The sequence below is a fragment of the Rhinopithecus roxellana genome, chromosome 2 (genome assembly GCF_007565055.1).
Source record: "Rhinopithecus roxellana isolate Shanxi Qingling chromosome 2, ASM756505v1, whole genome shotgun sequence".
NCBI lineage: Eukaryota > Metazoa > Chordata > Mammalia > Primates > Cercopithecidae > Rhinopithecus > Rhinopithecus roxellana.
In genome coordinates, this window is record NC_044550.1 from 152,325,812 (window position 1) to 152,397,900 (window position 72,089).

General features: G+C 37.0%; 1 protein-coding gene across 1 annotated transcript; it reads left to right on the forward strand.

Moving 5' to 3' along the window:
- The first annotated feature begins 3,271 nt into the window (after window positions 1–3,271).
- On the forward strand, window positions 3,272–59,759 carry CHIC2 (cysteine rich hydrophobic domain 2). Its single transcript, XM_010358988.2, has 6 exons — window positions 3,272–3,775; window positions 18,683–18,737; window positions 18,879–19,034; window positions 52,866–52,922; window positions 53,089–53,148; window positions 56,899–59,759. Exons 1-6 carry the CDS (start codon window positions 3,657–3,659, stop codon window positions 56,947–56,949), a joined length of 498 nt encoding a protein of 165 aa, XP_010357290.1. The 5' UTR covers window positions 3,272–3,656; the 3' UTR covers window positions 56,950–59,759.
- The last annotated feature ends 12,330 nt before the right edge of the window (window positions 59,760–72,089 follow it).

Below are 72,089 nucleotides of genomic sequence, written 5' to 3' on the forward strand. Positions count from 1 at the left end.
AGGACTTCAACATATGAATTTGGGGATGGGGGACACAATTCAGTCCATAGTACACACATGATCTCATTTGATCCTCCAGAAACCCATGACATAGTTTCCATTTGAAGATGAAGAAAAGGAAGCTTAGAAAGGTGAGGCTGCCAATGGCCATTCTGCGAGGTAGAAATGGAACTGGGAAGTTTTCAAATCTAGGGAATTAACTAAGGAATATTTGCCTTAAAAACAAGTCTTGCTGACTCCTGAGGCCTGGAGACATTATCCAGTTTGGTTTTGAGCCATTTGGTCTGAAGGTAAATATAAAAATATGTGAGGCAAGAATGTAAAGAAAAACTCCAATGAAGAGGAGGCGATGGAGGGATGGGCACTTAGCAAGGTGCAGGGGAGTACCTGGACACAGAGGGACAGAATCCTGGAAAAGCGGCTTATCTCCAGGAAGCAATTGGGGGAAGGAGTTTCACAGGAAACTGGATCTTGGAAGGTTGGCGGGGCGGAGGGGAGGTGGGGGGTTGGAATTATGATGTCAATTCTCATCAGGAAAATGTTTGACTCATGTTCACTCACCCCTTTGGCCTTGTTCCTAGGTCCCACACCCTTTTGCTGGCTCTGACAGGTTTTTCAGAGCAGGAAAAAGAAACACACACACACACACACACACACACACACACACACACACACAGAGAGAGAGAAAGGAAAAAAGAAAAAGAAAAGGCATTTCCCTCCCTCCACCGTATACCCAGGCAGTGGGAGTTATAAAGATCTCTCTGCTGAATAGATCTTAGAATAAGAACATTTCTCCCACATCGAGCCAGTGTGAAGATAAGGGTGAGGTTCTCACAGTCCTCTGAAGCCTAATTAAGTCACAGTGTTCTGGAAAGAGCACTATTAACACTATATCTCAATTCAGATAACATTTATTAAGCTCCTTTTCTGAAGCAGGAACTGTGGAAGGTGCTAGAGTTTTAAGGAGCTCTGTGTCGCTTCCTCCATCTTTGGGAAGTTGTCAGCTATGTGATGATTTAGATACTTTGGGGCACCAGCCCCTTATCTTGACCACTGTTTCCACATAAAGGTGAATTCTCAGCCACAGCCAGGTGTGGGCTGTGCCAGGATATACTGACCTTTCTTATTCTCTTTCTTATCTTCCCATTTGCAGCTCTTCCATTAACTGAGTGCAGCCACTAGTCTCCTGGCTCCTGCCAAGAAGGAAATTCAGAGGCCGAGGAGGAAGATCGTTTGAGCTGAGGAGTTCAAGGCTGCAGTGAGCTACGATGGTGCCACTGCACTCCAACCTGGGTGAGAGAGTGAGACTCTGTCTTTAAAAAAAACCAAAAAGACATTCAGGAAAGCTTGGCCCACCCAGTGCACTCAATTAGACTGTTAAATCTTAAATTGTCACATGGCCTTGAGAAAGCCACATAGCATCTCTGAAGTATAGCATATCATAGCATCTCTGAAACACAGCATATCTGAAAATAAATACACCCTTTTTGCTCACCTCACAGGTTCTTAGGGGAATATTAAATGATATATTATGCATGTGCTTTATAAGCAGTAAAATATTACATAATGCTGTGGTGACCCTCATAGGGTTGATAAGCTGGGGAGCCTTAAGCATCACCTATTATCACCCTGTGTTTATTGTGTGCTGGGCCCTCTTCTAAGCACTTCACAGATCTTAAGCCCTTGAATCTGCTGAGCATCCCAATGGGGCAGGTACTGAACAGGGAGGTTGAATGACTTGTCCAGGGTCGCACAGTAAGTAGCAGAGCTGAGATTCAAGGCCAGGTATTCAGGTTCCAGAACCCACATTGTTAAATACCAGACGAAGCTGCCTCCTGTGTGCCCCACTGACACTCCCTGTGTCTTCCTGCAGGAGCCCCTGGCAGAGACGACAATTGCTTGCCTTAACAATAGATAAGCTACCAGAAGGCAGGGCCTGTGCCTCATTCACACACGCCCACAGTGCCTGCCACATAGCTAGAGTTCAGGAGATAATTGTTGAATGAACCAATATCCTCCAGGGAGGCATACGATAAGTCTGATACAACTACTGTATTTTTCCTTCATCTTTTCTTGGCTAACCACACCAATTTCCTTCAGTTGTTTTCAATAGGAGGTTGGCATTTCTCACTGTCCTCATTGACATCCTTTGCACTTTCTCCACGTCAACAGTGACCCATCTAAAGCTGACTATTGTGACATGAACACTGCACTTGGAGAACAGCCTGACCAGCGCTGGGCTCAGTAGAACTATCCTTTCTTCTCCCATGGTGTGTCCTCACTGTCCGGGACTCTCTTCTCAGAAGCCCTTCCCCTGTACTGTTTATATCCTTAATGATACCAAGTACCCGAAGTGACCATTCAACTGTTACGAGGCAGATAAGTAGACTCCATTAAACCTTTTCCTTCTCTCTTCCCCTCCTTCCTTTTTTCTCTCTCTCCCATTCTTCTTTCATTCTTTCTCGTCCTTCCTTCTATCCTTTCTTCCTTCCTCCCTCCTTTTCTTCCTCCCCTCCTCCCTTTCTTTCAGGTCTTTTTTGTGGTAGGAACTGGTAAGAAAAGGAAAGGGATTGCCTAAGGTTTTAAGGAAACAACAACACAAACCAGGTTATGTTTGGTGAGGGAGCTAGGGCAAGAAACTGCGTCTTCTAATATGGAATCCAGATAATTGATCAGTTTTTTTTTTTTTTCATAGCATGACTACTGTGAGATTTCTTGTAAGAAAAAAAAAATACCAGCATCATTGGCCTCATATATTGGATTATATTTAAGGGGATCAAGGGACAAGATGTTTGAATTTGGAGATGTCTTGGAAAATCCTGTGGTGGACACAAATGTTTGCAATGTCTCTGCTGGACTCCTGCAATTGGGAAAAAAGAGACTCTGGTACTCATCATAGACTCAAAACCTGAGAAAAAGCGAGATGCGATTACTAGAGAAACCGGCATGACACGCACAAAAATGTGTCTATTCCAACCAGGGCTTTTTCTTTTCAGTTGTTTGTTTTGGTTAGAGATGACTTTGGGGAACTGAATGTCCCACTGGACATTCCGAGCTGCGTTGTCGGAGTCGTGGGTCACCGCTTCCAGGCAGCGAAGCCGCCGCCCCCCGGGTCCGCGACCCAGGAGCTGGCGGGCGGGGCCTCGCCGGCGGGAGCGCGCGCCTCGGGCGCCGTCCGCGGGTGGAAGCAGAGGAAAGACGGCGGCCTGGGAGCGCGCGAGGCCGCACGTGAGCGCGCCCGCCCGCCCGCGCGCCCACGCGCCCACGCACGCTCCCGCCCACCCGTAGGCCCGGGAAGTCTCGCGATGCCGTAGCCGGCTGCTCCCGCTGCGGGTGGCTCAGGCTGTTGCTGTGGTTGCCTGAGTTGCTGCTGCTGCGGCGGCGGCAGCGGCGTCTGTGCCTGTGGAGGTGTTGGCCTCTGGGCGGATGTTGACATTGTGTTGTTGTTATTGCTGATGGTAATGGCGGCGGCGGTGGCGGCGACGGTCCCGACCCCATCTCCTCTGTAGCCGGAGCCGAGAGAGCCGACAGCGAACTCCGCGGCCTCGGAGCCGGCGGCAGCGGCGACCCTCAGCCTCCGCCGCCTCGCCCGCGGGTACCCCGGCGCCAATCCCGGGAATCAGGCCCCTTTGGGCAGCGGCGCTCGGAGGCTCAGGATGGCGGATTTCGACGAAATCTATGAGGAAGAGGAGGACGAGGAGCGGGCCCTGGAGGAGCAGCTGCTCAAGTACTCGCCGGACCCGGTGGTCGTCCGCGGCTCCGGTCACGTCACCGTGTAAGGCCCGGAGAAGGGCGAGGGCGGGAGGTGCGGGCTGGGGTGGGCCCCGTTACTCCACGGGAGCCCGATTTCCCCTGTGTCCGTCGGGTGTCGATGGCCTTCGGAAAGAGTCGGCGACCAGGAAGTGAGAACTTGGCTTATTTTCGTTTGTTTGGGTCTCCGAAGTGGGGACGGACGCTGTCCTTCGTCCTCCCCACACCCCTTTAGCAGGCCCTACAGGCCCGGGCGATGTGACGATCCCAGTAGGCACGGGTTTTCATTAGGGTCTGTCCTGCGGGCCACCCTTCCCCTTCAGGGTGTATTGCCGGGGAGCCTCCTTGTTTTCTCGCCGAGTTATCCTATGGTTCTCTGTGCCTTTGCACCCAGTGACATGGCTCAGAGGCCAGATCTGGGTCGTGTGAGACCCCAGTGACAATTGGCAGCGAAGCTCCCTGTCGTGTCTGTTTCACACATACCCACAGTTCTCCCAGTTCTTCCACACATTTCCGCACAGCTAATGCAAGTTCTTGTAGTTGTACGTGATAAAAATATATAGTTGAACACAAATTTAAGATGTACAGAAAGAAATATGTTTACAACAACAACAAAAAACTACTTGAGGGACATACACTCTGCTCAGGTTACTGAGGGAAAACTGTAGTCCTGAAGTTGGGGTTTCTTAATTTGGAAAGTCCCACTAGTAACATTAAAAGTTTGGTATTAAACAATAAGGAATGAAAGCTTTCGGTAAGACCATGACAAATAAAGGAATGTGAAGACTTGAACCAAATAATGAGCTGTCCGGAAGCAGGAAGTTTTGTAATGTTTCTCTATGAAGTCCACAGTTTTGTACCACTTGATGTATTGATACTCTCCCATTTTAGGTCTTTTGTTCAAATCGTAGATCAAACTTGCATACTTGTCAGGTATCTCTGTACTTCTTCAACTTTTCAGTAAAAGAGCCAGCAAGTCTGAAAATGTCTGGAATAGTCTTCATTATATTTTGGTGAAGAGTGAGTGGGATGTGCTGTGAATAACTTAGGGAAACAGTAAGACTTCTCATACAAGTTTGTCAGCAAAATAATTGCATTTCTCTTATGACCAGCCGTATTGTTGTTTGAGTATGCTTATGTAATGCTTTGATTTCTTTAGCACCTGTTAGTTTATATTCAGGTGACTTAACAGGGTAAAAACACTGCATAATTGCCATCACAGCACCATGACAAGACAGTGGAATTTATCACCACAATAACACTTTCTAAGTGTTGTCACCAGCTTAAGAAATACAACCAAATATCATGGATATTAAACTTTTAACATATATCACAATTCATAACCTGCCATTTGATTTTATTTTGACTTTTATGATCTTTTTGCATTGTTTTAAGCCTCAGGAGTATGTGGATGCTTAAAGAAGTGATTTCCAAACTTTGTCATGCCGTCTATCCCTCCTTCTACTTTCCTAATATCAAAGAAAAGCTAAATCTTGTCATTTAAAAAGACGCCGCTGTAGTTGTAATGTTACCTCTGTTAAGGAGAAGAAAAACTAAGCACTTTGTTGAAAGTGGAAAATGTAATAGTGGACAAAGTGCTCAGAACCTAAGTAATCAGTAAACTTGATTGTAGTTGGCTACCTGGAGAGATTAATAGTGGGTAGCAAAGAATTATTAGTGGTTTTCAAACTTAGCTGTCCATTAGAATCCTGGGTGGCTTTAAAAAAAGACCCTTGTCTTTGCTCCACCCCAGGCCAGTTGAAGGCCAAGTACTGAGTGAGGGTCCTAGGCGTGGATAGTTAAAATAATAAATAAATAAATAATACAGTCTCACAGGTGATTCTAATGTGTAGCCAAGATTGAAAACTATTCCAGGTTATAGGGAGGGATTATCTATCATCAATAAACAGTATACCTTTTTACATTGGGAGTTAAATCTCTGATCTTCCTCAGCAACTTCCTTCTTCTCCCATTTATCTTGGTTCTGGGCTCTGGGTTAAAATCTAGCTCAGCTACTTCCTGGATAAATTGTTTATTCATGACCTTTAGTTGAGATGGGGGTAGTTACAGTCAATGAGATAGTACATGAAAAGAATTTATTGCCATGTGTGGTACTATGTTCAATAGATACTAGTTTTTATTATTATCCTCCTCAGATATAGTTTTACACTTTGAGAAACAGGTGTAAAACAAAGTACTAAAAAATTAGAATTGCCGTTGTCAAACATAACAGTGATTCACTTTAGTGTTATTTTTGATTTATAAGCAATGTGTATGTGCTTAAATTACTGTTTGAAGTATTTTGATGACAACAAGGATCTTTCTGCATTGAAAACTTAAGCCTGTTTTGTGGCACATAGGTAATAATACAAAACTTTTTTTTTTTAACATGGCTCTGTCATACATAATTCCCAGGCACACTAGCACACCATGCCAATGGATAGCCCAGTTAGCACCTATAAAGGTTTTTAGAATTGGTGCATATGTGTTACTATGACTGTTGAGCACATTCAGTTTTTCTTGCTTTAAATATAAATGGGAGGAGCTGTTAGAACAGTTGTAGTAAGACTGGCTAAGCTTGTCACTGCCCCTCACACCCCCTCCCCCACCTTTTTTTTTTTTTTAACTGAGGTGCTGATCAGCGCAGTCTTCCCTTACCAATTTGAAAGTAATTGACCATGTAAACTGAATCATCTGTAGTCTAGATCAGTCTGGAAGGATATAGATTAATCCATATGTTTTTCACAGATGTAACTTTGAGTAGGCCTTTCTGCTCTTTTTTTCTACTTTAATATATTACAGTATTACTGTTTATTTTAGAAACTATTGTATTCTCACGTGACATGATTGGCATGTCATTGTGGTGATGTGAGAAAGAAAGTTACCTTCCATTCTCTAGGTTGGTCTCTAGGCATAATCAGATTTTTGTGACATAGGATGCAACATGTCTAATTTGCCTGAAGTCTGCTTTAAAGTGGCTTTTAATACAAATATTTTCCTTTTTTTAAATACAAATGTTTTCATCTTGACCCCAAATCAGACTTATTTTTTATACTTCTCTCATGATCAGTATTCTTTTCTGACATTCTTCTGTTAAGTATAATATTTCCCTTCATTGTTAGATTTCTATGTAGCAATATGGAGAAATCTTGTGCAGAAGCATATTTTGAGGAAAGTGGTATTGGAAGGAAGGAAGATAAATGATAAATTCTTATGATTGCATAATATTTTGGTACATGTAACCTAAAAGACTTACACTTACGATTCAATTAAAAGTAGATTTCCTTTTTGCTTTCATGGTGACTTCTCATATAACTGACGATGAGGAAAAATAGTTTCTAAAAGCAACAGTAATACTGTAAAAAGACTATTAGGTAGTCTTGATCAGATTGGTTAATATTTTAAAATTATGGAGTTCCTTATGCTTCAAAATATATTTGCAAAATATGTTGATCATTTATTGAAGAGTTTCATTTTTCACAGTGATAACTCTAAAAGATGTGTCAGTCTAAAAGTTAGAATTTAAAAGTAGTTTTAGGCCAGTATTTCCTAGGTAATCTATCATTATAACAGACATTATTTGCTCCCATCCCCACTTTCTACCCTTCTTACATCAGAATCAAACTTGGGGCTTTCCTAGAGTATGTATGATCTTTGACTTCTAACTCAAGCCCTGTCATAGAGCCAAGTTATTTTGCTGAGGTTTGTTTCTAATGTTATTCTCTTGTAATTTTACTGTGTCTTCATGTACTCTCTTCTGAGGTGTAATCTTACCATCTCCACAAATCATTCCTTATCCTTCAACACCAGTTTTTATCAATGGCTGTCGGAAACCACTTTTTGCTTGTTTTCATTCCAGATATATTATGGAAGATTAAAGATTTAGAAATGTGACTTGAAAATGTTTGGAAAGTACATTGGGATGGAGTATGATTTTTGAATAAGTGACATCACAAGAACACCTTAGTATTTATCGATTTTTCAAATGGTAGAGTTAGTAAAAAATTGTCTTGAAATGTGTCAGTATTTCAGGACTGCTGCTAGATGCTGTGGTTAGCAGTAAGAGACCTGAACGTGAGTTGCCAAATTACAGAATCATCTCAATAAAGCAATTTTGTTAAACTTTATAATTCCGACCTCTTTTTCCCACCCAGCATAATATTTAAGACATACTCTATTTATTTCTAAAGATTAAGGTTTCTGTTTTCAAATTTTTGAAGGTCTCATTGATGTATCTCCACAGGATATAAAGTTCTTGAGGGCAGAGGTTGTGTTTATTGATCTTTCTTTATTCTTTAATATAGTGTCTAGAATACTATAGTTCCTATAATATTTTCTAAATGAATGAAGTAATTGTATACATCTTTGGATTTTGTCAGAATTGCCAAATGAATCACTGTTTTCTTCTCCTTCTGCACCTCCTAACAAAGGCAAACAATATTCTATAATAGACTACTTATCACATTGAAAAGATAAATGGCTCCCCTGTTTTAAAAAATGAAATCTAGTAATTGTGAGGTAATTATCAAATTAAGGTAGATTTTTTTTATAACTCTTTTTTGTTTTTTTTCTCAAGAGATTTTTTTTTTTTTTTTTTGAGACAGACTCTTGCCCTGTCATCCAAGCTTGTGGGCAGTGGCCCGATCACAGCCTACTGTGGCCTTGACCTCCTGGCTCTAGTGATCCTCCTTTCTCAGTCTCCCAAGTAGCTAGAACTACAGGTAATTTTTTTAAAAAAATATTTTTTTGGTTTTTGTAGAGATGGGGCTTCACTGTGTTGCCCAGGCTGGTTTTGAACTCCTGGCTTCAAGTGTTCCTCCTGTCTCAGCCCCACCAAATGCTGGGATTGTATGTATAAGCCACCATGCGTGGCCTCCCAGAGATTTTTCTTATTCCATATGGTTTGAGAGGAAATTAATTGGATTATAATTTGGACATATCTTTGGTAATATGAAGAAAAAATTCTATGCATTTTATTTGGACCAACTACTAAAACTTCTTAATGCATAGATTTTCTTGAAGAAATGAGAACTATGATAATTAACTGAGGTTTCAAAGTTTTTACTGTATTTGAATTTGAGAATTTATATGACATTTTGGTCCAAAGAGTTCAGTGTTGGATTTTTGCCTACCAAGGGATATGAAATTGATTAGTACTTAAAATTTTATATGACTAGCTAAGTAGAAAAGAGGGATTAAATGGTGAAAAGTAAATTATATGTAATTATTATGATAATAAATACTATTCTAAATAATTTAAATAAATAATATTACTCTAAAGAATAATACTATTAAGTTGAGATCTACTCTTGATTTCCAGCTGGAGTTTATACTGTTAACAGGTTAAAGGCCCAGGATATTAGGCTAGCTGTATACTCAGAAAGAAATCTTTCAAATATCTGATAGCTATGTCTGGCTTAGGTTTCTAATCTGCTATAAAGCGATTTAGATTTTATTCTTAATAAAATTAAGCTTTAAATATAACATGTAGCAACAGATGCTCTTAAGTATCCTTTTAGTGCCTTCCGTGTAAGATTGTGTGTGTGTGTGTGCTGTGTGTGTGTGTGTGTGTGTGTGTGTGTGACTTTTGACTCAATCAGAATCTTGGGTCTGGAAGGGAAGAGTTTAGGGATTTTTAGTTTTGGTAAGAGTGCTGTGTGATTCTGTCAGACATATTGGGAAAGTAATAGATGGTACTGTGGAAAAAGTGTGGTCTTTGATATTAGGCAAATTGGTTTCAATTCTCAGTCACTTCCTAACAGTAACCATAAGCAAATTAACCTTTCCCAACTTCTGTTTTTTCTTCTGGGAAAGAGGATAGTATCCACCTTAGAGGTTATGTGTGAGTCAGAATTTATCTAATTAATAGGCATTCAACAAATTATTACTTATGACATACTTTGATGTTTAACCCTGCATGCACATTTTTTGGTTACTCTTTACCATTTTGTGGGATGTCAGTCTAAAATGTGATGTATGCTTTTCTGCTTTAAAACAAGACTCTGAGCATAGATCAGAATTATGTAATTGACTAGAGGAATCATTTAATCAAAAACGACTATCAGATTGATACACAGTGATGCCTTAGTGGCCCTGAGGTATGTTGGAGTTTGAGAACTTTCTCTAAATGGCACTTTCATTTAAATTTCATATGTGGGCTGTTCTTTTTGATTTACTTTCCTCTCTCTTTGTAATTGATCAGCTGTACTTGGAAGTAAAACAGCTAGCCTTATTTGAACTGCATATAAAGTAAGACAAGTTCATTCTGATTGTTGAGTGTAGATGCTTGGGTTTTAGTACTTGGGTTTTACAATATTTACTTTGTTTTATCAGAGTATGTTTTGCTTAATCTTTGATTATCAGCTGTCTTATTGAGGTTTCCTGATAAGCAGTTTAATGAGTATTTGTTAAATGCCCATTTTTCTGCCAGGTATTGCACAAGGCTCTAGGTATATAATGAAACCCAAAATGAAACACACATAGTTTCTGCCTTCATGGAGTTTACTGCTAACAGACAAATTTTGTCTGATAAAATTGCAGTGAAGGAAATGGATGAGATCCTGTGATTGAAAATAATGTAATTAGGGAGACCCTCTCTGAGGAAGCTAACATTTAGGAAGGACGAGAGTCCTGTCAAGAGCCCCTGGATCTGGAGAACGGCAGGTACCAAGACTCCAAGCCAAAACAAGCTTGACTTGCCTGAGGAACTGAAAGGATACCTCTATATTATGGCTAGAATATAGTGAACAAAGGGGATAATGTCTTTAAATGAGTTTGGAGAGTTCAGTAGGGGCCAGAAAGGATTGTAAAGGGATTAAGATGAAATTTAGAAGGTTATTAAAGTAGCCTCCCTAAGATGTGATAGTGGCCCCAGCTAGGGTGTTGATCTCTAGATTAAATGAGTTATTACAATTCTGGGTATAAACCATCAAATTTCACAGCTTTTCCTATGATGTATGGAAATACATAGCAATGGCCACTTTTGCTGTCTGATTCCTCAGTTGTTGTATGTGTTTTGGTCTGTTTATTTTTTAATTTTAGCTTTGTGTAGGCTGACGTTAAATAACTGGCTACTTTTTACAGTTAAATAACTGTTCACTGGGAATGATTTTGATGGCATACCTGCACTTTCTTCTGTTCTGATGCTGGGGCAGCTAGTATGCCAAGAGAATAGCATGTGCCAGTAGTAGAAAGAGTCTTTCCCACAGGATCATAGATTTTGAAGTGGGAACCCTCGTAAACGTGATATCCTTTAGCTATAAGGTATGTGGTATGTGACAGCCCTCAGTACATGATTCGTTAGATTTGAGGAAAAAATTGTGTTTTTTATATCTTACATTTAAAACTCAGTTGCATCCACAGGAGCTGAAATGTTCTCACAATGTCCCTGAAGAGTAATTTTTTTCTCCTTAAGCTTTTTTTCTGTCCCACTATCTACTTGGATGGAGTTGGTTGGATTTGAAGGTAACCTAACTTTGTTATTTTGATTGATAAAAAGTGAATGTACTATATATAGTGAGCTTCCTGCAAGAGCTTCTTGTTTTATTCTCTTTGATCTTGCATTGTAGTCATAATGTGGGCCTTGGTTAGTTCAGTGGTGGAGTTCCTATGTACCCAATCTCCTTTCTTGGTCTTTTCTAAACTACTCAATTATAAATGTTACTTGAAATGAATATTTTTGTTAGTCTGTATTATAAATCAGTTCAACCATATATTTTGCATAAGTGAACATAATTTAGCATCATTATATTGCTCTTAAGAGTTATAGAAGTATTAAGAATATTCTAAAATATGTATAAATCAGATATACACAAATTTTTTTCTTTAGTACAGAAAATTTAAAAGTTGTTAAGTTAGATCAGCTGCATCCCTCTGTCATCAGAAGTTAGTTATATTGTGCATTTTCGTCGGTATACACTTGTATAACTTCCACTGCTTAACAACATATGTAATCTGTTAATAATGGAAATTATAACCTTAGTAATTAAAAACAGATAAAATGCTAATGCTAGATTATTATAAGACTATGTATAATGGTGAGGTTTATGATAGAGTAAGTTTAACACATGCTTTAGAGAATTAAGTCTTTGATTTCACTAGTTTCCTGAATGAGATTAAACTTTCATGAAACTGGATAAACTCAAATATTGTTCAGAATGTGGTTACAGAGTTAAAATTTTTAGGATTATTCTGAAACCCAAAAATATGTCTCTAACTCCAGGGTTTCTGTATCTTTTGGATAAATAGAGTATACTTTCAATTAGATCCCATCCTCTTTGAGCTACACTGATATTCAGACATATGTTGAATCAACCAGATAAACGTAAAGCATGATTTATATACATCAAAGCCTGTTAATTTTTTTCCATAATTATGACTTTATCTCCATAAGTAGCTAAAAATTTGAGTTCATTGAACTCAAAGTTCAGGATTAGGAAATAAGCTCTCTCTGCATGTGCCATCTGTATAACCCATGTGTTCAGTTTGAAATTTCTAGTTCATATGCTCATAGGTCTTGTCATATCTGTAGGAAGATAAAAATTCTCTGTATCTGTGGATTTGTACAGGTTGAATGTCTCAGAATCCAGATTATCCAAAATGGAATTCATGATCTACACCCCAAATCAACTTCAATGGCAGCCTTCCATTGTCAGTTGATGGCAGTTTTTGTTTAGCTCAAAAACTTTTTGATACGTTCTTGATTTTCCTCTTTCTCTTTCACTGCATCCATTTTGTCTTGACATTTTGGCTCCGTCTTCAAAATCTGGCCCTATTTTGCCACCTACATGGCTGGAGTGAGTTGCCAGTATCCCTTCTGCCTTACACTTAATATATTTCTTAAGTCAGGCATGCCGGCATGTTCCTATAATCCCAGCTACACGGGAGGCTGAGACAGAAAGATCACTTGAGCCCAGGAGTTTGAGACTACCCTGGGCAACATAGCAAGAATCCATCTAAATTACAAAAAATATATATATATTTTCTTCTGCCTGTCTCCACTTTTCCACTTTTGCGTCTCCTCTTATACAATCATTTTGGTACATCTGCTATAGTGATCCTTTTAAAACATAAGTCAGTTCAAGTCTTTTCTCTGTATCAGGCCCCTCAAAGGTTCCCCATCTTCTTCAGAGTCCTTTTAATGTTCTACAAGACCCTCCCTGATCTGGCCCATCATTACTTATCTGCTGATCTCAGTTTCTTCTTATTATTGGCTTCAGTTTATTTTGACTTATAGTTATCGATGGCTTTACTACATGTTGACTTCAATTTAAGCCCTCTCTGTAAGCCCTCTCTCTGTCAGCTCTGCATGTTACCATCTCTTTGTCTTATGTTCAAATGCCTCAAGAGAGCTGATTGAGTTAGTTAATGTTATCTAAGTTAGGCAGGACTGTTTGGCCTTGCCATTCCACGTGCTACTACCCAGCCCAGGGATTAGCTGTTCTTAAAGCAGATGTCCACTTGTGATCTAGTTAGCCAAAGTATAGGGAGTTCCTAGTTAGGCATGCAGAGTAACAGACTACACTCTCTAGTATACATGGTTTTGAGCTGTGTAGTGTCTTTTCAGATTGTTGTATTATAATTAATTTAATTATAAGATATTTCTGTTTTCAAAATTTCACTGTTAAAAATATCACTGTAACTCAGAAGAAAAGAAACATCGAACATATATTTTTGATTAAGGGCAAAACAAGTTGAAGCAGCAGATTCTTGCATTTCTGCATTTAAAAGGCAAAATTCATTATGAGTTCAAAACATGTCTTAATTTAAAATGATAGTTCAGTAGTGAATGCCAGGAGACATTGTCAATATAAGGAGATACAAGGAACATAGAAGAAGTAAAAACTGAAGTAAGAGGGACAGAGGATTATATGGACTTGAACTATGGAAAAAATTGAAATGCATTCAAGAAAACTGTTGATTAGTGAACCCAAATTTCCCTGTTTACTTATCTTAAAATACCTAGTTAATGCCAAGTAAAATATTCAAATAAGAAAACAAAATTAGGATGGTATTGTACGTTATAAAATATTTGTCTGCTGCGTGTAGTGGCTTACGCCTGTAATCCCAATACTTTGGGAGGCCAAGGTGGGCAGATCACTTGAGGTCAGGTGTTCGCGACCAGCCTGGCCAACATGGTGAAACCCCGTCTCTACTAAAAATACAAAAATTAGCCCGGCATGGTGGCAAGCACCTGTAATCCTAGGTACTTGGGAAGCTGAGGCATGAGAATCGCTTGAACCTGGGAGGCAGAGGTTACAGCGAGATGAGATCACGCCACTGCACTCCAGCCTGAGCAACAAAGCGAGCCTGTCTCAATAAAATAAAATAAAATAAAATAAAATAAAATAAAATAAAATAAAATAAATAAATAAAATAAAATAAAATAAAATAAAATAAAATAAAATAAAATAAAATAAATAACTCGTCAATTATTTAGTTAACAGCAACTATACATTGCTGAAAAACAGCTGTTATTTAAAAAAACAACAAAATGTCTTTAATACCCCCTCCGTAAAATAACACTACAGAATACTTGGTTATTCATTAACATATCTGTGCCACTGCAGCTGGTTTCTCTTGATACATTTCTGAAAGTAGAATTACTGGATCAAAGGGTAGGAATTTTTTTTTTTTTTTTTTTTTTTTTTTTTGAGACTCAGTCTCACTGTTGTCGGCCCGGGCTGGAGTGCAATGATGCAATCTCGGCTCACTGCAACCTCCGCCTCCGGGTTCCAGCAATTCTCCTACCTCAGCCTCCCGAGTAGCAGAGATTACAGGCGCCCACTACCACATCCGGCTAATTTTTGCATTTTTAGAGTGACGGGGTTTCACTGTGTTGGCCAGGCTGGTCTCGAATTCCTGACCTCAGGTGATCCACCTCCCTTGGCCTCCCAAAGTGCTGGGATTACAGGCATGGGCCACCGCACCCAGCCAGGGTAGGAATATTTTTTAAGACCCCTTTTATGTACTACCAGATTGCACTCCTGAAAATTCTATCAAGTTGCGAGATTTTTGTTCTTTTCAGTTAAGATCATGATATACTGAATTTTCTTCTTCAACATTTTCTTCCATGGAGAAAGACAGTAAAAATACAGAAGATATGTAAATAAATCTAAAAATGAAAGGGAGGGAAGGTGAAGAAGTTTATGTTCAATGATATTTCCATGTTTTTGGTTTGCAAATTTCATTTTTAATGGTTGTTTAATATTCTGTTATATTGAGATAATTAACCATTCCTAAAATGTTATAGATACATTTTTATATTTGTGAATAAAGATTCAATGAACTTGTTTATGCATAAATTTAATCCACAATTCAAGTTATTTTTTAGGTAATATTACATTTCTAAAGAGAAGACACTATGACAAAGATATAGATATTTTCAGTGCCAAATTAATCTGAAATGGTTGTAACAATTTATAGTTCCATTGATAGTGTGTGATATTTTTCCATCTTGACCTTCTTGCCAACATAAAATATTTTTTAAATGTAATTTTATTAGTCTTGTAGATAACTGAATTAAGATGCCACCTACGTTAAATCATATTTTTAAAAATTATCCAAGTGCTGCTTCTAGCTTTTTGGATTAATAGAGTGTTTGGTTATTAGAGTCTGAAGGGGGTTCGGCTTCCTACTCAATGCAGGAATCATTGCTCTTCTTTCAGGTACATCAAATTATTATTTTATGGTATGAAACTTGACCTTTCTAATACTGTGCGGAGCCAATTGCACTTTGTCTTGGAATAAAGGAAATTATTTTTACCATATTTAAAAACTTTTATGTAAACTTGTGGGTACATTTATAATGCTGTCAATTGAAAACAAAACATATATGCCATTTTCATTCTAACACTCTCTGCCTTCTGCTGAACTTAAGAAGCCAGAACTAAGGTATTGTCAAAATTAAGTGGTTTATGTCAAAAATAAATCATTAGAGGTGATATTTTACAGTTATATTATCAAACAAGAAGTGTGACTTTTCTTATCCATTTAATAAAATAGGATGGTCTTACTAAATTCTACCTGATACTATTGTTTTGGTTGGTCTAGATTTGGAAAAAAAAAGAGAGAAGGTTTTGGCAGGGATGAAAAACATAGCAAAGGAGATATTTGCTGTGGCCTGTGCCAAATAAGAAATTCTGATGCTCAAGCTCTTTGCCAGGAGAAAGCATGCTATGTGAAAGAAGACTTGCTGGAAAGAGTGATTTTCTACTACTCTGATGAGAACAGTCTTATTAGTAAAGAAGTGTGTAGGAAAGCCTGGATTGTGGTAGTTTGAATAATGAATGAGAGGTAACGTAAAGATAGTTAATGTAAAGGAGTCTTTCAAAACATTAGTTGAGGAAGGAAAGAAATAGATGCCATCAGACATTGAGAGAGAAGAAGTAATAGGGATTCACAGTCTCAGGTGGCTAGACTAATTCAGGTTTGTAGGCTGTGTTTAAGTAGCCTGAAGCGAGGTAGAAATACAGTGGATTGCAGTGGAGACTGGAAGAGATGCAACCAGAAGTAAATGGTTAGTTTTTGGAAGTTTTCCTCCATTGAGAGATGGTAAAATTACTGAAGATATAAAAGTAAGTCCAAAAATAAAAGGGAGGGAAGGTAAAGCAGTTTATATTCAATGACATTTTTTTCTCTCAGAGTTGACAACTGTGGTTATTTGCAAAAAAAATGTTGTGAGGATAAAGTGGAGTACCTAAAGACAGGTGCCACAACTACGGAGTATGGAAAAGGGAACTTATTGGGGATGAATAAATATTGTTAATTAAAATAATACTCACTGAGGTTAGAAATAAGATATGTGTGTTTTTTATATATATATTTGTATTTATTAATGGTGATACATTTATAAATGTGATTTTTCTCCAGTAGCTCCAGGCAATGTGAAGAAAGTAAACAATTTAATTGAACCTGGGTTGGCAAGGGACACTGTAGAGATGATTAAGGGTGTTTGTTGGAGTATATTCAAAATGATTGACTGTAGTTCTGGCAAATAAGGAAGGAAATGGAGTCATAGGGAGCTATGGAGGGGTAGGAAGCAGTAAATTACAACCAGAGGCCAAAAATCAAATTTAGTAAGGATGGGAGAAATGAAATGATTGATGGCAGTGGTAAGAGGAGAATTTTACAGTTCAGAATTTCAGAGGTGATACAGTCCCAAGTGATAACAATATGCAGAATATATCACAGTGAGTAGGTTGCTGAATTAGATGGAGGTGCAGGAGGTAAAGTTATTTAGAATAGATAATGTCAGGAGTGAACTGTAGTTGAGGATTTCTAAGGAAAGAGTGGCATTTCAACAGGGTTTATGGTTAAAGTGAAGATACATACAGGTGTGTGGTGCTTAATTATGGGGACTATTCTGATAAATGGGTTGGTAGGCAATTTCATCATTGTGCAAACATCACAGAGTGTGTGTGTACAAACTTAAATGGTGTAGCCTACTACACATCTAGGCTATATGGTATATAGCCCGTAGCCCTTATGCTACAAACCTGTACAGTATGTTACTGTACTGTGTATTGTAGGCAGTTATAACACAGTGGTAAGTTTTGTGTATCTAAACATAGAGAAGGTACAGTAAAAACACGGTATTAAAATCTTGTGGGACCACCTTCAAGTATGTCCTGACTGAAACATTGTTAATATGGCACATGACTGTATGTATTTAAGGTTTGTTTTGTTTTTTAAGATAAGATGTAAGGAGGTATCCTGATAGCTGCAGATCAACAGATTGAGGGTTTCAGAGGAAAGTGTTAAAGGAGTTTGGAATAGAAAAGGTCTATCAGGAAAGATAAACCTGAATTTGATGATGATGAGAAAGCAGGATAACAGATTGGAGTGGTTTGCGCTGAGTTATGACTATAGACTGGAGGAATGTAGAGATAGTGAAATGGATGTATGTAGGATATGAGTAAAACAAGCCTGTTTCAAGATTCCATTTAGATTTAGGCATAAAGTTGGAGTTCCCCCTTCGAAACTTTACAGTGTGTATTACATGAACTTTCAAAATTATCTCAAATGACATAAAAAAGTAAAATTGGTCTCATATGTGATTTCTTAAGGAAACAAAGGAAGCTGTAAAAGCCATAAAAGCCTGTATTGAAGTGTTGCATGGAATGTGCTTAATAGTTGTGATTTGAATGAATTCTCTTTTCTCCAAGTACTGGTAGACTTCTGATAGATAAAAGCAAAATAGGTTGTTTTTATTATGTGTTTTATCTTCTTGTTATATTTACCGTTCTTTGAAAATAGTTTAAATCTTTTATCAATTCTAAAGCCATGGAATATTTTAACCATGATTCAAGAAAAGATCTTTTAGGTAATAGGAATAGATATAGGTATAGTACATGTCTACATTTTCTTTCATACCGTCTAATGCACTGACAAATAGATATTGAATGGAACCTAAGAGAATTCTTGGTAGCACCTTGTCCGTTCCTACTTTTTTATTTTTTCTCTCCCTTTTTTCTTATTCTTCCCCTTCCCCAGTCTTTTTCCTGCATTTTGCTTCTCATCTTATTGCTTGTATATGACACCTGCTAAAATTCACAGCTATTGTTTGTTTCCACCAATAACATTAAAAGCTGGAAAAAATTGCTATCCCACCCATTAAAATAATATGCTTTGTAGTTAACTTTTTAAGATATAAATTAAATGAACCATTTATATTTTTGTTTACATACTGCTGGTTAATTAACATTCAGCCCCTTATCATTATGCAAAAGTTTCCATTTAACTGCTAAAATAATTGCTTGTTACATTTCATAAATTGCTTATAACAGTTATTTTATCTCAAACTTCCATTTTATCTCTCAAACTTCCTCCGTATGTGAAAATGCTTTCTATTGACTTGACCTTTAAATTAAATGCTCTATATTTTTGGCAACAATGACATGTAATAACATATTCTTCTTATTTTTTAAAATAGATTTGGACTGAGCAACAAATTTGAATCAGAATTCCCTTCTTCATTAACTGGAAAAGTGAGTGTCTCATTTTTGTACTATTTGTATGCCTCAAAATGACAGTTTTTTTCTGAGAAAATTAGGAAAAAAGTATGCTTATCAGTCATGTTTTTTGACATCAATATTGCATTGTTATTATTTCTTAAAATTTTTCTTTAGGTAGCTCCTGAAGAATTTAAAGCCAGCATTAACAGAGTTAACAGTTGTCTTAAGAAGAACCTTCCCGTTAATGTACGTTGGCTACTTTGTGGCTGCCTTTGTTGCTGCTGCACGTTAGGTTGCAGTATGTGGCCAGTTATTTGCCTCAGTAAAAGGGTAAGTTGAATTATATATTATAATTTAAATTTAGAAGTGGACAAGCAAGTCTTGCATTTATCTAGTTTTTATTTTTATATTGAATGAATCACCTATCCTGAATACAATATGAATCCAGGAGAGGAGTGAGTCAGTAAAGTTACTATATATCCAAGTGCTGTTACTGAATAGCCATCTAAAAATTATATTTGTAATTTTAGGAGCAAGGAGTAGTGTATAGCATTGTCTCTATCTGTACATTGATGGTGGTGTGGTATAGTGATAAGGATGCTGGCTTCAGGTCTACCATTTATCTCTATGACCTTAGGCACATTTCCTAACCTCCTTCAACCCTACTTGACAAAACTGTAAAATGTTCACATGTTCATCTACTACTTGAATAGGATTATTGTAAAGGTATAATGAAAATGTTTGGAAAGCTCTTAGCTGAATAGTTCAAAGGAAGTGGTTAATAAGTATTAATTAATAGTATTCTCACTAATAGTAAGATAGTACCCATACAAGAAATAAAATGGTTACGATGGTGGTTTCTAGTTGGTAAGATTATGGGACATTGTTTTCTTCTTTTTATATTTTACAAGTTTTCTGTAGTGAGCACAAAGTGATTCTGTAATAAAAAAAATAATTTTAAAGACTCATTATTTTGACTACTTATAATAAAAAATTCTGGCCAGGCACAGTGGCTCATGCCTGCAATTTCAACACTTTGAGAGGCCAAGGCAGGTGGATCGCTTGAGGTCAGAAGTTCAGGGCCATTCTGGCCAACATGATAAAACCCTGTCTCTACTAAAAATACAAAAAATTAGGTGTGGTGGCAGGTGCCTGTAATCCCAGTTAGTCAGGAGATTGAGGCAGGAGAATCGCTTGAACCTGGGAGGCAGAGGTTGCAGTGAGCTGAGATCGCGCTGTTGCACTCCAGCCTGGGCAACAGTAGTGAAACTCTGTCTCAAAAAACAAACTAATATAATTTTAAGATATTGGTAGAGATATGACAAATTATTACAGATTGAAGGCATTATATTTTTGTTAAATTTTTAAAAAATGGTATTTATATGTATAAAAATGATTTTTTTTTTATTTTTTAAAAACATGTATTTAAAAAAAATAGAGACAGGGTTTCACTATGTTGCCCAGGCTGGTCTCGAACTTCTGGGCTCGAGCAGTCTGCCCTCCTTGGCATCTCTAAGTGCTGGGATTATAGGCGTGAGCCACTGCACCCAGCCAAAAATGATATTTTGTTAAGATGAAAATGAATGAACAGTTTTATGTGGCTACGTTTTGATAACCAATAAGAGTAGGAAGTATGGATGAGCTAATTCTCTTTGTCCCTTGATTTCTGTTACAAAATAGAAGATACATTCCTACTAAAAGTTTTTAAATTGGTACATTCTATTGATAGGAAGGAGTTAATGCCTTTGTAATAGAATGACTTTTGTGATACTTTACTTCAATATTTCTAATATTCCTTTTTTCTAAAAATGATTATTTTTTTTCATCATTCTCACCAGATTACCTTTATACCACAGAACATTTTTTCGTCTCTGGATCCACAGTTGATTTTGTTGCTCTTGTAGTTTGGATCCCCTCACTCCCTTCCGCTCTGTGGGCATTTCCATTGTTTCAGTCCCTGCTATGTCTCACTTGGTTGGTAATTGCTATCAGGTAACCCAAAAAATCATAAGAGTTTTAATACTGTAGATACCTTTGAGATCTGACTTTTTTGTTTGTGCTTGGTTTTGTTTTGATACCCTTTTTTTAAACCTTTAAATGAGTAGCATAAGATACTGCAGTGTTTGTACAGTGTATTTAGAAAATAAAGGTAAATGAGTTAAACTTTGCATTCTTATCAACTTGAGATCGTTTTTGAAATGCCTTCATTAAATTCCTTATGTGAGATGTAAGATTGACTTTTTTAAGATAATTTGATCTGTAGTTTCTGAAAGTACATTTCTTTTTTTTTTTTTTTTTGAGACGGAGTCTCGCTCTGTCACCCAGACTGGAGTGCAGTGGCCAGATCTCAGCTCACTGCAAGCTCCGCCTCCCGGGTTCACGCCATTCTCCTGCCTCAGCCTCCCGAGTAGCTGGGACTACAGGCGCCGCCACCTCGCCCGGCTAGATTTTGTCTTTTTAGTAGAGACGGGGTTTCACCGTGTTAGCCAGGATGGTCTCGATCTCCTGACCTCGTGATCCGCCCGTCTCGGCCTCCCAAAGTGCTGGGATTACAGGCTTGAGCCACCGCGCCCGGCCCTGAAAGTACATTTCATTTAGCATTGTAGTGTTCAGTCTAAGGTCTCTCTTTGTATTTTATATTACTAGATGGAATATTTATTTGATGTATTTAATTTTATATGGACTACTATCCAGGGAGCATAAACAAACATGACTTGCTTTTTAAAAAAGCCATACATATCTGTGTCTTGGGTGTAAACTGTTATATAACCATGGTAAGAGTGACACTTCATGCATGTGTGAAGGATATTACAGGCCCTGGAGAAAGAGGTGCTTTGTAAGATGGGGGCAAAATAATTTGGATTTTTTTCCTTTTTTTTTTTTAATTATACTTTTAAGTTCTGGGGTGCATGTGCAGAACATGCAGGTTTGTTACATAGGTATACATCTGCCATGGTGGTTTTCTGCACCCATCAGCCCATCATCTACATTAGGCATTTCTCCTAATGCTATCCCGTCCCTACCCCTCAACCCCTGACAGGCCCTGGTGTGTGATGTTCCCCTCTAGAGCAGGGATTTTTAATGTTTTATTTGCCATAAATCCTTTTGATGGTTTAGGGAAGCCTATGAATACTATCCTAGATGCTTTATATATATTTAAAAACATTTAATGTATTCTAAATGTATAAGGTAAAATATATGGGATTAGAAAGGAAACTGATTATATAAAATATAGTTATCAAAATACTAGAAAACTTCAATGTGATTTATAAATATGTTTATTAATGCATACAAAATAAGATAGCAACAGATCCATGGTAATAATATGATAGGAAGAATCTGTGATTTCTTTAAGTGATGAAGGTACAGGTCCTGTTTAGTCTATTGCAGTTAGTTGCATACATTCATGACCTAAGGAAATGTAATGCATTTCAGTTAGTGGTTAAAAAGATGCATTTTCATTTCACTCACTTTCACAGACTCCCAGAATTCTAAGTACTGCATGTTAAGAACCCTCAATTGAGAGGCATGAGATAAAAAATTGCCAGCCTGTGAATTTCTGTTTTTTTTACTTGTGATGTGAAATCCTTTTATATGGTTAGAATGGTCTCCGACTCTAAGACATATCAGGACCAAAGGCATACTTGATACGCAGCTCAGTGTTTTTACTTTCTTGATATTATTCACTGATTTGGAAAACTGCAGTTCTGTCTTACCTTTAAAATCCATCCCCTCACAAGGTCAGGAGATCGAGACCATACTGGCCAACATGGTGAAACCCCATCTCTACTAAAAATATAAAAATTAGCTGGGCATGGTGGCATGTGCCTATAATCCCAGCTACTTGGGAGGCTGAGGCAGGAGAATCGTTTGAACCAGGCAGTTGGAGGTTCCGTCTCAAAAAAAAAAAAAAAAAAAATCTATCCCCAACTTAGTGCCCTCTTTTTATGATCTGTTATTATTCCCGAGACCTTGTTTTTATTCTGTTCTATTATTATTATTGTTATTATTATTATTATTTTTTGAGACGGGAGTTTTACTCTTGTTGTCCAGGCTGGAGTGCAAATGGCATGATCTCCACTCACGGCAACCTCCTCCTCCCAGGTTCAAGCAATTCTCCTGCCTCAGCTTCCTGAGTAGCTGGGATTACAGGTGCCTGCAGCCACACCCAGCTAATTTTTTTTTTTTTTTTTTTGAGACGGAGTTTCACTTTTGTTGCCCAGGCTGGAGTGCAATGGCGTGGTCTCAGCTCACCGTAACCTGCACCTGCCCAGTTCAAGTGATTCTCCTGCCTCAACCTCTGGAGTAGCTGGAATTACAGGCTCCCGATACCACGTCCCGCTCATTTTTGTATTTTTAGTAGAGACAGGGTTTCACCATGTTTGCCAGGCTAGTCTTGAACTCCTGACCTCAGGTGATCTGCCCGCCTCGGCCTCCCAAAGTGCTGGGATTCAGGCATGAGCCCCTGTGCCTGGCTAATTTTTGTATTTTTAGTAGAGATGAGGTTTCACCATTTTGGCCAGGCCGATCTCGAGCTCTTGACCTCTGGTGATCTGCTTGCCCTGGCCTCCCAAAGTGCTGGGATTACAGGCGTGAGCCACTGCGCCCAGCCTATTCTATTATTTTGATTATTTTTTAGAGCTGCCAAATTGCCTTTTTTCTTAACTACCTTTGCCTATTTTTGAAAATGGTTTTTTAATATACAGTAAAATTTTTGTATACAGTTCTATGATTTTCGATAAATGCATAGAGTTTTGTAACCACCACCAGAATGAAGATACATAACAGTTTTCTGTTAAAAACTTACTTGTGCTGTCCCTCTGTAGTTGAACCCTTGTCAACTCTTAAACCCGGCAACCAGTGATCTGTTGTCTATCCCTACAATTTTGTCTTTTCTAGAATATTATATAAATGGAATAAAATAGTATATATAACTTTTTGAGTCTGGCTTCTTTCATGTAGCTTAGTGCATTTGAGATTCATCTATTTTCTTTTATGTATTAATAGTTTATTCTTTTTTATTGTTGAGTAGTATTCCATTGTATGGATGTATCACAGTTTGTTTATCCATTCATCACTTGAAGACATTGAGTTGTTTCCAGTTTTTGAATAAAGCTTGCCATAAACATTCACAGGCATGTTTTTGTGTGAACACAAGTTTTGATTTTTAGGAAGGGGATTGCTGGGTTATATGCTAAGTGAATGTTTAATTTTATAAAAAATTTCCAAACTGTTTTCCAAAGTGGGTGAACCGTTTTGCATTCCAGCCAGCAATGCATGAGAGATCCAATTGCTTAGCATCCTTGCAGGACTTGACATGGTTAGTTTTAGAAATTATGGTCATTCTAATAGATATATAGTAGCATCTCATTGTGGTTTTAATTTGCATTACCATCATGAGTAATGATGTTGAGCACCTTTTCATGTGCTTATTTGCCATTTGTACACCTTCGTTAAAGTGCTCATTGAAATATTTTGCCCATTTAAAATAGTTATTTCTTGTTGAGTTTTGAGAGTTCTTCGTATAATTCTGAAAATAAATCCCCGGCAGATATGTGCAAATATATATTTGCAGTCTGTAGCTGTCTTTTCATTCTCCAACAATGTCTTTGGCAGAACAAAAGTTGTTGCTTTTGACGAATTCATCACTTTTTTAAAAAATACAGATTGTACTTTTAGTGCTGTATCTTAAGAATTTGCCTAAAGCAAGGTCATGAAAATTTTCTCCCATGATCTCTTTACTTTGCTTTTAGGTGTGTGACCCATTTTAACTCAGGTTTTAATATGGGTGTGAGGTATGGGTCAGTTTTTTGGTTTTTTTTTTTTTTTTTGCATGTGACTTTCTAGGTTTTCCAGTACCATTTGTTGAAAAGACTATTCTTTCTCCCTTGAATTGCCATTGTACGTTGTCAAAAATCAGTCAACGATACCTGTGTAGGTCTCTTTCCATACTCTATTCTGCTCTATTGATCTATATGTCTATCTTGATTAAATATCACAATATCTAGTTTACTGCAGCTTTTTTTTTTTTTCTGTTTTAAATAAAAAGGAGACAGGGTCTTGCTGTGTTCCCCAGGTTGGTCTCGAACTCCTGGGCTCAAAACAGTTCTCTCTCATCTCGGCCTCCCAAAGTGCTGGAATTACAGATATGAGCCACTGCGCCCAGCCTACTGTAGCTTTACAGTAAGTCTTGAAATCAGGTAGTTTGAGCCTTTCAAATTTTTTCTTATTTTTCAAGATTGTTTTGGCTATTGTGATTTCTTTACCTTTCTGTATAAATTTTAGAATTAGCTTGTCAAATATCTATAAAAAACACTGGTATTTGATTGGAATTACATTCAATTTACAGATGAATTGGAGAGAATTGACATCTTAACAATATTAAGTCTTCCAAACCAAGAATATGACGTAGTCTCCATGTATTTAGGTCTTTGACTTTTTTTTTGTTGGAGCTTTGTAGCTTTTTGCGTAGCATATAGATTATGCTCATGTTTTATTAGCTTTATACATAAGTATTTCTTTGGGTTTGTTGCTATTGTAAATGGTAATTGTTTTTTTAATTTTGATTTCCAATTGTTCACTACTAGTACATAAAATACAATTGATTTTTGTATATTAACATCATGTCCTTCAACCTTGCCAAACTCACTTACTAAATTCCAGGAACTTTTTTGTGGATTCCTTGAGATTTTCTACAGAGATAACTATGTTGTCAGAAAATAATGACAGTTTTATTCCCAATCTGTGTACTTTTTCTTTTCCTTCCCCTTTTCACAGTGTAGGACTTCTAATAAAATGCTGAATAGGAATGATGAGAACAAACTCCTTGCTTTATTCTTGATTTTCTCTGTTTTTCTGTTTTCACTTCCATTGATTTTTTGTTTTTATTATTTCTTCTTGATTTGGATATAATTTACTCTTGTTTTTTAGTTTCTTAAGGTAGAAGTCATTGACTTGTCGTTTCTTTTTTTCTTATATGAGCATTTAATGCTCTTTCCCTCTAAAGCACTGTTTTGACTATATCCTACACATTTTTATATAGTATTTTTGTTTTCATTTGTTCAAAGTTTTTGTGATTTTCTGTCTGACTGGTGGATTATCAAGAAGTTTGTTTAACCTCCAAATATTTGAAGATTTACCAGAAACTTTTCTGTTACTGATTTCCAATTTAATTTTATTACTGTTAAAGTATATACTTTGTGTATTTCAGTTCTTTTAAATGTGTTAAGTTTTATTTTACGGCCTTGAATACAGTATATTTTGGTAATGGCATGTTCAAAACTTCTATTTATATTTTACTAGCTTTATTGAAGTGCAAGTGACATACAATAAACTGCACATGTTTAATGTATATTATTTGATGAATTTTGTCACATGTATACACTTGTGTGCATCAAGATAGTGAACATATTCATCATTTCCAAAAACTTCCCTGTGCAAGTGCTGATCTGCTTTCTGGCACTATAGATTAGTTTGCATTTTCTAGAATTTTATCTAAATGAAATCATACAATATGTATTCTTTTTTGTCTTCTTGTTTTATTTTTTATTTATTTAATTTTGAGATAGGGTCTCATTCTGTCACTGAGGCTGGAGTTCAGTGGCGTGACCATGGCTTACTACAGCCTTCCCAGACTTCCCAGGCTCCACTCATCCTTCCACCCCAGCCTCCCAAGTAGCTGGGGCCACAGGTGCACATCACCACGCCTGGCTAATTTTTGTATTTTTGGTAGAGACGGGGTTTCGTCTCTCAAACTCCTGAACTCAAGCAATCCACCCACCTCAGCCTCCCAAAGTGCTGGGATTATAGGCATGAGACCCCATGCTTGGCCGGCCCCTTTTTGTCTTTTACTTACTGTGATTTTGAGATTCAACCATGTTGTTGCATCGGTAGTTCATTCCCTTTTATTGCTGAATAATGTTTATTATATGGATATGCCATATTTGTTTATTTACCTGTTGATGGACATTTTGGTCTATATAAATAAAGCTGCTGTGAATATTCTTGTTCAGGTCTTTTTATGGACAGACACTTTTTTTTTTTTTCACTTGAGTAAAAATTACTGAGTGGAATGCCTTGGTCATATGTCATGTGTATGTTTAGCTTTCTTTTTTTTCTTTTTTTTTTTTTTTTTGTGGTGGTGGTGGGACAATCGTGGAAATGCATTTAAGGAACTGAGAAACTGCCAAAAGTGGAGGTACTATTATTTTATGATCTCATGTTATTGTAGGATAGATTCTGTTCTGCTACATCCTTGTCAACACTGAGTACAGTCTTTTAAAGAGTTTAGGTATGTGTCCCCTCTAAATCTCATGTTGAAATATAATCCCCAGTGTTGGAGGTGGGGCCTTGTGGAAGGTGATTGGATCATGGGGGCAATACTTCATGGCTTTGTGCTGAGTTCTCTGAAGATCTGGTTTTTTAAAAGAGCACCTCCCGCAACCCCCTTGCTCCTGCTCTGCCATATGAAATGTCTGCTGCCTTTCATCTTCCACCATGATTATAAGCTCCCTGAGTCCTCTCCAGAAGCTGAGCAGATGCCAGTGCCATGCTGCTTGCATAGCCTGCAGAACTGTGAGCCAATTAAACCTCTTCATTATAAATTACCTAGTCTCAGATATTTCTTTATAGCAATGCAAGAACAGCCTAACGAGAGATTTTAGTACCACTGTCTTGATAACTGGTAGAACTAGTAGACAGAAAATCCCTACAGATATCAGCCAACTTAACCGAATTGACATTTATAAAACACTAACCAACAATAGGTAAATACACATTCTTTTCAAGTACCTACAGATCATTGAGATAGTTCTTATTCAAAGTAATTAAACAAGTCAATAAATTTAAAGGGATTCAAAACATACAAAGTAGGTTATCTGACCACAGTAAAAGTAAATTAAAAATCAGTAAATGAAAAATCACTAGAAAATCCCCAAATATTTGAAAGCTAAATAAAATGCTTCTGAGTAACTCATTGGTCAAAGAAATCAAAAGGGACATTTAAAAGCAGAATGAATTAAATAAAGATTAAAACACAAAATGTCAAAATTTGTGTGATACTCCTACAGCAGTGTTCAAGGAAGGAAATTTATATCACTGAAAGTCTGCACTAGAAAAGAAAGCCTCAAATCCATGACCTCTGTTTTCACCTTAAGAAATCAGAAAAACAAGAGGAAATTAAATCCAAAGTAAGGAGAGGGGAAAAAAAATAATAATGGTCAGACTGAAACCTATGAAATATAAAGCATAAAATCAATAGAAACAATCAGTGAAACCAAAAACTGATCTTTGAGAAGAACAAAAAAATTAATAAATCTCTAGCCAGAGTGGGGAAAAGAGAAAGAAGAGAAATTAACAATTTCAGGAATGAAACAGGTGACGAGACTAAGAGGTTTTAAAGATAGTAAAAGAATGATTAATGAATACTATAAACTGTATGCCTATAATTCAGCACCTTAAAGTGGACAAATTCCTTGAAAAAGAGAAACTATAAAGCTTAACCAAGATAAAATAGATGACTTGAAAAGTCCCATATCAATTAAGTAAATTGAATTTGTAATTTAAAAACTTCCAGCAAAGAAAATTCCAGGCCCAGATACCTTTACTGGTATATTCTTACAAAATTTAGGGAAGAAATAATGCCTATTCTACACAAACTCTTCTAGAAAATCAAGAGAAAAGAACCCTTCCCAGCTCACTTTATGAGGCCATCATTACTCTGAGGCCAAAACCAGACAGAGATATTATAAAAGAAAAGACAGAAAAATGTTGCTCATAACATAGATATAAAATTTCTAAACAGACTTTTAGCTTATCAAGTCCAACAAAAACATGAAAAGAAAAACACACATGGCCATGTACATTGTCCTTCCCAGGAAGGTAAGTAAGGTTGGTGTAACAACCAAAAATGCAATGAATGTAACTCAACATATTTCTAAACTAAAAAGAAAAACCACACAACAATCTCTAAAGTGGCAGTAAAGGCATTTGACAAAATCCAGCATCTATACTTGATTAACAGTCTCACAACCTAATAGAATAAAACTTCCTCAAGCTGATAAAGGACATCTACAGAAACCGTACAATTAACATGACACTTAATAATGAAAGTCTGAATGCATTTCTTCTAAAATCAAGAACGAACCAAGAGGATGTTCTCACTACTACTAATCAATGTTATTCTGGAGATTCTAGCCAGGGCAGTAAGGCAAGAAAAAGCAACAAGTATAGTAATAATACTGTCTTGATGGGCAGATGACATGTTTGTCTATCAAGAAAATTCAATAGAATCTTTAAAGAAACTCCTAGAACTAACAGGTGAGTTTAGCAAAGCTATACCCTATCAACAAAAAATAAAAAAATTAAAATGAAAAAATACAATTTTAAAATAGCATAAAAATACTAAGTACTTACAGAGAAAGCTGAAAAAAATATATAAGACACATACACTAAAATCTACAAAATATCACTTAGAAAAAAACTTAAAAGACTTAAGTAAATGGGGGAAAATATTGGTTCATGTGTCAGAAGAGAAATTTTTTGTTTGTTTTGAGACGAAGTTTCGCTCTCGTTGCCAAGCTGGACTGGATTGGTACGATCTTGGCTCACCACGACCTCTGCCTCCCAGGTTCCAGCGATTCTCCTGCCTTAGCCTCCGAGTAGCTAAGATTACAGGCATGCACCACCATGCCTGGCTAATTTTATGTTTCTAGTAGAGACAGGGTTTCTCAGTGTTGGTCAGGTTGATCTCGAACTCCCGACCTGAGGTGATTGGTCCGCCTCAGCCTCCCAAAGTGTTGGGATTATAGGCATGAGCCACCGTGTCTGGTGAGGAAATACTTTTAAGTGGCCAATTTCTCCAGACTGATCCATAGATGCAGTGCAATCCAAAGTAAATTCCCAACAGGACTTTTTTTTTGTAGAAATTGACAGGCTGATTCTAAAATTCATATGGAATACAGACAACCTACAAAAGCAAAACAACTCTGAAAAGGGAATACAAAGTTGGAGAACCAACACTACCCAATTTCAAGACATAATTATAAAGCTACAATACTCAAAAGTAGTGTGGTACTCGCATCAAGATAGACAAACAGATAAACAGAAGAAACAGAGCCAAAAAATAGACCCCTTTATGAACTGATTTCCCCCAAAGATAGAAAGGCAATTCAGTAAAGAAAGAACAGTCTTTTAAAGTGATATAATTGGTAAAATTAAATACCTATACATTTTTAAAAAATCCTTCAATCTATACATTAAACCGTATTTTAATAGAAAGTTTAACTCAAAATGTAAAATCTAAACCTATAGAACTCTAGAAGAAAACATAGGAGAAAAATTCTTGTGACCTAGGCTTAGGAAGAATTACTAGGTATAACATTAATGGCACAATCCGTAAAAGAACACCAGACAATGGACTCCATAAAAATTAAAAATTTCTATTTTTGAAAACTATTGGAGGATTTAAAGACAAACTACTGACTGGGAGAAATCTTTGCAAAGCAGATATTTTTATCCAGAATATATAAGGAATTCTCAAAACTCAACAATAAGAAAACAATTCAAAAAACATTGAGCAAAAATTTAGAACAGACACCTCACCAAAAAAGATACATAAATGAAAAATTAGCATCTTTTCAGATGCTCAACATCACTAATCATTAGGAAAAATGCAGATTAAAACCATAATGATAACATTACATACCTATTAGAAGGACTGAAATTAAAAAGACTATGTAAGTCTTCCATTGCTATAAGGAAATACTTGAGACTACAATTTATAATGAAGAGGTTTAATTGGCTCACGGTTCTGCAGACTGTACAAGAAACATGGCACTGCCATCTGCTCAGCTTGTGGGGAGGACTCAAGAGAGCTTATAGTCACGGTGGAAGATGAAAGGGAGCGGGCATCTCATATGGCAGGGCAGGAGCAAGGGGGTTGGGGGAGGTGCCACACTCTTTTAAAAAAACATCTCCAGAGAACTCAGCACAAAGCCATGAAGTATCTGCCCCCATGATCCAATCACCTTCCACCAGGCCCCACCTCCAACACTGGGGATTACATTTCAACATGAGATTTAGAGGGGACACATACTTAAACTCTTTAAAAGAATACTCAGTGTTGACAAGGATGTAGCAGAACAGAGTCTATCCTACAGTAGTGTGAGATCATAAAATAATAGTACTTCCACTTTTGGCAGTTTCTCAGTTCCTTAAATGCATTTCCATGGATTGACTATAATTGTGGGTTTGTGTATTTATTCATGCAGCTTATGCTGTATGTATTTTGGTGTTCTATAATTAGGTATATAAATTTTCAGGATTTTTGTGATTGACCTCTTTATCATTATAAAATTGACCTGTATTTTTCTCTGAAATTTACTTTGTCTAATATTCATAGTCATTCCATTTCTTTTGATTGATGTTAGCATGGTATATATTTTTCCATCCTTAAACTTTTTTAGCTCATTTGTACCTTTTATTTAAAGTTTATTTCTTATAGGCAGTGTTGGGTCTTGCTTTTTTATTCAATCTGACAATCTCTGCCTTTTAATTAGGGATTTTGACCCATTTACATTGCTTATGATCATCATTATGGCTAGGTTCATCTTTCATTTTGCTGTTTTTTCCATCAGATTTTTAATTTACATTTTTTTCTCATTTTTTGCCTTATTTTTGCTTTTCTTTTTTCTTTTCCTTTCCTTTCCTTTCTTTTCCTTTTCCTTTTCTTTTCTTTTCTCTTTTCTTTTCTTTTCTTTTCTTTCTTTCCTTTCTTTCTTTTCTTTTCTCTTTTCTTTTCTTTTCTCTTTTCTTTTCCTTTTCTTTTCCTTTCCTTTTCTTTTCTTTTCTTCTTTTTTCTTTTCTTTCTTTTTTGAAACAGAGTCTTACTCTGTCTACCAGACTGGAATGCAGTGGCTCAGTCTCAGCTCACTGTAACTTCCACCTCCTGGATTCGGGAGATTCTTTTGCCTCAGCCTCCTGCGTAGCTGGGACTACAAGTATACGCTACCATGCCTGGCTAATTTTTGTGTTTTTGGTAGAGACGGGTATGCCACGTTGGTCAGGCTGGTCTCGAACTCCTGGCTTCAAGTGATCCATTTGCCCCGTTCTCCCAAAGTGCTGGGATTACGGCGGGAGCCACCACACCCAGCCTCATTTTTTGCCTTCTTATTTATTTATTTATTTATTTATTTATTTATTTATTTATTTATTTATTTATTTTAGACAGAGTCTCACTCTGTCACCCAGGCTGGAGTGAAGTGGCTCAATTTTGACTCACCGCAACCTCTGCCTCCCAGGTTCAAGTGATTCTCCTGTCTCAGCCTCCCAAAGTGCTGGGATTACAGGTATGAGCCACCGTGCCCGGCCTGCCTCCTTGTTTTTGAAAATAATGATTAGTAAGGTAACATTCATGTAACATAGCCATTTAAAAGTAAGCAATTCAGTGATGTTTAGTATATTCACAGTATTGTGCAACTCCCACCTCTATCTAGTTTCAAAACATTTTCATCACTCCACAAAGGAATCACACCCTTACCCATCAAGCAGTTTCTCCCCATTATCCCTTCCCTGTTGCCCCAGGCAACCACGATCTGTGTTCTATCTCTATGGATTTATTGATTCTGGATATTTCATATAAATGGATCATACAATATATGACCTTTTGTGTCTAGCTTCTTTCACTTAGCATAATTTTTTGCAAGTTTGTCTACATTGTAGCATGTATCAGTACTTCATTTTTATGGGTTAATATTCCATTGTATGTATATCTCACAATTTGTTTATTTATTCATCCATTGATGGGCATTTAGGCTGTTTCCATTAGCAGTTGTTGCTCTTAACATGGATATGCATGTATTTGTTTGAGTACTTGTTTTCAGTTCTTTTGTGTATATACCTAGAAATATGGTAATTCTGGTTTTCACTTCTTGAGGATGCCAGAATAGTGTCCTCGTGAAGTAAGACCCTCTTGGGTATTCTGAATTATAGCATTTTCTAGTCTTGCTGGTGGAAAGAGGCACTATGCTGGATTTTTTGTATTTTGTGTTTTTTATTTTTTGTAGAGATGGGGTCTTACTATGTTGCCCAGGCTGGTCTTGAACTCCTAGGCTCAAGCAATCTTCCCACCTCAGCCTCCCAAAGTGCTGAGATTATAGGCATGAGCCACCATGCCTTGCCTTACATAGGATCTTATCTGCCTCTAATAGTTTCTTTACTTGCTTAGTACTCACCTTAATATTCAGTAAGGACTATCTGCAGATCCTGGAGTTCGTTCTCTGTTCAGCACTCTCCTCTGGTACTGTGCTCTGTGACTTCTAGCTGCCCCGGTCTTCCTATTCTTTCACTTCTGTCTTTTTAACTTAGGGAGTCCCTAGGCTTTGCCTGGTTTCTCCATCCATTCACTGTGGCCTGGAAGCTCTAAGTCAGTGAGTTTGGGAAATTGTAGGGCTTGTCCAATTGTTTCTGTTTTCTCAGGGATGACTGTCTTTCATTTTCCATGTCCTGAAAACTATTTCAGATGTTTTGTTTTTTTTTTTTGATTGTTTCAGATTAGAAGGTAAATCTGGTGTCCATTGCTACATCTTGGCTGAAAATGGAAGTCTAAAGATCCTCTTTTTATAGAGATGCTCTTGACATATAAGTACCATGTTAGGTGCCAGGGATAGTATAAGTCTATACTAAGGCTGGGCGCAGTAGCTCATGCCAGCAGTCAGCACTTTGGGAGGCCGAGGTGGGTGGATCATGAGGTCAGGAGTTCGAGACCAGCCTGGCAAACATGGTGAAACCCCGTCTTTACTAAAAATACAAAAACCAGCCAGGTGTGGTGGTGCGTGCTTATAATCCCAGCTACTCAGGAGGCTGAGGCAGGAGAATCTCTTGAACCCGGGACGCAGAGGTTGTGGTGAGCTGAGATCATGCCACTGCACTCCAGCATGGGTGACAGAGTGAGAGTCCATCTCAATAAATAAATAAATAAATAAGTAAATAAATAAAATTCTCCTCAAAGAGCATATAGTCTGTTTGGAGAGCTGGCTACAGGGTAAGCTTGTAGGCACTTTTCTTGTTTTTCATGAAGTAGCTCTGATAGCAGAAGACAATAAAAATGTATCCTTAGGGTCTGGAAATATGAAGTAGCCACCAGCAGCCACAAAATATATTTGAAATCTCATATATTAAACATTAATTTGAATTTTACATTCTATTACCTGGTATGTATTTGTTTTAATAGGCTATTTAAAATGACTTAACATTGAGTAAACTGATAATCTAGGAAGATAAGCATATTCGTCCTATGAAATTGCTAGGTTTGGCTACCATTTCTTTATGCTGCCAGTGTGCTATTCTCTGGATTTCGTTTGTTAATTAATTCAGTGAATATTCCTGAAGCAGCACTGTGGGCTTGGTACTGTTTCAGATGCCTAGGTTAAATGGTTTCTCTTGTGGACTTAAACGATAGACAAAAGCAGGAAAATAAATTCAAGATAGTTTCAGAGAGTAATCAATGCTTAGAAGTCAGTAAAACAGGAAACTTTGATCTTTTAGTAGGTTTCTTTGTAAGAGCCTGAGAAACTTAACAAGTGAATAAAATGCTTCAGCTTTATTAAATAGATTTTATGACATTTTCTTTGCAAAGCTTATTTTTGTTATACTTTGCTTCTTGGCTGTACCAGAATTATAGTATTATAGCTTAGAAAATTCATATTCAGGTAAATGGATATCACATATTGTATGTGCCTTCAGTCTGCTCACTTTTTGAAGAAATGTTTCATAATTTTACGATATACTGTGCCGTAGTATGTTTTTGTTTTGGTTTGTCTTCCATCCTAAGCAACTGTTAGTTTCAGTCTTCAGGCTTCTAAGATTTTGCACATATATTTTCTATCGCAACTTTAATGACTTTATAGACTTTGTTTATATATGCTTTCAGCCCTCCTCATGTCTGAATAAAGAACCCTAAGTTTTAGACTGTTTATACACCAACTTCTTAACCTTGTTAGTTGTCTTACCTCCTTTATAAAAATGCTTTACTCTTTTAGATATGCTAACCGGAATATGCCACTTTCTAAAAGTGGTCTCTATACGGATTTGTTAAAAATATTGCGTATTTTCATTTCCTTTGTGCTTTTATTTATATTTAAAATTATATCAGGAAATCATTCATTTAGGAATAGGGAAGTGGCCTGTAACATGTGGTGGCTAGAACTTACATTTTGGTGCTAGAACTAGCTGCTTTGGACTGTGACACTTATCAATCCACTCACTCTAAACCCTTCCTTGTAGTGTTGTTTTAAGAATTACAGCAAGTGGGCCGAGCCCTGTGGCTCACTCCTGTAATCCCAGCACTTTTGGGAGGCTGAGGCAAGTGGATTGTGTGAGGCCAGGCGTTCAAGACCAGCCTGGCCAACATGGTGAAACCCTGTGTCTACTAAAAATACAAAAATTAGCTCGGCATGGTGGTGTGTGCTTGTAATCCCAGCTACTCAGGAGGCTGAGACAGCAGAATCACTTGCACCCAGGAGGCGGAGGTTGCAGTGAGCCGAGATGGCACCACTGTACTCCAGCCTGAAGCAACATAATGAGACTCTGTGTGTGTGTGTGTGTGTGTGTGAGAGAGAGACACACAAAAGTAAGTACATGTAGGCTACTTAATATATAGTATTTTGCCTATAGCAGGTGCTTAGTTCAATGTAGTTGCTGTTATTATCATTTTAGTATTATTATTCCCAGTGTTTGTCTTCTTAACTACTGTATCCCCAGTGCTCTCACAGTGCCTAGCATCTACTTGGTGATCAATAAATACTTGTTGAATGAATGTATTCATCTGGCCTTTAAAATCCTGGCATTAGCAAGATCATAATGTTTCATAAGATATGGTACTTACTAATCAGAAGAAGATTCCCTGATAAATAGAAGCGTCTTGCCTTTTAGAATAAGTAATAGGAGCTCCTACTGCTGTAGGAGCAGTGTGATACAGTATAAAGGATAGTAAACCAATGTTTGCAGTTGGGTGACCTTGAGAGAGTCGCTGAAAGCCTCTCTCAGCGTTAGGTTTTTTTTTTTCCCCTTTCCTTTTAATCTGAGCAAAGGACAGGCCAGCTAATTTCTCAGATACTTTCCAGTTCCAAAAATCTGTAGTCCTCTTGAAAATTGAGCTTTGTAGGTCTATAAACTATTTCTATAACCATGCTTTAAAAAGAAGCCAGGAGTGGTGCATGCACCTATAATCCCAGCTACACAAGAGGCTGAGGCAGGAGAATTGCTTTAACCCAGGAGGCGGAGGTAGAGGTTGCAGTGAGCCAAGGTTGCACCACCGCACTCCAGCCTAGGTGACAGAGTGAGACTTCATCTCAAAAAAAAAAAAAAATTCTCAATGTTGATTTTTATTTTAAAGCTTAAGAATTAGGCCAGGCGCGGTGGCTCAAGCCTGTAATCCCAGCACTTTGGGAGGCCGAGACGGGCGGATCATGAGGTCAGGAGATCGAGACCATCCTGGCTAACACAGTGAAACCCCGTCTCGACTAAAAACTACAAAAAACTAGCCGGACGAGGTGGCGGCGCCTGTAGTCCCAGCTACTCGGGAGGCTGAGGCAGGAGAATGGCGTGAACCCGGGAGGCGGAGCTTGCAGTGAGCTGAGATCCAGCCACAGCACTCCAGCCTGGGTGACAGAGCGAGACTCTGTCTCAAAAAAAAAAAAAAAAAAAAAAAAGCTTAAGAATTAGCATTTTAGGCCAGGTGTGGTGGCTCACGCCTGTAATCCCAGCACTTTGGGAGACTGAGGCAGACTGATTACCTGAGGTCAGGAGTTTGAGACTAGCCTGGTCAACGTGGTGAAACCCCACCTCTACTCAAAATACAAAATTAGCCAGGCGTAGTGGTGCATGCCTGTAGTCCCAGCTACTTGGGAGGCTGAGGCAGGAGAATCACTTGAACCTGGGAGGCAGAGATTACAGTGAGCTGAGATCGTGCCATTGTACTTCAGCCTGGGCAACAAGAGCAAAACTTCGTCTCAAAAAAAAAAAAAAAAGGAATTAGCATTTTAGTAAATATAAACATATGTGTGTATATATATTTTATATAGATTTATAAATTTATATATTTTATATATTTTATTTATATATATATATATTTTTTTTTTTCTTTTGAGGTAGAGGCTCTCTTGCCCAGAGTGGAGTGCAGTGGCATGATCATGGCTCACTGCAGCCTGGATCTCCTGGGCTCAAGTGATCCTCCCACCTCACCCTTCCAAGTAGCCGGGACTACAGGCACACACCACCATGCCTGGCCAATTTAAAACAAAACATTTTTGTAGAAATGAGGTCTCTCTGTGTTACCCCAGCTGGTCTTTAACTCCTGGGTTCAAGCAGTCCTCCAGCCTCGGCCTCCCAAAGTGCTGGGATTACAGGCATGAGCCACTGCACCTGACCATCATTGTAATAAATATTTTAATATAGGTTTCTTAGGTTTTTACTTTTCTGAATTTTTTAAAAGATAATTGCTATTTAGTTTTTGAAATGTTGGCTAAGATGCCTATATTTCTCTCATGTCAAGTATTTTGTATGCATACAAATAAATGGTAATACAGTTTACTATGTTTTTTTTAGTTGAGATTCTAGTTATGTTTCTTCTGAGTATCTTTACTCTCAAGTTCAAGTTTAGTTATCCAATAATTGTGACTTACTCTGGCTAGGGGTATAGTAGTGTTGAGAATTTAAATGGGAGAAGTGAATAGTAAAGTTTTGTTTTAAGTTAGAATGCAACTTTGTAAGACTTAAAGAAATTCAAAGTGAACCTGGGGGAATCATAAGCAGAAAGCTAAGAATATTGGTATGTGGGAGGAATATAAAATATCCTTACTCAGTTATACCGATGTATTAAAAGTTATCCAAAACTTTCAGAACTGATTTACTCTGTGTTTGGGATTGACCATTTATAGTCAGTAACTCTGAGTCATAAAATGAGAAAGGAATTGAACATTTGGATGAAGAATCAGATAAAGAAAAATACCTCTAACATACATCATATTACAGATATTGAAACAAGGCAGAACAAATTCGAAACTATATTGAAATTCTAGTGAAGTGGGAATCCCGAAGAATTTCTAGAGAACAAGGAATGATGGATGAAATGTAGTCTTATAACTGCTATTATTATTGATTGAAGATGTGGAAAATCAATGACTTTTTTTTTAGAATGCTATCCAATTTGCCTTATTTTGGTAAATATAACAGATATTCATGTGGTCAATAATGGTCTTAATCTTCATTACCCTATATTTCTTGACTTTCATATGATTTTATTACAGAGGTTTTTCAGGAACCTGATCTTTCTTGTGCAGGGGATATTTGTACTGTTCTAATGTACAGATAGACCTAGCAATATAAAATACAACTTGGAGAAATTTCTGTCGAGTAAATTTAGAGAAACAAACTTGAGTTATGGTTTGTATTAAATTAGAAACATCTTATTTTTACATATAATAAAAACTTTCACATCATATTTGATGTTTGACTTTTTTTTTTTCTTTAAGACGGAGTCTCGCTCTGTCACCAGGCTGGAGTGCGGTGGCACGATGTTGGCTCCTGCAGTCTCCACCTCCCCGGTTCTAGTGATTGTCCTGCCTCAGCCTCCGGAGTAGCTGGGGCTACAGGTGTGCACCACCATGCCTGGCTAATTTTTTGTATTTTAGTAGAGACTGGGTTTCACCATGTTGGCCAGGATGGTCTTAATCTCCTGATCTCATGATCTGCCTGCCTCGGCCTCCCAAAGTGCTGGGATTACAGGTGTGAGCCACTGTGCCCAGTCGATGTTTGACTTTTACATCTACTTAAATGTAATTTAAGACAGAAACACTTAGTTTATAATACCAGTTACTCCAAATTGCTAAATTCCTGATATTTAACTTGAAAGATTTTGCTATAAAATGGAAAATGTATGTTGATATGCAATGAAATAATAGACCACAAGGAAAAAATAAAGAGAAAGATAATTATTGTATACTGGCTATTAGCAAGGCACATTATATACATTCTCTTTTAATTTAATCTTCATAACACCCTGTGTGAAAAATATGGTAATATCAGTAGGTTATTGAGTCCTTACTTACTGTTTACCAGGGATGGAGTTTATCAGTTTATGTGTACTGTATTCTTACAAAATTAGAAAAGCAGATATTCAGATTATTTTAAGGATGAGAAAACTGAGGCTCAGAAGTCAAGTAACCTATTTGAGATCCCCAGTTTATAAAGTTAAGCCAAACTAGAATTCCAATCATTGGGCTCAAAATCTCATGCTTTTCCCACTATTTTAAAGAACTACAAAAATCAAGCTATTTTTTATTAAAATTTGACATTATACCTAGCAGCAGAGAGATAGGTTTTAGAGCTTTGGAAGGAATTTAAAAGATTTCATGAGTTAGGAAATTCAGGCCTATGGGCTGAATTAGGTTATAATTTACCTGATTTGTCCACTTGATTGATAAATGGTAACACTATCCAAGCATTATTATATCAACTTTTGCAGTACTTTAGTTTTTCAGAGGATTTATCTTTGTATTTTTTCCTAATATTTAAATAACTTTGTATTTCTTGAAGACACAGACAGTAAAGGAAAGAAGCTATAAAGCAGGTAAAGTGGGTATAGGAGAAAAAAATATACATTTTAAGTAGATTTTATACAAAGTTATAGTTGGACAACCAAGAGTTGATATATTGCTTTTGCTTCTGTTTTGCTTTTATAAAAACAAATGAAAATCAACATCTTGTCTTTGAAAAGTTATTTATTAGGTTCCTACTCCCTAGCAAATAAGTTTACATGACTTCTGGTAAAGTTATTTTTCTTCTAGTGTTAGATCCTTTCTTGAAATTTGTGTATTTACTTTTAGAGAGATTGGGAATGACATGTAATGAGATAATGCAGTGAAGGTGGGACGGGAACTCTGAATGAAAGAACTGGGTTTTCTGTATCTAGCCCTAGGCATTTAATTTGTGGTTTCTTGCCCCTTCACTATCTTCCCTATTATAAGATACAGAATAATGAAATAGGTTTGACCTTTTTGAAATCTTATTTCTGTCCCTTTACAAAAGGGATCCTACATAAAAGATTTCTCATAACTGGAGGAATACATTTACTACCGTTCCATTTCAAAGAATGCTTTGGCTTTGAAACTTAAATTCTTAGATAAATTACTGCCATTATTATGAACACCAGTGAAAATTTGTTTTTAATTAAAATTAAACCGTGTTACTAAGTTTTCATCATAAAAGAGGATACTCATAAAAGTGTAAACTTTGAGCCTTAAAAATGCAGAGGTAGCACTGTAAAGATATGCTAGAATCCTTAGAAAATGTGTTTTGTCATCAGCTGGCTGACATTCATTTCTCTGTAAATATTTAGAGCATAGTATTGGTGTCGTGGTTTATGCAAAGATTTGCACCTATCTTCTTCTGTGACCTGAGTTTTTAATATGAGATACTGTATTTTTCAATTCTAGGGTGTCCATTTGCTGTTTTTTAAAATAGATTCCAGTTCTCTTTTGAAATTCTTCATTTTTTTCATCCAGCTTTCTACTTTCTTTTCTTGAACACATTAATCATAGTTTTAGAGTAACTTGAATATGAAGGCCAATAGCCTTGTTAGTGGCTTAGATAATTTGCATGTCATAGATATGTTATTTGTCTGAGGATAATATCTGTAAAAAAGTACTGACTTATAAAACTTTTTCTTTACAAAGTCAGGATTGGCCTTGAAATTAAGAACAAAATATAATTGAAGTGAAACCATTAAGATTTTAAAAAGAAGGGAAGAAGGGTAGATTCAGTGAAGTGACTGCATTAGTCAAGAAGAGAAAGGCATAAAAGTAGACAAGAAAGAGAAGTAAACAGATTAAAATGATACTTAAAAGACAAAAACTGTCAGAATTTGGTGTACTAGGAAATAAAAAAGGTGAAGGGCAGAGGAGGAGGTATATAAAGAATTATCATCTCTATTTTCCAGCTTTGTTTAGTAGATGTATACTAGGGCCATTCCCTTATTCGTCTCAGGATAATATCTGTAAAATATCCATAACATATCTGTAAAAAAGAAAAGTTCTTGATAAAAATGCTTTTTTTTTTTTTTTTTGAGACAGAGTCTCATTCTGTCACCCAGGCTGGAGTGCAGTGACACACTCTCGGCTCACTGCAGCCTCCACCTCCCGGGTTCAAGCAGTTTTCCTACCTCAGTCTCCCAAGTAGCTGGGGCTACAGGTGCACACCACCACACCTGGCTAATTTTTGTATTTTTAGTAGAGATGAGGTTTCACCACGTTGGCCAGGCTGGTCTCAAACTCCTGACCTCAAGGGATCCAGCCATCCACCTCTGCCTCCCAAAGTGTTGTGATTACAGGTGTGAGCCAAGGTGCTTGGCCTACAAAAATTTTTTTTTGCGACAGTATTATAATAGTTCTGTAGCATGATGAAAAGAACAGGAAATTGTAGGCCATTTAATCCTGGTTTCAAATCTCAGCTCCACCATTTCCTAGTACAGATTTACATTTCTTCACCTCTGTAAGCTTTAGTTTTTATATGTAAAAAGAAAGTAGTCCAATCCGCCATATAGGCTTGTTGTGCAGATTAAATAAGGTAATAAAAGCAAGACACTTAACATGGGGTCAGACCCAAAGTGAGGATCCACAAATGCTGGTTCCTTATCTCTTCTTGTTTCTCCAGTTGTCTGTTATCATCCATCAGCAGGTGATTTTCTTTTACTCCTTTCTTCTTGCTTTTAAAATAAGTCCTTTTTTTTTTTTGACAGGGTCTTACTCTGTTGCCCAGGGTGGAGTGCAGTCACACGCTCACTGCTGCCTTGACCTCCCAGGCTCAAGTGATCCTCCCACCTCAGCTTCCCAAGTAGCTAGGACCACATGTGTGCACCATCACACGTGGCTGATTTTTGTAGAGATGGGTTTTCACCATGTTGCTCAGGCTGGTCTTGAACTCCCAGGCTCAAGTGATCTGCCCTTCTCAGCATCCCAAAGTGCTGGGATTACAGGCATGAGCTATTGCGCCCGGCCTTTACCCCTTTTCTACCTGTTGGCCCTAAGTGTCTCACGTGTCCATGTGAAGAGACCACCAAACAGGCTTTCTGTGAGCAACAAGGCTGTTTATTTCACCTGGGTGCAGGCGGGCTGTGTCCGAAAAGTGAGTCAGCTGGGTGGTGGGATTATCATTAGTTCTTACAGGTTTTGGGATAGGCAGTGGAGTTAGGAGCAATGTTTTGGGGGCAGGGGGTGGATCTCACAAAGTACATTCTCAAGGGTGGGGAGAATTACAAAGAACCTTCTTAAGGTTGGGGGAGATTACAAAGTAATCTCAGTTAAGGTGGGGCAGAAACAAATCACAATGGTGGAATGTCATACTTAAGGCTATTTCACTTCTTTGGTGGATCTTCAGTTGCCTTTGGCCATCTGGATGTATATGTGTAGGTCACAGGGAATATGATGGCTTAGCTTGGGCTCAGAGGCCTGACATTCCTGTCGTCTTATATTGATGATAAAAATAACATGTAATAGTGTTGAAGTGTTGGGGCAGCAAACATTTGCAGCAGGTGGGGAGATGGTATGGAGAGATAATGGGCAGTGTTTCTCAGGGCTGCTTTGAGCGGGGTTGGGGTGGCGTGGGAACCTAGAGTGGGAGAGATTAAGTTGACAGAAGATTTTGTGGTAAGAGGTGATATTGTGGGGTTGTTAGAAGAAACAATTGTCATATAGAATGATTGGTGATGGCCTGGATACTGTTTTGTATGAATTGAGAAACTAAACGGAAGATACAAGGTTCGAATAAAAGAAGGAGAAAACAGGTGTTAAAGGACTAAGAATTGGGAGGACCCAGGACATCCAATTAGAGAGTGCCTAAGGGGGTTCAACATAATTACTTGCTTGGTTGGTGAGTGTTACGGAACGAGAATAAGAGTAAGTATAAAAGTAAAGAATAGGACTTCATCAGGGTAAAAGTATTGGAGTGTGTCCTGTCAGCAAAGATAATCTATCCACTGCAAGAGGGAGTCAAAAGTGGCGAATTGGGGATAGATTTTCACGACGAAAAGGCAATGAGAGGTTTTAAGAGACAGGCTAGCGGCTTGTAACCTACATGGAAGAGGTTATGAAATGACGACAGAATAGAATGGATGGGCCTCTCAGGCTGGAAGGAGACATTTTCCTTGGTCCAAGAATTTGCCTTGTATGGGAAGAGATTGATAGGTGGAAGTTTCAGTGGCAGAGTAGGTGGGAGTGACCAATGAGAAGGAGAAAAACTAGCCAAGAGGGACAGAAGTTGGAACACTAGCTACTTTTTTAGCTACCTTATCAGCATAAGTGTTGCCCTGAGTGATGGGATCTGACACCTTTTGATGGCCTTTGCAGTGAATGACTCCAGCTTCCTTTGAAAGTGGCCTTGAGAAGAGTTTTTGTTAAAGAGGAATTCATGATGGAGGACCATTGCATAGTAAGGAAACCTCTTTCAGCCCATATAACAGCATGGTGGTGCAGAATACGGAAGGCAGATTTAGAGTCAGTGTAAATATTGACCTGTAGTCCTTTTGCAAGAGTGAGGGCTTGAGTTAAGGCAGTGAGTTCGGCTTGCTGAGAGGTAGTGGAGTGGGGCAGAGTGGTAGCCTCAATGATAGATGTGGAAGATATAGCATAGCCTGCGTTTGCTGGCGAGTGGCGATTAGGCCTGGTGGAACTGCCATTGATAAACCAAGTGTGATCAGGATGAGGAACAGGAAAGAAGGAAATATAGGGAAATGGAGTGAATGCCAGGTGGATCAGAGAGATACAGTCATGGGGGTCAGGTGTGGTATCCAGAATAATGTGGGAGGCCAGATTGAAGTCTGGATCAGGAACAATGGTAATTGTGGGAGACTCAGCAAAGAGTGAGTATAGCTGAAGAAGCTGGAGCAGAAAGTATATGCATCAAGTGTTAGGAAGAAAATAGATTTTGTAAGTTATGAGAACTGTAGAGAGTTGAGTGGAGTATAGTTTGTGATTTTTAGGGCCTCTAAAAGTATTAGGGTGGTGGCAACTTCTGCACGGAGACATGATGGCCAGCCTAAAACAGTAAGGTCAAGTTGTTTGGACAGAAAGGCTACAGGGCACGTTCCCGGCTCTTGTGTAAGAATTTTGACCCAACAGCCCTGTACTTTGGCTATGTGTAATGAAAAGGGTTGGGATGAGTTCGGGAGAGCTAGCGTGGGGGCAGCTTCTAGGGCTGTTTTTAAGGAATGGAAAGAGGAGTGGCGAAAGGAGTTAGAATCTAGGGTCAGCTAGGTTTGCTAGAACAGAATAATGGGTTGTGGAGGGAGGTGTTGAGGATAGGAGAGAATATGGGTTTGGCACCAGAGCGTGGGTAGGCAAGACAATTTGGTTGATAAGGTGCAGATCCTGAACTAACCTTGTAAGACTTGTGTGGTTTTTGGACAGGTAAAATGGAGGAATTGTAAGGAGAGTTTATAGGCTTTAAAAGGCCGTGCTGTAACATGCGAGTGATAACAGGCTTTAATCCTTTTAAAGCGTGCTGTGGGATGGGATATTGGAGTTGAGCAGGGTAAGGGTGATTAGGTTTTAATAGGATGTTAAGGGGCGTGTGATCCATTGCCAGGGAGGGAGTAGAGGTGTTCCATACCTGTGGGTTAAGGTGGGGGATACAAGAGGAAGATGCCAAGGAGGCATTGGGTTGGGAAAAAGGGTGGCAATGAGGTGTGGCTGTAGCTTAGGAATAGTCAGGGAAGCAGATAATTTAGTTAAAATGTCTTGACCTAATAAGGGAGCTGGGCAGGTGGGGATAACTAAAAAGGAGTGCATAAAAGAATGTTGTCCAAGCTGGCATCAGAGTTGGGGAGTTTTAAGAGGTTTAGAAGCCTGGCCGTCAATACGTGGGAGCAAGGGAAACAGGTCGTTGAAAAGAAGGTAATGTGGAGTGGGTAGCCTCCCTATTAATTTAGAAGGGGTTGGACTTACCCTCCACTGTAAGAGTTACCCAAAGCATCTGTGATGGACCAGGAAGCTTCTGAGGCAATTGGGCAGCGTCACTCTTCAGCCACTAAGCCGAGAAGATCTGGGAAGGAGTCAGTCAGAGAGCCTTGGGCCAGAGTTCCAGGGACTCTGGGAGTGGCTGCCGGTGAGTTGGATAGTCTGATATCCAGTGGGGTCCTGTACAGCTGGGACACGGCTTAGGAGGAATCCCGGGCTGTGGGCATTCCTTGGTCCGGTGGCCAGATTTCCGGCATTTGTAGCAACCTCCTGGGGGAGGAGGTTCTGGAGGAACCCCTGGCCGCCGCGGTTTGGGCGTTTGGAGGTCTTGTGTGCTGGAGATGTGGCTGGGGTTTGTCTCACAGTGGAGGCAAGGAACTGCAACTCAGAAATACATTGTTACTTGGTTGCCTGTACTCTATTATTTTACATCTTGAAGGCGAGGTTAATTAAGTCTTGTTGTGGGGTTTGAGGGCCAGAATCTAATATCTGGAGCTTTTTTTAGTGTTGGGAGTGGGTTGGGTAATAAAATGTATATTGAGAATAAGACAGCCTTCTGGCCCCTATGGGTCTAGGGCAGTAAAACGTCTAAGGGTTGTTGTGAAACAGGTCATGGACTGGGCTGGGTTTTTATATTTGATGTAAAAGGGCCTAAACGCTAACTGATTTGGGAGAGGTCAGGTAAAGAAAAAGGAGCATTAACCTTGACTATGCCTTCAGCCCCAGCCACCTTCTTAAGAGGAAATTGTTGGGCATGTGGGGGAGGGCTAGTCGCAGAACGAAACTGTAAGCCATACCAGGTGTGAGGGGAGGTGATAGAAGGATTATAGGATAGGGGAGCGGAGGCTGAGGAAGAAGAATTGGGACCTAGCTCAGCCTGGCGAGGAGCAGTCTGGGGAGGAGAGGTCATATGGGTCTGTAGAAAAAGAGGATTCAGAGGACGCAGAGCTTGGGGTGGAGACTGAAGGAACAGACAGGAGAGAAAGAAGAAAAATTTGGGATGAGTCGCATTGGGAGCAGAGACTAGGGAGGGACCAATGTATAAAAGAATGCCTGGACATCAGGCACTTCAGACCATTTGCCCATTTTTCGACAAAAATTATCTAGATCTTGTAAAATGGAGAAATCAAAAGTGCCGTTTTCCGGCTATTTAGAACCATTATCGAGTTTGTATTGGGGTCGAGCGGTATTGCAAAAGAAAATAAGGCGTTTAGGTTCTAGTTCAGGTGTGAGTTGAAGAGGTTTTAAGTTCTTAAGAACACAGGCTAAGGGAGAAAAAGGGGAAATGGAGGGCAGAAGGTTGCCCATAGTGAAGGAGGTAAGTTTAAAGAGAAAGGTAGAGACACAGAGAAGGGAGGTAGGGAGCAGCTCTTGGCTGCAATGTGGGTGAGCTGCCAAAGCTGGCGTCCCCGCAGTTGACTTGCCACCAAGGGAATGTGGGTGAATGACCAATGCAGGCGTCTCCACAATGATTAAACACCAAGGGAAGGCTGTCTTCCCAAGTGCATAACTGGTGCTGGAGTTTTGGGTCCACAGATAAAATGTGTCTCTCTTGTCTCTACTAGAGAGGAAAAAGAACTGGAATTGGACAGGGAGATTGAAGGGTAGAGAGAGAGGCTGGAGAAGAGAGTGAAAAGACCTCTTACCCGATTTAAAATTGGTGAGATGTTCCTTGGGCTGGTTGGTCTGAGAACCTGAGGTCGTAGGTGGATCTCCTCATGGAGTGAGGGCAAGGACAGGGGACTGGTGTCCCAAAGGAGTACCTCTGACCCCGGTCTTCGGCACCAAATGTCACACGCGTCCATGTGAAGAGACCACCAAACAGGCTTTCTGTGAGCAGCAAGGCTGTTTATTTCACCTGGGTGCAGGCGGGCTGAGTCCGAAAAGAGAGTCAGCAAAGGATGATCGGATTATCATTAGTTCTTACAGGTTTTGGGATAGGCAGTGGAGTTAGGAGCAATGTTTTGGGGGCAGGGGGTGGATCTCACAAAGTACATTCTCAAGGGTGGGGAGAATTACAAAGAACCTTCTTAAGGGTGGGGGAGTTTACAACTTACATTGATCAGTTAAGGTGGGGCAGAAACAAATCGCAGTGGTGGAATGTCATCAGTTAAGGCCATTTTCGCTTCTTTGGTGGATCTTCAGTTGCCTTTGGCCATCTGGATGTATACGTGCAGGTCACAGGGGATATGATGGCTTAGCTTGGGCTCAGAGGCCTGACACTAAGCCCTGATTCTTCCTTTTGTAATTACATATATTTTTTTAAATTCCTGATAGCCGTACTTTTTATTTTATTTGCTTAGTGAAATTCCTTTGTCTTATGAACAGTTTTTCTAATACTCTGTGGTCAGTTGAAACTCTTTTTTATTTTTTAATTTTTTGGATAATTTTTTTAAACAATAGTAGTGACGTATTTGCTGCCCAAATTAAAGGAGACCCTTCCTGCACCCTGCCCCAACCCAAGCACATTTTTATTTGACTAGATTATTGAAAGCAAAAAAACCGTTTGAGACCAAGTGGGAAGATGCCTAGTGGAAATAGGTCAGGCAAAAGGTGGGTCAGATGGGGACCTCAAAACTTAATTTTAGTTTTTTAAAGCGTTAGTACTTTCTGAAATGTTATTCAGAGTTAGTAGATAACAAACACCCTTTAAATTGTGCATGTTTGTGCACATGTTTCTTTTTTTCTGGAGAGAGAGAATCCCCATCTTTTATAATTCATAGCCAGTATAACCTAAACAAGTTAATAGTCTCTCACCAGCCTAGATTGTAAACTTGATGAAATTCTATTTAAGATTAGCACCTATTAAGTCACTGCTCAGTACTAAGAGGATATTTTTGATTCACAAAATGTTAGCAATTTTTTTTAGTGTATTTCCATCTAAAAATATTACTTTTAGTAAATAGTACATGATACTTCAGTGAGTGTTTTAATATATCTAGATTATGTAAAAGTTAATGTTCATATTAAAATTGTAAGAGGTGCTTTAATGTACAGGAAGGGAATTTGTTTAAAAATCCTTTTGAGAAATCATATTCTAGTTTTTTTTTTGGTGAATCTAGGTTTTTCATGTATAATACTGTGATATGATTATCTAATTTTCTGCACATCACTGGAATATAAATTTCATATTAATCCAGAATGAACAGAAGTGAATAATATAATTTCCTCTTAAGTTCTCTTATGTTAAAATAATTCATTTTAAATTATATATGGTTTCTTCCTAATAACTTACAGCTAAAAACATTGTTTTACTTAACAAATTCAGTTTACACAGATGTCTAAAGATAAATAGCATTCTTATTTGAAAAATATAAGTTAAAAACAAGATTATGAATACATTGAAAGCATTATTTTAAAGGTTAATTAATGCATTATAGATTTAGGAGTTTAAAATTTGTTTTAAGTAGGGAATTGAACATTTGAAATTTTTCTTTCCCATTTTGTGATGGTATGAATAAATCCAATTCAAATACATTTTAATTATAGGTTTAAAATAGATGAACTTTTATAAATCGTTGTTAGTGAGATATTCTATATATTTTGTTAGCATATCATAGCATCTTTTTGTTCTAACGACTGATAATACTCTTTAATTGGGAAATATTAAGAGAAACTTTGTTACAGTTTCTACACTTAACATTTTTTTTCTTTGGCTCTTAGTGCTCTAAAATTCATGAGATTTCCATTGGTTTTATTAGTAATGTCTAGAAAACCACTTCTTTGTAAAACCATGTTTTCAAACAATTGATTGTGAGTAAATGAGTCATTGGGAATTAGGAAACTCTTAAGTAATAGTGGTGGCAAAGTAGGAGATTAATACCTTAAAGATTTTCTGAATGGTTCTTTGCTGTGCTGGAAGACTTATGTCTAATGGCATTTAATTTGTTTATAGAGAATAATATTAATAATTTATTCCTAAGAAAGTTACAGTATTTAGGAAAAATTACAGAAGAACCTAATAACTCAAATTTGAATTTTCAGGAAATCTTAGTTTTCTATTGCAGTAATTGAGTTTGTCTAGGTGTATGTGTATTTTGCCGTTATAAGCTTACTTTAGATGCTTCTTTGGAAGATAGGTCTTATATGGATATGTCTTATCTAATATTGTTGATTAATCATTACCTTATTAGCCATTTTATGAATTACTGAGGCCCTTTTAGTTCTCTTTCAGTTTTCATGTTTTTCCTTATTTTCACAGTTCTGCTAAAGATCTAAAAGGGACCAAAGGCAATATAAATAGAAGCCAAAATTTCTATTCTTATGTTTCTACTACTTGTTGCTAACTTAAGTCTGTTTAATACTTGTTTAGTAATTGAAATGATGTTTTTAAAATCTCTTATTAATTTTTACTTTCACGAAGCTGAATGGCTGTATTAAAACTAGTTCACCAATGAGAAAAATATAACCACTAAGGTGTGGAAATGAAGAAATGTGTGTGTTTTTTTTAAAAAGAAAAAGGGTCATTTAAAGTGAGCTGAGGGAGATGGGTGGGATCCAGATGCTTGGAGCTGTCTACTTCCAGACCAGGTTAGTAACATGACGCCATTCACACAAAAAAGTTGTTTTGCCTGCATGTTGTGAGTTGGTGATCTTGGTCCTTTTAATTAAACATAAGAATACATCATAAAATTATGTTTCTTGTTGATCATCTTTTGCAGAAAGACTGAGAATTCCATTGGTAAAGAACTTAACCTGTCCCCTCACCCCCAGGATGTGAACAGTGAAAAGGATTAAGGCCCACTGTAGGGAAGCTTGCACTAAAGCCTGCACTGCCCTTTCCCCTGTTCTTTCAGCTAAATAGATTTTTAGTTCCCATGACTATCAATCTGGTGCTTTTCACAAGCACTAAATTCTCTTAAGAAAATTAAAAATGACTTATTTTTTTAGAAACTGGCCCAGAATACTGAAAGATGGTGTTTTTTTGGTACTTTGTTTCATGTTGATAGATCCCATACATATTATTTTTTTATGATGCGTGTTAATTTGCCTCAGCTTGTTTTGAATTTGGAGTTGAAATAAATATTTAAAAACCAAGGACAGGTTGTTACATGATTAGGTTTGCTTGCCCACAGTTAGCAATTGTAGAGTTTGACACTATTGAATCTTACATTTCATTAGAAATAGCTACCTGACATCCTTGTGGACATAAACTCTTTAACTTTTATCTGGATGACTACATTTATAAAGTGCTTTCTTTTCATGTTTAAAAGCTTTTAAGTAGCTTTTATAAATGCTGAAGTGTCATTTTTTTTTTAAGTATCTGCCAAATTGGTATTGTATTTAATCTTGAAAATATATTTTGGTTTTCTTAACTAAAAATAATTGCATAGTATTAAACATTCTCAGTAGCTAAACCTTTTTTTTCTCTATTTGAGCTTTTGTTGTTACTAACAAATAATTTTTGGCACAGTTTCTGTTTTTTTAAATGACTGCTAGAATCTATATACTTGTCACCTTAGTGTGCTAGAAGTGTTCCACTCAAATCAAGGGTTCCTTTCTGGTTTTGTATGTTCTCACCTGCTCCTCACTGTAAATCATTGAGATGTCAAGTTCAATGATTAATTAAGCTGCACGTGCAAGTGCTTTTTTTTTTCACCTGTCAAGCAGGAAAGAAGTCTTATAGCAAGATTAGATGGTGCTAATTCACAGCTTTTACTTCAGACTGTGAAGTGTGTAGCAATATTTTATATTTATATGCTTATTCAGAATGTGGCATATCAGGGCTTGTTTGTTTTAGAATTCTTAAATATTGTAAGATACAATTATTATACCAAGCCCCATCATTAAACTCCTAATTATAGGCAAAGAAGAAATTGAGAATTCCTACATAAATACTTTGGAATTTAAGATTTATACTTTGTAATTATCTTTTATTCAAATACTAGTAGTTAATTTAAGTTAAAGTAAATATTTTTAAGTTTTAAAATTGTGTGTATGAATGTGTCTATTATATCATAATGAGATCTATTCTTATTATAGCATGGGTTTAAATTTCTGATGAAATAATGGTGGTAACTACATTTTTTTCTTTAAGTAATAAGTATTTGCAGAATGTAGTGTTAAGCTTTTGGGTACTATTTTATACATTAATATAAGACAATGGACTTGGAAAGCTTGTTCCCCTCTAGTTCTTTCATCATCCACCAACCCCCAAAATCATCAGTAAAAGTAAAACCTCAAATTGTATAGTAATCTTAATCTATTATTAAAAGGCCCTAGAAAGAAAGATTACAAGGTAGATTCAGGTTTTGAATCGGTTTTGCCATTGGTTTAGCAGCGGGTGGGCAGGCAGATGCCTGCTCAGAGTAGAACCTATTGCCATTTTTCACCATTGATAGAGTAGCCTTTCAGAGTCAATGAGCTCTGTCAATGTGAGCTTGTCAAGGCTACAACTTCATAGACCTGAGAGGCGGTTTGAGAGGTCAGCCCTTTTCAGGTTCGCTGTGATGCAAATGAACTTTAATGCTTAAACAACTATTGGAATTTTTATGTCTGCTCCTTGTTCTTTTTTCTTCACAAAGTCATTGACGAGACATTCAGTGCTTTTTAAATTGGAAGTTGCATTGTGCTAAAGACCTAGTACAGATTTACGGAGGGCTGAAAGCAGTTAGATCATGTTCTTTTCATGGTGCGATTAGAATCAAATCGATTTCCCTACAGCCTTCAGCATTCAGATGGCAATTTTAACAAAGCTTGGGGGCTAGACAAGGGACAAAACGACCGAACTGAATGTTAATTACACTCTGCAGCCTTATTTTCTTTTGATTTGGGGCTGACTGGCAACTAAATTAACAAAAAGTGTGACCATAACTGCTGCCCTATTTTCATTTAAAAGGAGAGCTGCCTCTAAAAGGCTATCTTTACAAAGAAACAAGTGAGGTCTGCTGATCATTGTTAACAAGGGCACATTTTTTTTCTTTAAAATTCTTGCCAAAAAGACTCTTCAAAAAAAGTAATGTAATAATAAATTAGTCATTGGCATATTATTGCCCAGAGAAGTAGCTGATTTTCTGAGTTTTGTGACATAAGCTTGGAAAATGTAAGACAGTAGTCGTAATTCATTGGTAATTACGAATTATAATTGGCACCTATGTGACTTTGGTGTATCTTTAGCATGTTTAATATGCTAAAAGGTAATGTAACTATTTAAAGTAGATATTTTAAATACATGTTAAAATTTTATTATGTAACATTAAACTGTTCAAACCCAGCTTGATCCTAACAGTTTTGCACCTAGCTAATCCTTGCTTGACATGCACATTTTCATATTTGATTACTAGTACTTCCTTATACCACATTAATAGTGGTAAGATGTTTTTTTCTTTCCTTTGCAAGAAAAGTGCAGCTGAACCAAGTTGCAGTTGATCCTGGTGGCAACACTGTCATTTTTGCACCTGCAGCTGTGTCAGTCTCATCCTAACACCTGGCACCGTGAATTATCTTCTTTTATCCATACTCCCAAGCAGGAAACATTTCTTGCAGCATAGCGTATCTTGCATCAGTCAACTGAAGTAAATTCTCAATTGATTCCTGAAACAGTAATATTGAATTAAGAGTTTGATTTTACTATCAGATGGCACTTTTATGTTGGTTTAAATAAAATTTTGACTCTTCAAAAAAAATCTATTGGTTAGAATAATCAGTAAGCTGTCTTTTAAATATGGGCATTATTTTAAGCATGATGTGAAAATTAGTTTGATTTTATAACTCATTGATTTAATATTAACTTCCAATTTTTTGTTTTGGAACTTACTGAAAGGCCATTTGCATTTTGTTAACTAATATTTACTTTTGTTGTAAAATATGTATTAAGGAACTTCCGTTACTATTTAAGTATTGGAAACATACTTTTGAAAAAAGTGGGGATTTAATTTTATTTGGCAGATGACATTAGCTTTTAAACCTTGATAGTTTTAAATCAGAGGCTAGTAAAAAAAGATTCATATGATAGAAATAAATCCATATCTTTTTAAAGAAAGAGAACTCTTTGTGTTCAGGTTACCATTTAGTGCTTAGAAAATCGATAGTGATGTACACCGCAGTATACTCAGTCACTGTCTTATACCTCTTCCCTTTTCACAGAAAAAGCAGCTGCAAAACAAAGTTTTCTAAAACCAGTCAAGAGTAAACTTTTTTCTCATTTGTCTTCCAGACACGAAGATCGATTGAGAAGTTATTAGAATGGGAAAACAATAGGTTATACCACAAGGTGAGTACCACAGGGAGCAGCTTCGTACTGTTGGGGTCTGAATTGCACAGTATGGAAACAGATGCTTTTGTTGAACTAAAAATATGAAAGGTGGACAAATGGGTTAGTCTGTGTGCTGCAATAAAATAGAGCTCATTTTTCTTCTTTTACTCTCCTACTTGTCTAGCTGTGCTTGCATTGGAGACTGAGCAAAAGGAAATGTGAAACGAATAACATGATGGAATATGTAAGTTAAAGGGCTGTTTTGTGAGTTTCTCTATTAAATGATCATTTATTTTGCTTCTGATCTTATTCTTTCCATGATTATTAATCAGCAAAGGTGTCAGGAGCTTAATCTCCTGAGTGCAAGGATTTTCTACGGTTCACAGATGCATGGTTTCATGTGCAAGACTGATTTATAAAGTTATGAATGACTTGAAAACAAGGCTTCACTGTGTTCTGAAAAATAATAAATTAATTGCCAAGATAAAATAGCCTGAACATGTGTTGATGGAGTGTGAAATTTTAGATGCTGTATAAAGAATAACCACAACTTTGGTTACGCAGCAAGTCAGATATAGCTTTTTTATATAATGCTAATCAAGTTTCCAAGTATGGAAGAAAACCTTTCAGCCAAGCCATTGGAGCTTAAGAAACCTTTAGCCTTTATAGATTTTAACTGCCCGTACCTCAGTGCCCTTTAAAGAATCTGTTTTAAAGTGTTATTAGAATATCGCTTTGTAAAAATTAAAAGTAAGCAGGAAATGAGATGTTGATCATATTGTGTTTACTTCTTAAAAAGTATCTAATTTGGCATATATATACAATGAATTTTGTACTTACTCAGCGTGGGATTTAACTTACCGACTCCATGATTTACTTGAGCAGTTTTTCTCCTTTTGAAAATTTCAGAATATTCTAGAAAATGAAGAATTTTAATTCTCTTTTGAGCTTGGGTATTTTATTTTAAATATGGCCAGGTTGTTTCTTTAGAAGAAAAAGATCTAAGGAAAAATTAATTGTTGAAAGTAAAACTCAGAGCCTTTGTGAAGTATCTGTTATAACATTTCTGAGGAATTTTGTCTATTCTTGAAAACAATATAGCCATCATAGATGTGTGTGGGTGTATGTGTAAAATATTGATTAAAAGAGTGTTTCGTTGTAAATTATCATAAAAGCATTTTTCTCTGTTAGCATTTTCCTGTTCTTTCATTATCACACTGTCAAATCCCATTTCTATCCTTGAACATAAAAAATATTTTTAAAATGTCTTATACTAGCTTTATTCAAATAATGTAGATTTTATCTTTATTATATCAACATGTTAATTTATGATGATGAGAAAGGCACCTGATACTTCTTTATAATCATAACACATTTGAGTAACCCATTTTGAGGTGAGAATACTAGTCTTGTATTTTCATCTTAGATAGTAAGAGGGTTTATGTATATATTTTGGGGAGAAGGATGGATAAGAGCTGTAAAGAATTTAGTGAAAAAAAAATTACTACGTTTGTAACACAAACACTAAGCTTAAAACTAAGGTATTAATTTTTTGTGCATTTCTAAATTTACTTTGGAAAGGAAAACATAAAAGTTATCCCAATGCTATGATTTCCAGATAGAACTGTATGACTATAATTTATTCATAAAGTAATTTAACCTTCCAAAACATTCTGAACTATATGCTTTGTTTGTAAAATAAGTTTCCTTGAATTTTTAGATAATTAAGCACTTCTACTAAAGCCATTATATTATTTTCACTCCATCATAGAAAATATCCAGAAGAGTAGTAAAGACAAAATAAATATTTAAATTGCTAGGAAAAAGCTGGGTGTAGTGGGCATGCCAGTAGTCTAGCTGGGGAGGCTGAGGCAGCAGGATCACTTGAGTGCAGGAGTACAAAGACAGTCTGGGTAACATAGCAATACCCGCCTCTCTTTTTAAAAAAAAAAAAAAAAAAAAAAAAAAAAATATATATATATATATATATATATATATATATGCATGCTGGGGAAAAATGTGTTTTGCTAGATTTTCTTAGAGTATATATATATTTGTGATAGTTGAAAGTGAGAATAATGTAGCTTAAAAAATTCATAAAAATGAATTTTAAAAGTTAAACTAGCAAATGAAATTCATTTTATCTAATGAATTTGGGCCTTTTTAACCATTTGTCCCTCTTTCCCTCAACTTTTCTTTAACTTAAAGAAATTTCATTTTGTTAAAAGAAAATAATTATCCTTGATTAAATTTGAACATTGGAAATACTAAAATATATATATATACATATATATACATATATATATATACATATATATATATATATACACATATATACACACACACACACACCACCTTGGTGCTAACTTTTCTTTGTTCAGATATGGTAGAGACAGATGATTTAGAATAAATGAGACAAGTGGCTTCTGAAGGAAAAATTTGTAGGATGTATTATTTAAAAACTAATAGTTCAAATGTAGGCAAAGATAGCCTTTATTTTATGTTATGTATTAATAGTATATATTGTAAAGTGTGGGGATGCCCACAACTGGGGACTAAAATTATAAAGACTGATTGAGGACATATTTGAAATACAAAAGAATTTGTTTAATGTTGACTCTTAAGTAATTTAAACATTTAATTGTCAAATTTTAAAGCTGCAAAGAATCTTGTCATCTAGTTCGATGCCTTTGTTTTATAGATAAGAAACCTAAGAAACAGGGAAATCTAGCCCAAATGAAGAAGCTAGTTGGGAGAAAATATTTTAACAGGGAGCTAGTGAACTTTGTAGGCAAATCACAGGTCAGGAGAGTGGCAAATGTGACAGCTAAGGCTTAGTGCAGGATACCTAGAGTAAGACAGGAATATTTTTGAGCCAGGTATAGAAGTGTCTTCTTTATTGAGGCAGATCAAAACCTAGGAGAACTGAAGAGTGAAAATGAAGATTCCTGGCCCAGACAGCTAATTTGTAGAAGTATTGAAATCTGGAGGTTATATCAAGCAAGACACAGTTTCTGAAAAAGAACGATGAGTCACTAGACTTAGAAACTTTTAAAATCAAATAATTTTTAAATCACCATCTATTTCATACAAAAGAAAGAGTTGATTGTAATTTAAGAAAATTTAAATTTGGAAAAATTAGCTCTGGTCACCTTGTGTAACTCTGTGTTACCATATTTTGTTTTCATTGGTTTTCCTTTCGTTTCCTATTAAAAGGCCTTTTGGAACAAATTTTAGCCTGTAATTTTGCTAACCTAAGAAGAAATGGACTTTTTAAAAAATTAAGAGATAAAGGACCTTTTATCTAAAGATTACATATTCTGGTAGAGTAAAATGAGAGCAACTCTAGAACTTAGAGAAGACTCATGTAATTGGGTTGATTAAAAAGGAGAAAGTCTGAAGAAAAATGTTGGGTGAGCTGCAGTCACGTAGGGTGGTAGAAAGGGCAAGTCTTTGGAGTTAAAGACAGTCTTTTATTCAAACAGTGACTCCACAGTCAATTGTGATACAACTTCTCTGGATCATCAGTTTCCTCATCTGTAAAACAGGGATTATAATACTTGCCTCATAGAAAAGTTGTTGGGTTTAAAGAGACCCAATGTAGTATGGAACACCTGGTATACAGTTAGTTCTAAATGCATACTAGCCCCTTTTCTCATGAGTGCAGGGGAGCGTGCATGTATGCATGTTTGCTCCTCCAGTGTGTCAGGGGCACTATCTATATCACCCTTCTCAGACTTTGGTGATTTTACTTGCTTATTTGTCTTCCTTTTCATAGAGCCGAGGTATTTCATGTATTTGGTATAGGTCCAGAAATAGAAGAATTCTCAGTGATGGAACTCTGCATTATCAGATAAAGATCTGTTTTAGTAACGCAAAGTTGCAGTTTTAAAATGTGAATGGATTTTCAAAAACATTGCGATAGCATATAATTGAAGTTTTAAGAAAAAATTTTGTTTAAATCTTTTAAAAACTTTTTCTTCTCCTTTTACAGGTCATCCTCATAGAATTTTTACCAAAGACACCGATTTTTCGACCAGATTAGCATTTACTTTATTTATAGAGACTTTCCAAGTATGTTGTCTTTCCAATGGTGCCTTGCTTGGTGCTCTCCTGGTGGTGACATAACATTGGTTCTACAGAATCGTGTGGTGTTTTGTTTGTTTGTTTGTTTGTTTGTTTTTAAATAACCGCATGTTCCAAGTGTGCATTTTTGTCAATCTTTGCAACAGTTACTTCATATAGATGTTTAATACTTAAGTTATTGTGCTCTTTTCTGTTATGTATTCTGATTTTCAAGGATTACTTTTTTGTATTATCAAAAAAATACATTTGAACTTAGCATAAAAAGTGGCCAGCCTTTTTTATTTTGTCACCAAGGTACACACAGTCCTTTATTTATAAATTCCTTAACAGAGAAAAACACCTTTGTAAGGCTCAAATTATCTATTCCAGCAAGCACACTTTTTGTATCATTTTTTCTTTCTTTTAAAATTTGATACTGTCATTATTTTAAAATAGTAAGTTTTCTTTAATAGCCTTTTGGAACCTAACATATCCTTTCTCATACAATTTCTAATGCTCTGTTTATGGCAGATAATCTGTAACATTATGAAGACCTATCAAAAAGTTTTAAGAGTATTTCTGTCTTCAAAGGTAGTAAGACAGGATTAAATTTTTATTAGAATAGACAAATCAGTGAATGGTATGCATGTATCTAGTGGTTACTAGAACTCAGGATCGCAGAATATAGTAGCATCACAATCTGTGTATATTTTTGATCAAGATGATAATAATGGCCTTACTTGGGTTATTTTTATTGTTTATCAAATCTTATTTACAAAAGAGTGGAAGTATTCCTTTACACAATTTCTAAGGAAAATATTTCTTCCAATCTATCACAATTATAGAATGGATATATGTTTCTGAAAAGTTTTTGAAAGAAAGTAAAAGTTCTAAAACTAAAAGTAAGCTGGTATTTAATATCCCATTGATATTTAGAACCGATTGTTAATAAGAAACGGAGAATGCATTTAGTACTGTTTTTATCCACTGGTTCACTTTCAGTACAGTTATGTATACTTGTTTTGATTGAGAGTGTGACACATATGTTAAATCAGATTAGCTTGTTTCTTTTAAATATACATATACACACATACGTATATTTTTTTTCTCCTTTTTGTTGTGCATATCTCTATGCATTTTTAAACTTTTAGATTTGTGAATGACCTATGTATAAATTTTTGTTTTTATGAACCAGAAATTATACAAGTTTTAATGTGTGTCAAGAACTTGTTCCATACAACTGTGGTATCGAGCAATAATGTCAATAACTTTTGGAATTATATAAACTATGCTTAATAATTTGTATTGAGAATTGGTACCACTATACAATACTTTTTTCCTTGTATTAAATCTTTTAAATACCAGTTTCATTAATTTATATACCTGTATTTTTAAAAGTATTTCTTTGTACTTCTTCAAAGTACTGTAATCCTATATAAATTTCAATAGTCAAATGCCAGTATCTCATGTCCTATATCCTGTCTTGGATATTAGGAGCTATCTTAAAAACTAGGATTAAAATTTTTTTTTTTTTGGTTTGAGAATTATATGTTTTCCTTGCCCCCCAAATAACAACTTGAATTTGTAGAACACTTTTCCTGTGAAGAGCTCAAAGTACAAAGAATTCAAATACTTCTTATTTTATTTAACTTGTATCTAGGGTGTGTCCTACCACCTTAAAGTAGTGCAATTAAAAATAATGCCATCTAGAAACTTCAGTATTCCTCTGTGGTTTCAGTGTGAAAAATAATTGTATCTTCATACAATGCTAAATCTGCCTCAGGATTCAGAAAGATCAGAAAATATAATGACTGTGTAAACTATGCAGCACAGTGTTCCGTGTATAAAATTGTATAAATCCATAGAGCACCATATTGATCAGCTTTATAAGAAGAACTTATCTATTTACATAATTTATTCTCCTATTATTAGTCTACTGTGGATAATAATTTTAAAGTTACTACATTCCCTTAAGGATATTTTAACTGTAAGATAATTTTCATAGTCGATGATACTAAGTATAGAATTTTTAAAAGCTTTTCTGATTTTATTCAGCCATGTGCCATTTACTTAAAGATTCCCTAGAAACGTACATTTCCAATGTATATATAGAAAAGAACTGTGAATACTTAATATGTGGTATTATCATAAGCCAGTTATGCCTTGGGCGTTTAGATTTTCATGCTTGGATTTTCATTAGTAGCCTATAGTATAACTCTATCCTTTCTTGAATCATGAATTTAAGTGCCCACATTACTGGATATTAGAGATGCCCATGTTAAGTAAACATCAGTCTAAGGGAATATTTAAAGTGATAATTTTTCTTCAGCTTCTGTTTTCTGACTTAAAGTTTGTGGGACATGAACCATAGAGCTTTTTAAACTGGCCAAGAAAAAATATTATTGGCAGAAACTTTGGTATATGGATTCTACATAGGTTAAGTAAATAACTAATGGTCTTTTTAAAATACATTGATGGCATTTTACAGTCAGTCACCATTTCTGTATAGAAACATTCTTTTCTCAAAAAATGTACGTTATATTTTAAATATTTAATATTAATATATAACTCTGGCTATCTGGGTTAAAATGATACTCCAAAGCCTAATGACTATAGTAAAACTGATGTGTGATACATTTAGCTTCTAAGGCAGATGTTGGCCCTTCCTTACATGGAGATCACCTTACCTATCTAAAATGATCATCACTCTTTAATGACTAGGTTTCATTTATTTAAAATATAAACATGTAATTTTGCCCTAAAATCAACAAAATAAATTCAACAAAGTCTTGAATAATAGTAAACAATGATTTTCTTTTCTTATTAGAAAAGCTAGTTTTGTGATTGAATAATTTTAAATCAGGAAGAATCCAGCTTTCCCCAAGGTTATTTATATATTAGTGTTATTTTTTCGGTGTTAGTAGCTTCTGGTTGTTTTTTTATATTAATAGACCCAGACCAACCATAAAAATCTTTGACAATATTCTGCCCTATCTTTGGATGTAAAAGGACATTAAATAGTAATACGTACAGTTGAACCCACAGTTGCATGAGTTCAAACTACTAGTTTTGTATAACACTATGTACATAGTCAGACTATTTCAACTTTTGTGGTATTTAGCTTCACAATTATAACCTTTAACTGCATGCGGATATTTCACTGTAAATATTTGCTTTGACTTGCTATTGATCAGTAGTACTAAAAACTACAGTGTGTTAAAAACTGCCTTGGACTGAACTCCAGCATCTAGTCCTGCACCCTCTTTTCTTTTATCCTTTTGGACACCATGGATCCTTTTGCTGTCCTCCTGATGTCCAGTGTCTTTACCTAGGCCTGAACATAGTTCAGAATTGCATTTTTATCTTTCTTCCTCAAAGCTCCCAGTAAGAACAGTAATTCTTTTTTTTTCTTTTTTTTTTTTTTTTGAGACAGTCTCACTCTGTCGTCCAGGCTGGAGTGCAGTGGCACCATCTTGGCTCACTGCAACCTCCACCTCCTGGGTTCAAGCAATTCCCCTGCCTTAGCCTCCCGAGTAGCTGGGATTACAGACGCCTGCCACCATGCCCAGCTAATTTTTTGTATTTTAGTAGAGACGGGGTTTCACCGTGTTCCCCAGGCTGGTCTCAAACTCCTGCGCTCAAGCAGCCTGCCCATCTTGGCCTCCCAAAATAAGAACAGCAATTCTTTTGCATTCTTAGGTAGGTGTTTAAAAGACCAATTAAAGTAAGTCGCATTAAGTGATGAATGGCTGACATCCTCAGTTCTGCTAAGGTGGTACTTACATTTTAAAAATGCATTTTAAAAAGAGATTTCTTAATTGATGCAGTGGTGCAATTGATGTTTCCTTTTGAAAAGACCCTAATGGTCCACACTTTCTAGGGAGGGAACAAGGATGGTTGGACATGGGGTTGCTTCTCAAACCTCTGTTTTTGAAAGAAGGTGATTAATAATTAGTTTTGGGGAGGAAGGAATAGGCTAATTTTAAACCAAACTATTATCCCATAGCCGTTTGTGTATAAATATTTAACCCTTTCTTAAATAAAGTAACTTAATTTTTCCTTGATATCATATTTAACTTTATGTTGTTTTAGGAATATATCTTAAGTTGAGATTTGAAGAATGTCTTTAAATCTTGAGTTATCTTGTTCTGCACTTCTATGGAGAGCTTTAGATAATAATTAAAAGAAGCCTAAATATTATTGATATTATTAATCATAATTCTGTTTCTGTAATATGGAGCATTATCTCCCCCACCCCAGTGGCATATTGAACTAACAGAGGTTGTTTATAATCTTAATAGGTAGTTCAGGATGTTGATCCTGATTTGGAATTCATTTTTGATATTCTACAAGACCATCCAACTACTTGGCCTTTTTGCTTTCATTTTCATTTTCCAAGCAGGAAGATACTATGACTACCTCGTGGTGTTATCTTGTGAAGCAATATTTTTCAATAGTTTATATCCCTGTTATTAAGTCCTATATAAAAGTAAGTAGTTAGATGTTTAATAATAATGATTGAATAGGTTTTTCAACTTATTTACAAAGTCAGCACCAACTTGAATTACTGTCAGGTTTTGCATTTAAAATGGAAGAGACTGGGTATTCCCTGTATGTACTTAAAATGCTTTGCATGTTTAAAAGTCAGGGAAACATTAAATATAGTACTTTGAAAAAAGTTTCTAATAAGATTTTTTAAAATGTAGTTATGTCTGAGATACTTAAACAAAATCCTGCCTTTTTTAATGTCCCCTCTTTCATAAACATGGCGCTCTGATATTGAGTTGATTACTTTCTTCTCTTTGTGAAAACCAGTATATTGCTTTCCTAGCTCTTTATCTTAGAAAGTATTTTGATGAACTGACCATACCAGGCATCCTTAATTTTGGCAATAAGGTGTATATTGCTTTGTTGTTTTTTACTTAAAGAAACATAGTGTCAAGCAGCCTTCAAGAGACATAAGTGATGGGTGGGTGTTTTGTCTGCTTCATTGAGACATAACGCACCCTCAGACTGCAGTTTCTATTCTATTGTGTCTTCTGCTGGTTCTTAATTTAGTATATAACTGATTCCATTTCTTTTTTTTTTTTTTTTTTTTTTGGCATAAATTCTATATAGGTTTAAAATGTTCTAGAAGGAAAGAGTATTTCCTCAAGAAACCTTTTGCTCTAAATTAAAGAACTCCTCTTCCTTTAGTAACAGCTATTTAATTAGGTAATTACAACAATCTCATTACGTGGCCATCAAGTCTTTATAAATAGGAGCTTGTTTTAACTCAAGTATCAAAGCACTTTTAAATTCTGTATTTCTTTTTATGTGTGTTGAGGTTACTAGCATTGTGCCCTCTCAGAAGAGTTAAGTATTTTGAAACTTAGCAGTTGTGGCAGTAGAAGCAAGGCAAACATGATTGGAAGGCAAGATGCTGAAATCTGGCTGAGAGAAATAACTGCATTATTATCCTACTCTTTGGTTTACAACGGTGAACGTTATGCAGTGGTCAGGAATTGCACACAGCTTTTTGCTTTCTTTATACGGTCTTTATATATTAAAATGGAAATTATTTTTAAAGAAAAAGAAAAAATACTATTCTAGATAGAATTTTCCTTTATCATCATGTCCTTTGAGAAGATAATGGGAGGCTACCTTGAAACAAATACACTTAGATTTATCTTTTATAATATAAATGTGACCATTAAAAAAATAAAATAAAGGGTTGCAGGAATTTGTTCCTATATCCTTAAATTAACATGGAATAGTTTTCATATAAGATAATCAGAAATTTCTGATGATGAGCAGTTATGCAGAACTAAGAGCAGGGTCCCTAAAAATATGCTTTCAGATAATTATACAGCATTCAGATAAGTCTAATAGCATTAGAAAATGAAGATAACTGGTAAAATATAAAGTTGAATGTGAAAGGTAAGTATTACGTTTTTGCTTTCATTATTAAGATATTAATCCCATTGCCAAATAAGCATGGTTTTTCTTTTTTTGAGACAGAGTCTCACTCTGTCACCCAGGCTGGAGTGCAGTGGCATGATTTTGGCTCACTGCAGCCTCTGCCTCCCAGGTTCAAGCAATTCTCCTGCCTCAGCCTCCCAAGTGTTTGGGATTACAGGCATGAGCCATCACGCCCAGCTAATTTTTGCATTTTCAATAGAGACAGCGTTTGGTCATGATGGCCAGGCTGGTCTCAAACTCCTGACCTCAGGTGATCCCGCCCACCTCAGCCTCCCAAACTGCTGGGATTACAGGTGTGAGCCATCACGTCCTGCCTATTTTTCTTAAAATGAGATTGTTTTGTTAGATAAAAACTTGTTGGCCTTCATAATTATGAAGAAACACATAATGGGTTATATTTAAGGTGACTCAGTTTTTGGTCCTGTGTTGGTTGTAGTATATTTAGTCTTGTAAAATTAACTCTTCATTGATTGTATTGATTATTCTTTTTTTAGTAAACAAATGGAGACTAATTTCAGTTAGGGATTTTTTTTTTTTTTTTCCCCACGTTTGGCTTGCTTTGGCTAGTTTTGTTGCTTTTAAGTGAGTCTACTGCAACATGTCATTTCAACACACAATTCCATATTCAAAAATAAAATGTGGGCTAATTCACATCATTTTGTCTTTAAAGAATATAATATATTAAATAAGATCTTAAGCTGGTGTAGTTGGAATTGGAAAAGGGAATCTGGAACTTAGATCAAATTAAAGGAAACTAATAATGTCTGTTAAAATGACCATATGAATGAATGAGTACATGCACACACACCTGCTTCTGTAGATATGACCTGTACAATGTGTGGGGAAAAGCTAATTAAATTGATGTCATTATGAATATCAGTTTAGAAACTGTGTACAATGAATTTAAAGTTTTATATTATGTGTTCATGAACTTGAATCATAGTTGGAAAAAAGAATAGGGCAAAAATGTAGCTTATATAATATTACCTTTTTTTCCCCACAGTGGTGTTTTAGTTATCTCTTAAGTTTAAAATTAATGCAGCTTGTAAATAGGATTCTCAATTATCCTGTTTCAGTTTTTAAGCTTTCAGTGGGAGGCGGAAATAATTCCAGTTGCCACTTCCGTAAACAGACGTTCAGCACTATTTAAAATAGCTTATCTGTGGCATCAAGTGACTATTTGCAATACAAATTTTTCATTTTACTCAATTGACCCAGATTCCAGTATAAACATTTACTAACATAGATCCGTATATGGAAATACACACATACACACACACAATCAAAGATGAAGTAACTGTGACTCAGTACACTAAGACATCTCTTTGCAGTAGACAGTAAAGATAACTCCATCACCTGGATTGTTTTAGTTAAAACACAGAATGACAGTTGATTCTACATGAAACATAAAAAACTAAAGGGAAATTTTGTTTGTGAATTAGTTTTGTTTCCTTGAGTCATACTATAGTTTTTAAAGAAAACTTATTTTCTGAATTTTTATTCTTTTATTCACATTTTTCATCCTGACCAGAAAAAACGTGAGCATTCTCAGAAGTGAATTGTTTCTTTTTTCACAAATAGAGATCGATGCAAAAATGCCATTACTGCTTGCGCTAGTTACTATCTTAGAATCCATCGCAGAAAGCCTAAAAGATAGCCCAACCTTTTGTACCTACAGTCTTAGATATTGTTAGATAGCCATTCAATTTTCTTTTCATTGTGTATGAGATGAATATTTCTTGAGACTTTTTTGTTTGCTCTACTAAAGAAATCAACCAAGGGAAAAAAAATCCAAAAAACAAAACAAACAAAAAACACCCTGTAACTCATGTGAAGCATGCAGGGTGTTGTAATTTCAGTTTGCAAAGCGGTGTGATACAATGTTGCTGAGCCAAAAGCACACGATAGATTTAATGTAGCCAATTGTGTACTTTTGAAAAAAAGAGTAACTGTTCCCTGTGAGTTAATTTTGGATTTTTTCAAAATCTCTCTTTTAGGCTTTGTGCTGGATTCTTCCAGACAAATGCGTATTCCATGTGGGCCACTGTTCTGCTAAATGCTCTCAGTTCTCCTTTTGCAATCAAGATTATGTTGCTAAGGAGATTTTGCTTTTATTGCTGCCATTGATTTGTGTTAATACGTTTTGAATACCTCTCGGTATTCTTTCGTAGACAAGGCCAAAAGAAAAACTTCCCCGAGTTTCCCAATTTACATTACAAATGGAGCGGTGGTGTAATGAAGCCGATATAAAGTGGGCAGTTGAAAGGAAACTAAAGAAGGGCACTCAAGTGAGAAATGAAGAAATGTGCCCAGTGTAGTCTGTGGGCTGCCCTTGGTCCAGCTGCAGGAACTGGCTCTGGCCAGAGGTAGAGTGAGTGAGCACCTCCCTCTGCAAAGACCACCCACTTTTGGAGTATAGACTGGCACACCAAAGATTACCTCATTGATTAATATAGGGCTTAAAAGTGAAAAATTTCTGAGGTGGCAAAATCACTTCTAAATCTCTTATTTGAGTCCTTCCTAGAGCGTGACTGAGGCCACACTTCCCATGCCTTATGACCTGAGGCTGTCTTGTAAAGGATAACCTATGGATGGACCAGTTCTTTTGGTTCTGAGGACTAGTGTATTCAAATGTTGGAATGTATTCCTAGGTGAGGAGGATATTAACTAGATTAAATTGGTTTTAGTTATATGCTTCTTACTTTGTATCACATTTTAGACTCCAAAAACTTTCCCTACCAGAAAAACCCTCAAGTGTTCCGTCTGTGAGTGGAAAGAGACCAACTAGATGTGTCTTTAACCAGTGAAGTGGTTTGCTCTGGTTGCAGTGCATGAAGGTGCTAAAGAATACCATGGTGGCAGTCATATCCTTCAGTGGCTCACATTGTTCAAACAGCATGATATTAACATTTTTTTTTTTTTAATCAGAGCACAAATGCTTCATGCATATAACTTCAAGAGTTTTAGATATTTTAAATTAGAAATGCCAAAAATAGGAAAAGCATGAAGAAAAATTTCTGTAGAAGTTAGGAAATTAAAAATCGATCATAAGGGAAGCATCTCAGGTTTTTATTGCAGTATTTGGAGATGAAAAATGACTTCCTATTTACACAATTTGTTAGTTATTTCAGCAAAATAGAAACCTGTCAGTCTAATGTTGGATGATCTGATAGTCTCTGCAAGAAATAATTGCAGAGACTTTCCGCAATCACTGGGAAATATGAAATCTATAAAAACATCTGAAAAAGGGCGAGACTGGGCCACTGCCTAGGGGGATAGCCCTGTTCTTTCTGTGGAACAGGAAAAAAAAAAAAAAAAAAAAAACCTCTGAAAAGGAAATTCTTAATTCCTGTATTTACAGTGTCTTTTTCAGTAAATTTTTCCTGCAAAAGGTGCTTTCAATTACTTTGCTTTAATGGATAAAATATCAATTTCCAGGCCAAATGTGGTAACTGTTTTTGGTCTTATATCTTGATTTACGTGTACTTACCAGGTTTTCTCTCCCTGTAATATTTTTAAAGCTTTTAAAATTAACTTCAGCTTAAAGACAAAAGTTGGAAAATATAAGTATGAATTTCTGTTTCAGCCTTGTAGTTCTGACTGTATTTGTCAATGGTTTCTATATTAATGATGCCATTGTTCCATTGTGTAATCCTAAAGTTAAGAATTCTAAGAATGAGAAAAACAGCTATGAATTATAAGTGAAAGATAGTGAGAAAAAACACACATATTTCTGTACTAAATATTGAGAGCTTTGTATTTTTTCAAGTTGGAATTAATATATTGAGAACTGACTTTAAATTTTAAAACTCTTACGCTGAGAAAGCCTGACAGGTAGGTAAACCAGTTTGTGTACATAAAATGTTAGCAATATATTATTCTGCACATCAAGCATGTTACAAAAACTCTCACTAAATTATTCTCTGAAGATATATAAATTTTACTAGAGGTATTCTAGATTTATTAGTTCTGCAAAGCCAGCTTTTTATAGTCTTCTGTTTGTAACATATCTGCTGGGTGGTAATTTCTGCCATGACCAGTGTTTCTTCTATATATATTTTAGAGCAAAGATGAACTAGGTCATCTATAAACAAATGCATTACATTTTTTAAATCTGTCTATCAAAACTGTCAACAGGTGTGTCAAGAAAGAGAGCTCTGAAGAAAGAGTGGGAGAGGAGGAGGGAGAGGCATTTTTTGTTTGTTTCCCAAATTCTGTTAGCATTGGGTCTTGCTTCTAAGCTATAGGCCACATCCATTTAAAAGAAGGTGGAGTCTCAGAGCTGGAAGAAACCTCAGCGGTATTTAGTGGGGATATGCACTAAAATAAGCTGGGAAGTTTTTATTTATTTATTTACTTATTTATTTATTTGAGAGAGTCTTGCTCTGTCGCCCAGGTTATAGTGCAGTGGTGTGATCAAGACTCACTGCAGCCTCCATATCCCAGTCTCAAGCAATTGTCCCACCTCGGCCTGCCCCATAGCTGGGACTACAGATGAGCACACCATGCCTAGCTAATTTTTGAAGATTTTTTAAAGAGAGTCTCACTATGTTGCCCAGGGTGGTCTTGAACTCCTGGGCTTAAGCAAACCTCCTGCCTTGGCCTCTCAAAGTGTTTGGATTACCTGCATGAGTCCTTTGCTTGCCCTTTAAACAAATTGTAACATACTATTCAAGTATCTAGGTTTTACCAGGGTGAGCTCCTTTGCTTTATCTTCCTCTTCAATTAAAACCATTCTCCAGTTGATTTTGAATGCTTTAATGAATGTCATTTTGGTCTTGATACAAATGCATTCCAAAACTATAATTTTGATGAGTAAATTAGAACTTTCATATGGATTTACTAAAAAGTAGGGTTTTTTTTTGTTTGTTTGTTTGTTTTGCTTGTGTTTCACTAGGAGAAAATCAGCTTCCTAGGTTTTTTGTTTTTGAGATGATGTCTCAGTTTGTCACCCAGGCTGGAGTGAAGTGGCGCAATCTTGACTCACCACAACCTCTGCCTCCTGGCTTCAAGCAATTCTCCTGCCTCAGCCTCCCGAGTAACTGGGATTACAGGCACCTGCCACCATGCCTGGTTAATTTTTGTATTTTTAGTAGAGATGGGGTTTCACCGTGTTGCCCAGGCTGTTCTCGAACTCCTGACCTCAGGTGATCCACCCGCCTCAGCCTCCCAAAGTGCTGAGATCACAGGCATGAGCCACTGTGCCCAGCCTGGTAATTTGGTTTTTAAAATACACTTGGCACTACCCTCCACATTAGAATTGGGAGGAAGGAAAGGAGACCATGTATATTTTGAATATTTTTATCAATTATAAGACATCTTTCAGCTGGGAGTGGTGGCTCACACCTGTAATCCTAGCACTTTGGGAGGCTGAGGTGGCAGGATTGCTTGAGCCCAGGAGTTCAAGACCAGCCTGGGCAACATAGCAAGAACCTGTCTCTATTCTTGTTTTAAAAATTTAAAAAAACTATCTTCCCTTCCCTCTCTAACCTAATTGTATAATGCCAATAAGGCTTACGAAGTTTATCACTTATCTTAGATCGCAGGTTGTTAGTGATTTTTAAAAATCCTAAAAGTGATCGTTTAGAATCCTTGTAAGAAAGCATGACCACAACCGGTTCTCTGTAACTAAGAGAGCATTGCCTATGCTTGGGGCACTGAAAGGTAAATTGTTGGATTCCAGCCACTCAGAAATTGTTTATCTGTCTCTGTAAGTGGTTAAGTTTTAGTTCTAGCTACTGCCCAATCTGAGAACTGTGACTTAGACATTTAATTATTTATTGCTTGTCCGTGTGAAAACATTTAGAATGGCTGGCAGCCTACCAGACCCGGAGTTAAACATTCTACAGCTTGACTAGACTGCCGGGTAGCCAACTTCACATCAGATTAAACACATTCTCTTCATGATGAATAGCTTGGAACCTAAAAACTTAACTTCATTACAAAAAGTGCTAGGCGTGGGTTGTTTTCTGAATTAAAATTATTTTATGTTTTACTGCCACCATCCAATTGTGGTTGTCAAATGTATTTTCTTTGGTGCTGGTGGGATGGAGGGGAAAGGGACAATGAGGGACTTTTGGGACTAATAAAATTTTAAAAAGGACTCCTACAAGGTTGGACACAATGCCGCCTAGGGATGAACATTCATGAATTTTGCACTGAAAAAATTTACATTTCATTAACATTTTAAATTACAAAGGCAGGGCTACAAATACCGATGTGTGCGTGCGTGCGCGCGCGCTCGCTCATTGCATTTTCCAAGCAAACAAGTGAATAATGTGCTAACCATAATCCTTTGTTGTTTATTTTTGATTTCTTTTTATTTTAAAACGTAAGCTGTGATGTGTAGTGACATTAATTTTAGTAAAACCTACTGTGTCCAGAATTGGTGGGTTCTTGGTCTCACTGACTTCAAGAATGAAGCCGCGGACCCTCCCGGTGAGTGTTACAGTTCTTAAAGATGGTGTGTCCGGAGTTTGTTCCTTCAGATGTTCAGATGTGTCAGGAGTTTCTTCCTTCTGGTGGGTTCCTGGTCTCGCTGGCTTCAGAAGTGAAGCTGCAGACCTTCACGGTGAGTGTTACAGCTCTTAAAGGCAGCACATCTGGAGTTGTTCATCCCTCCTGGTGGGTTCATGGTCTCATTGGCTTCAGGAGTGAAGCTGCAGACCTTTGCGGTGAGTGTTACAGCTCATAAAGGCAGCGTGGACCCAGTGATCTGCAGCAAGATTTATTGTGAAGAGCAAAAGAACAAAGCTTCCATGGCCTGCAAGGGGACCCAAGAGGGCTGCTGCTGGCTTGGGCAGCCTGCTTTTATTTCCTTATCTGATCCCACCCACATCCTGCTGATTGGTCCATTTTGACAGGGTGCTGATTGGTGCATTTACAAGTCCTTTAGCTAGACACTCCAAGTGTCCATAGATTAGCTAGACAGGGAGCACTGATTGCATTTACAAACCTTAAGCTAGGCACAGGTTGCTGATTGGTGCATTTACAATCCTTTAGCTAGACACAAGCTCTCCAGGTCCCCACTGGATTAGCTAGACACAGAGCATTGGTGCATTTACAAATCTTGAGGTAGACACACAGTGCTGATTGGTGCATTTACAATCCTTTAGCTAGATACAAAAGTTCTGCAAGTCCCCACTAGATTAGCTAGACACAGAGCACCAATTGGTGCATTTACAGACGTTGTTCCTTTACAAATCTTGAGCTAGACACAGAGTGCCGATTGGTGCTTTTACAGTCCTTTAGCTAGACATAAAAGTTCTCCAAATCCCCAACGGACTCAGGAGCCCAGCTGGCTTCGCCTAGTGGATCCTGTGCTAGCCCACGGGCAGAGCTGTCTGCCAGTCCCCTGCAGTGTGCCCACACTCCTCAGCCCTTGGGCGGTAGATGGGACTGGGCGTCGGGGAGCAGGGGGCTGCCCCCGTCAGGGAGGCTAGGGCTGTGTGGGCACCCACAGTGGAGGGGGAGGGGACTCAGGCATGGTGGGCTGCAGGTCCCAGCACTGCCTGGCAGGGAGGTGGCTGAGGCCCAGCAAGAATTCAGCATGGCACAGGCGGGCTGGCAGTGCTGGGGGATCCGGGCACCCTCTGTAGCTGCTGGCCCGGGTGCTAAATCCCTCACTGCCTGGGGCCTGTGGCGCTGGCAGGCACTCTTGAGTGTGGGGTCTACCAAGCCCGCGCCTACCCGGAATTCGCGCAGCCCCAGTTCTCGCCCCTGCCTGTCCCTCCACACCTCCCGCAAGCAGAGGGAGCCAGCTCCGGCCTTGGCCAGCCCAGAGAGGGGCTCCCACAGTGCAACAGCAGGCTGAAGGGCTCCTCAAGCACAGCCAGTGTGGATGCTGAGGCTGACGAGGTGCCAAGAACGAGCGAGGGCTGCTAGCATGTTGATAACTCTCACTACTTTACATTCTCTATAGATATATGCACATGAAGTCTACATAATATTTTCTTCGGTAATAATTGCTTTGGGATAATGAAGGGTACTTCAAGCATCATTCCTCAGCTGTGTAGTAAACCAGCTCTACAGAGACTTGCCTTTCTAGTTCTGCAGCTACGTGGGTAGAAATTAATCTACCTGAAAATGAATTGGCAATGTAAAAATGTAATATTTTATGATTAATATTAGCTAGAAATTAAGACTGAATTATTCAACTTCAGTTTGCCATTCTTTGAAACAAGTTATATTTTGGGAAGTTCTGTGAAGTTAGAAAAAGTTTGAAAGTGTGGTGCGGGAAATAGTGGCTGACTAGTGTAATGAATTGAAATGTTGGAATCAAGAACTCTATGCCCAAGGGACCTGGCTGTCCAGCAGGCTGTCAGTTGAGGGTAAATGACAAGCAGGTGCCTGAGAAACGACAGGAAAGGCCCTACTTTTGGTCATTGGCGTCAGTAATAACATTATGGCCTTAGACCATGATTGAGGAATATATTTTCTGTGAGCACAATTGTGTATCATATAAATTGCAAGTGTGTTAACTAGTAGCAGAAAACTACAGTATCTAAAATTGTTTTTGCTGACTGAATGCCCTTTGACCAGAATCCCTCATTTAAGAGCTTCTTGTTGTGCAATTTGAAAATTTAGCAACTTAGAAAAAAAACTTTAGATACATTTTTGATAAAACTATAAAATATACTTTAAAAATCACAAAGTCTTAAACACTTTTATAAGTGTACTTTTTGCTTTATTGAATGCCTGGAGCAGTTTCAGTAACTTACATAGTTTGGGAGTTCTCAAAGAAACAGCCATCAATGATGAATATAGCCTTTTTATGTTCCAGGAGTACTGCACTCTGACAGTTGTCTTTCTTACACTGTCTTCTTCCACCACTATGGTGTCCCTATAATTATGCTTCAAATGTGCTGTCATTTTTGAATGCTACATTTTCAAATATGAGTAGGCAGACATGAATAATGTTTTGGTTCTTGCCTTTGGTTCACCTATTGAACTACTTTTAAGTAAGTCCATGTGAAAATTCTAATGTTCTCATCAAAATTGCATTTTTGGAATAAATTTGTGTCAGTATCAGAATGACATTAAATCATTCAAAATCAATTAGAGAATGTTTTTAATTAATTGAACAGGAAGATGAAATAAAGGAGCTGACATTGTTAAAACCTATTTATTGATAATTTAATAGTATGTTAAAATTTGTTT

Excerpts from the sequence above, each read along its gene's own strand:
- CHIC2 (XM_010358988.2), top strand. The coding sequence starts at position 3,657 with ATGGCGGATTTCGACGAAATCTATGAGGAAGAGGAGGACGAGGAGCGG. Across the intron at positions 52,923-53,088 it reads ACAATAGGTTATACCACAAG|CTGTGCTTGCATTGGAGACT; the intron begins GTGAGTACCACA and ends CTACTTGTCTAG. Across the intron at positions 53,149-56,898 it reads CGAATAACATGATGGAATAT|GTCATCCTCATAGAATTTTT; the intron begins GTAAGTTAAAGG and ends CTCCTTTTACAG.